This window comes from Ursus maritimus, unplaced genomic scaffold (genome assembly GCF_017311325.1).
Source record: "Ursus maritimus isolate PB19 unplaced genomic scaffold, ASM1731132v1 scaffold_21, whole genome shotgun sequence".
NCBI classification, from domain to species: domain Eukaryota; kingdom Metazoa; phylum Chordata; class Mammalia; order Carnivora; family Ursidae; genus Ursus; species Ursus maritimus.
The window spans coordinates 57,078,924-57,147,758 of NW_024424564.1; the positions used below are offsets into that span (position 1 = coordinate 57,078,924).

At 55.6% G+C, this 68,835-nt stretch overlaps 2 protein-coding genes across 2 annotated transcripts; both read left to right on the forward strand.

Annotated features, from left to right (window-relative positions):
- Positions 1-2,409: 2,409 nt before the first annotated feature.
- On the forward strand, positions 2,410-47,838 carry SHANK3 (SH3 and multiple ankyrin repeat domains 3). The gene is made up of 23 exons (XM_040637796.1): positions 2,410-2,703; positions 3,059-3,262; positions 4,131-4,202; positions 6,253-6,361; positions 6,436-6,587; positions 6,683-6,850; positions 7,012-7,128; positions 7,520-7,597; positions 8,572-8,638; positions 14,218-14,491; positions 16,907-16,946; positions 17,502-17,652; positions 18,777-18,890; positions 24,056-24,131; positions 24,428-24,510; positions 25,020-25,144; positions 25,240-25,372; positions 26,314-26,394; positions 30,418-30,441; positions 33,937-34,067; positions 34,667-34,751; positions 36,357-38,610; positions 47,199-47,838. Exons 1-23 carry the CDS (start codon positions 2,410-2,412, stop codon positions 47,794-47,796), a joined length of 5,430 nt encoding a protein of 1,809 aa, XP_040493730.1. The 3' UTR covers positions 47,797-47,838.
- Positions 47,839-55,137: 7,299 nt separating this feature from the next.
- On the forward strand, positions 55,138-60,731 carry ACR (acrosin). The gene is made up of 5 exons (XM_008702968.2): positions 55,138-55,262; positions 56,246-56,452; positions 56,676-56,959; positions 59,561-59,706; positions 60,204-60,731. The coding sequence occupies exons 1-5, from the start codon at positions 55,186-55,188 to the stop codon at positions 60,729-60,731; spliced, it is 1,242 nt and encodes a 413-aa protein (XP_008701190.2). The 5' UTR covers positions 55,138-55,185.
- The last annotated feature ends 8,104 nt before the right edge of the window (positions 60,732-68,835 follow it).

The window sequence follows — 68,835 nt, forward strand, 5'->3', positions numbered from 1 at the left end:
CGATCAGCAAAACATGAGATTTTCTCCCAAAAGATTTTATGGCTGCAGTGCGGGACTGAAGTGGGACTCATCCAGGGCAGTAGGTTGGTAGGGGGAGGCCTGGGAGGCCGAAGGGGCTCCCTTGAGGTCCAGGCTGGGTGGGCAGGTTGGCAGGGCTAGTGCAGAGGTCTGGGCTGCTGGGAATGGTGGTGAGGAAAGGTGCAGCCTCCTCTTGGCTTCCTTCCTTCGTCCACCACGAACCAAGGACTCTAGCAAGCATGTTCCCGACCTAGCAGCCAGCCACAGTGGGATGAAAGGCTGGGAGCTGGGAGTAAAGGCAGGTGGGGGTTGTGGGGGAGGGATGGGGAGGGTAAGGTGGGCAGGAATTGTGGGGCTGGTGACTTGGTGGGGGATGGGGGCAGGAAGATAGTGGAGACAGGAGAGGGGCTGGGAAGCACTAATTTCCTCTCTCCAGGGCTGGGCCACAGGAAATCCAACCCTCGTGCTTCCCAAGGTGCTTCCTGCAGATAAAGTGGCCTTCTGACAGGCCCCTTCCTGCTCCCCCCTTTCCCCAGCCCTCCCATCCTGCCCTAGTCCCCAGGGGACCCTCAGCAACCCCAGTCCAGCCAGGCCAGTGGCCTTGGGAAGAGTCTGGACAAGGGGGTGGGAGGTCTGGGCATCCTGGGGCCACACTTCCGGGCAGGGAGGGTCCGCCCAAGCTTGAGGAGAAAGCAGGACCAGACCCACAGACAGCGCTGGAGATTCGGCTCTGTGGGGTCAGTGGAGCCCTGGGAGGCAGAGATTTTTTCCTAAAGGGGTAGCGGATGGAAGAGGAGGCTCTCTCAGGGGTTAAGGCTGGTCCTTGGGAAGGGGGCCTTGCTCTGGGGTGATCAGAGACGGTTCTGGGGGCAGAGGGGTGGGTATTGCGGGGGGAGGGGCTTTGTGATGGGCAGGTGGTGGTCAAGGTGGCTGTGTGGGGAGGGATCTGTTCTTGGAGGGGGGTACCAAGTACTGTTCGTGTGGGGTTAGGGTGTTTCCAGGTTGTCATGGGGAGGAGTAGGGAGGTTTTCTGTGTGTAGGGGGTTCATTCAAGTTTATTCCTGGGAGCCTCGGGGGATCCAAGACTGTTCTTGGAGAAGACTGGGTGAGGCTGAGGGGGGGGCAGGGACTCTTTTCTGCCAGGGACCAGAGGGTGTGCCCATGCTTGGTTGTTTTATGAACATTATCAAGTACGTCCAGCGAGAGGGCGAGCAGCTCCGCTATGGGGGTCAGGGCCTTTCTTTGGGGGCACAGTCAAGGCATGGCCGGGAGTTCTGTGGGAGTCAGGAGCTATTTCTCGGGAGATCAGGGATATTCCGACATTTAGGGGCTGCTCTTTGCTCTCAGGGGTCTTGGGGGCACAGGTTTCGCAGCACTGGGGTAGTTCTGTAAGGTTTATTAGTGTTGGGGGGGTGGCATGCTCCAATGGGGCGGTGGTGCCTGAGCTAGTTTCTTTACTGCGCTCCCCTCTTCTCCGCCCACTCATCACCCCCTCCCGCGTTGCCACGACAACGTGTAAAACTAAAATTCACTTCCCCGTTGCAGGTGGAGACTAGTAGCGCCCCCTCCCCTAAGGCTGTCCTCATAGGTCGCGCCCCCATCCTGTCGTCGCTAAGGTGACGGAAAGGGGGCGACAGGCGTTGGTCTAGGCAGACCAGGGGGCCTGGAGGGTGGGGAGGAGGAGAGGCGGCCTTGGAGTCCAGACAGAACTCCCCAAACTCGGCTGGGGATGCGGGAAGCCGCGCTGAACACTATTCAGGGTGGTCGTAAGGGTTAAGTCGGAGGGTTAATTGGCTCTTGCTGTGGGAGAGCCCCTAGCCCCTCCCTGGCCCCGATGTCTCCTCCGTCTCACACCCAGGACTGGGGCAGGGTTGGTCACCGTCATCTCCCCCGGGCCTTGAGTGGTGTAGGGAGGTCGGTAGAATGGGGGAGAAGCTGCCACCCCCGGAAATTAATTCTCCCGTTTTTCTCTCCCCTTCCTGCCCTCTCTGGTCCCTGTGCCCAACGCGGACCCCACCCCAGCTTCAGGACCCCCGCCTCGCGGAATCTTCCTCGGTGGTCCGCGGATGCTCGCACGCAGCCGAAAGCCGGCGCGGCCCTCGCGGCTCAGCCACTCCCCCCACGCCAAGGCCTAGGACTCCCCACACCCCCCGCACAGCCCCCAGGGCCCCCGCCCTGTGGGGCGGCCCAGGCCCACCGCACGAACCCTCCCACCTCACCCCGGGACCTGTACAGTCCCCTTCGCCCCCGGTCCCCGGCTGGCCCTGAGCCCTCCCGGCCCCCGCCTCCGGCGCAGCCCCCTTGCCACCCCCGCTTCCCTCCCGGCTCAGGCCCCCTCCCCCCGCCGCCCCCGCCCCCGGGGAAGGCAGGCGCCGAGCTGAGCCGGGGCCGATGCAGCTGAGCCGCGCCGCCGCCGCCGCCGCCGCCGCCCCTGCGGAGCCCTCGGCGCAGCTGTCCCCCGCGCCGGCCCCGGCCCCGGCCCCCCCCGGCCCCCTCCCGCGCAGCGCGGCCGACGGGGCTCCGGCGGGGGGGAAGGGGGGGCCGGGGCGCCGCGCGGAGCCCCAGTGCGCTCCGCTCCCGGCCGCGAGCCGCCCGGGCTCCGGCCCGGGCGCCGGCGCGGGGATGGACGGCCCCGGGGCCAGCGCCGTGGTCGTGCGCGTCGGCATCCCGGACCTGCAGCAGACGGTAAGCCCCACCGCCCCGTCCCGGGAGCGCCCCCGCCCTCCTCGCCCAACCCCCTACCCCCCCCCCACCGGCGCGCTCTGAGGCTGGTGCCGGGACCCCAGGCCCGCGGCTACTCACCCCTCCCCCGCCGCCTCCGCGGAGACCCTCCCCACCACCCGGGCGGGGGCGGGGCCCGGGGAAGCACCGCCCTTGGGGCGGGTCCTCGCCTGCTGGACGCGGAGGCGCGGGGTCCGGGGCTTGGGCTCCGGAGCCCCGGACTCCTACGGGGGCTCCCGGGACTTGGTGCCCTGCGCCGGGCCGGGCGCGGCCGGTCCGCGCTCACCCGGTCCGCACTCATGAGCCCGCTCCGCCACAGAAGTGTCTGCGCCTGGACCCGGCCGCACCCGTGTGGGCCGCCAAGCAGCGCGTGCTCTGCGCCCTCAACCACAGCCTCCAGGACGCGCTCAACTACGGGCTCTTCCAGCCGCCCTCCCGGGGCCGCGCCGGCAAGTTCCTGGACGAGGAGCGGCTCTTGCAGGAGTACCCGCCCAACCTGGACACGCCCCTGCCCTACCTGGAGGTGAGTGGCGGGTGGGGGCGCGCGACCGGGGGCGGGAGGCGAGCGCCTGGGGCGCGACCACGGAGTTCCGGGACAAGAGCAGTGAAGGGCACGGCAGTGAGGGACACGGACCGGAGGAGTCAGCCGTGTGTGTGTGTGTGTGGGGTGTCTGTGTGTGCCCAGCGCAGTGAACGGTGTATACAGTGTGTGCGCGGGGCGCAGTGTGCGGTGTGTGTAGCGTGTGAGGTGTGAGCAGTACGTGCGGCGAGACTTGTGTGTGGCGTGCAGTGTTTGCAGTCAGCGTCTTGTGTGGTGGGAACAGAGTGGTTCTGCGGAGCGGGGTGCGAGTGCGCAGAGCAGTGTGTGGGGTAAGCCAGCGAGTTACCTGTGTGCACATCTGTTCCCTTCCCCCGCCGTGGAGTCTCTGAGGGCAGACCGATGTCTTTCTCATTTGTGCACCCATTCATAATGGCAAGGATGTTGAGTGCACTGTCAGGTGTGAGGACAGACTTACAGCTTGGGGTGGTGGTGGCAAGTGCAATGAGCATTAAAGTGAGCTTTATGGTGGTTGAGCTCAAAGTTGGCTTGGCCTCTTTGGTGGCACAGGGAAATGGGGTTAGTTCTACTCAGGGCATGTCTAGGAAGGTAAGCCTGGAATCAGGTCTTGGAAAAGGAGTGGCATTTTCCAGGGCATCCTGGGGTGGGAATGAGAGAGAAGGGGCTGTTGCAGGTGACGGGACAGCAGGCGTGCAGCCCATCCATGTCCATGGTAGTCCGTATGAGATTTGTGTGGCTGGCCGGGTGAGCAAGTAGGACTTGGTTTTGTGCACGCATTCGCTCACTCAGCCCAGGCGGGTGCCTTTTCTCTGCCTTTTCTTTACCTGAGCAGTTTCGATACAAGAGGCGAGTTTATGCCCAGAACCTCATTGATGACAAGCAGTTTGCAAAGCTTCACACTAAGGTAAGGAGGGGCCACAGAGAAGGGACTCCAGAGGTTACCTCCTGGCCCCCATGAGCAGTGTTCGCTTCACCCCAGCCTTGACTGGATTTTGTGATATCAACAATGTCCTTTAAAAATTCCCAAGAGCCCTCTCTCTGCTCCCAGCATCCTCCACCCTGGCTTGGGACTGACCACAGTCCCTCCAGCTTGGTTCAGGCTGTTTTCTCTTGTGTCAGGGCCCCGGAGTAGGCGTTGGGGCAGCTGGAGGGCTGGGTGCAGACTCCAGCACCATGGCTGTTGTGTGCGTGGTCTGGTGATGGGTTTCAGTCAGATCAGACTCTTGCTCACCCCTCTGGTGGGCCCCTGGCTGGGGGTGGTGGTGGAGTGTGATAGGGTATGGTGTCTTGGTGAGAGCCTGGATGGAACGGAAGTGAACAAGCACCTGATGTCCTCAGTTAGGGGAACTGGGAGGGGGTGGGGAGAACAAGGAGCCTAGCACTTAGTGGTCCGCCAGTGCTGGGCACTCATAATTAGGCATCTCAATTTTCTCCTGGGAAGGACTATCACTATCCCATTTTCCAGATGAAGATACTGAGTCCCAGAGAAGTGACGTGACTTGCTTACAGGTGTGCAGCCAGTGAAACGGGCTGAATCCAGATCTGTCTGTCGCTGGGGCCCTGTGCTTAGGGACACCTACTGAGCATCATTGCTAGGTGGGCCTGACCCCCAATGTTCTTTGGGGGCCACCTCACTGCCTTCTCTGAATGTAGGAGAGGTAATGTGGGTGTCACGGCCCCTACCCGCAGGCAGACCCCTCAGCTCCCACCTCAGGTTCCAGTGGCCAGGGGACGTTTGCTTACTGGACACTTCATTGACTGTCTCTGGAGCCTGTCTCGTTTTAGGAGAAGGATCTGAGCACTGTCACCTCTGGGTGCAGTGACCCCTCTGTGACCATGGAGCCTCCATGCCGGGCTTTTCTGCTGCCCCTGGGGCACATGGGGATAGAGGCCATGATTTTGGCTGGACAGAGACTGCCCTCGCTCTCCACTTGGCCCACTGTGACCCTGTCACTCTGGGTTCCTCCCCAAATGGTTACCTCTTCTCTAAAACTGTCCCGAGCAACCCACAGGACACTGGTGACTATTGACCTCTAGTGACTCCCACTGGGTTTTAGATTGAGTTTCAACTCCTTACCCCAGCCCAGCATGTTTCTGCCTGCCTGGACTCTAACCAGCCCTCACCATCACACCATCCCCTCTGGGTCTGGCTGACATCTCCCCCCTGTCATGAGCACCCTTCCTCCTGTTTGATTGTCTAGACTCACCTTAGGAGGACACCTCCTGTGAAGTGGTTCCCATGGTGCTCTCTCCTATTTCTGATGCAGTCTGAGTGTTTGTAGAAGACCCGGGGCCTCCAGCCAAGGCAGCTTGCCTTTTGCAGGCAGCATCTGTAGCATTAGCCTCAGTGAGGCTTTGCAGAGTGAATTAATGCATGACTAGGTCAATGAATGAAAGGCAAAGTCATGTCACAGGAGGGGCCACCCACAGGTGAGGAAGGGCCTCAGGGATAGGGGTCTGCCTTGGGTGATCTCATGAGGAAGAAGGAACAGACCACCTTGGGAGTGATGGGGATGTGGGCTGTGGTAGGGGTGGCTCCTGCCTGGGTGCCTTGGGCTCTTCCAGGCTGGGCAGCTTGGGGCAGCATGGCTGAGGAGAGGAGTCAGAGCAGTGGTGAGGCTGGGGTAGGAAATTTGCTTGGGGGCATGACCAGGGCAACCTGTACTTGATGAGGGGCTAGCTGGGCTGAGACTGACTGTTGCAGTGGGCCGGGGATGCAGGGAAGGACTTCAAGCAGCACCTGGGCCCAGTGAGCTGAGACGGCCATGTGAGAGTACAGGACTTAAGGTGATATGTTGGGTGACAAGGTCATGGTGTAGGGTGACAGGTGTGAGGAGGTGGGGCAGTACCTGCTCCTGTAGGGTGACCGGTGGCCTGAGGCTTACTGGTGGGAGGCGGGTGGCAGATGATTGTAACTGTGGTGCTGGGCTGACCAGGACGGCTGGGTATTCCAGGCAAACCTGAAGAAGTTCATGGATTACGTCCAGCTGCACAGCACGGACAAGGTGGCCCGCCTACTGGACAAGGGGCTGGACCCCAATTTCCACGATCCTGACACAGGAGGTGAGAAGCAGAGCAGGAAGGGCATGGCTTTGGAGTGGTTGGGACCTTAACCTTCATCTGTCTCTTGAACTCAGAGTGTCCTCTGAGCCTTGCGGCCCAGCTGGACAATGCCACGGACCTGCTGAAGGTGTTGAGGAACGGCGGTGCTCACCTGGACTTCCGCACTCGAGATGGGCTCACTGCTGTGCACTGTGCCACGCGCCAGCGGAATGCGGCAGCTTTGACGGTCAGTGTGGGCGGGGCCCTGGCCTGGAGGGGCGCATGGCCCAGCGCGGGGAGGAAGCTGGGTCCCGCATGAATGCTGAGGCTCCTTGCCTTCAGACCCTGCTGGACCTGGGCGCTTCACCTGACTACAAGGACAGCCGCGGCCTGACGCCCTTGTACCACAGTGCCCTGGGGGGCGGGGATGCCCTCTGCTGTGAGCTGCTTCTTCACGACCATGCTCAGCTGGGGACCACAGATGAGAACGGCTGGCAGGAGATCCACCAGGTGGGCAGGGAGTGTGAAGGGGCAGGGGGAGTGTCAGCCTCTGGGGGTAGGAGGGAGCTTCCTGGCTCTGTGAGGCAGTGGGGGCTTTCCCGACCCTATTGGTAGGATTGAGGGTCCTGCACTCTGTTCGGGGACCCAACAGCATCTCTCTCATCCCCCAGGCCTGCCGCTTTGGGCATGTGCAACACCTGGAACACCTGCTGTTCTACGGAGCTGACATGGGGGCTCAGAACGCCTCAGGGAATACAGCCCTGCACATCTGTGCCCTTTATAACCAGGTGTGACTATATGTGTACGCATGCATGGGTGCGTGCAGGTGCTCCTGTGCAGTGCTTGCTTACCTGTCTAGTCCTGTGTGTTACTTCCTGGGTGCGTGTTCTGTGGCCCGCTGTGAACTGTGGCCTTCCAGGCCTATGTGTGCACATCTGTTGCCTGAGCACACGTTACATGTGTGTTCCAAACAACCGGGTATGAATCGTGCACATCTGGGCTTTCTGGGCCAAGCGGGACCTGACCTGCTCATCCCTAGCCAGTGCATACGGGCACTGGACATGTCAGTGTGGGTGGGTGTGCCCTGGACCCCCTTATGTGCCCCAGTGTGTGCTGTTGCATCCTGACTGTGCCCCTCCAGCTGCCCACTTGTGACCCCCACTCCAACCCTCCCAACAGGAGAGCTGTGCTCGAGTCCTGCTTTTCCGTGGAGCTAACAAGGATGTCCGCAATTACAATAGCCAGACAGCCTTCCAGGTACAAGAGTGGTTTACGGGAGCGTGAGGCTGACCCCTGGGTGTCTGTCTCTGTGTGACTTGATCTCTCTGGACCGTGGTTCTTACCCTGTAAGGCAATAAGGGAGCTCTCACTCCAGGATTGGCCCAGGGTGAGATAGAGGAAGGGGGTGGGCAGTGCAGCGCCCAGCTCGTGGACTGGGGGGATTCACTGTGGACGGTTCCCTTGTCTTCCTTCCAGGGAAACAAGAGGGTCATAGTCCTCTGGGGTCAGGGGAGAACCAGTGTGGGCTTGACCTGCCAGAGACAGGTGGAGTATAGAGGCCAAATCAGGGGTGAGAGGATTACTTCCAGTCCCTGACTTAATTCAGGTGATGTTTCTGAGCCCCTTCTCCAGGGGACTTTGGTTCTTGGCACCAGGCGCATGAGTCTCTCTGTGGCCTGGAATTTGTGGGTGAGGGAATTAAGACCATGTTATGGGGACTTTTCGACCTCAGAGGGAGCTGGGATTCTGTTCTCAGTGGAAATGAGGGCCTTCAGAGGTCTCCTCAGAGATGTGAGGAAGACAGGTAGGTCCTCTGTGGCTGTCCAGTCAGGGGACAGACACAGCAATGGAAGAGCCTGGTGGGTTTGGGCGAGTCTGGAAGGGCCTGTTGGATGACTAGATGCAGAGACAAGGGAAGGGAAGAAGGAGGGTGACAGGTATGAGGCAATGGTGGACCATGGCTGAGACAGGAGCGATGGTCTGTGTGGAGGGGCTGTTAAGAGAATCAGTAGGGTGACCCATAGGCCTGGACTGTCCTGGTTTTAGCTCAAAGTCTCATGTCCCAGGAAACCTCTTAATCCCTTAGGGTGGTGGGTTAGACAGGGGCCAGGGTCTGAGCCTGGGGCCCCCAACCAAGGAAGACCCCACACAGGAGCCCAGGCAGGATGCACAGTGGCCAAGGGGGGCAGGTTTGGCACCCCTGAGTCCCCTCTCTCACCCTCCCTCCTCAGGTGGCCATCATCGCAGGGAACTTTGAGCTCGCAGAGGTCATCAAAACCCATAAAGACTCAGATGTTGGTGAGTTCTGCCCAACCCAGGTCCCTGTTGGATGTGGATTTGTGGGGGTTGTCATGTCCCCAACAGGTACAGGGGTCAGTGGGGTTGGTATAAGGGAGCCCCCCATACCCTGAGCCTCTTCCTTGCAGTTATACTTTGGTCAATGGTCCGTTAATGGCCCCTGAAGGTATGGGGAATCTGCCGAGGGAAGGGCCTGTGTGGAGTGGACAAAGGATCTGAGTAAGGGTTGAGAGCATGGTTAGGTTAGGGCTGTGGGTTGGAGCCATTGTTGAGTTTAGGGGTCGACTTAGGTTGAGAGTGGTGTTGAAGTGAGGGTCAAGGTTCATTTCCTGTTAGGTCACTGGGGACATGGGGCAGTGAATCTCAGCCATTGACCCTCGGTGTGTCACTCTTGCCTGGAGCAAGAGCTGGTTTAAGTAGCCCATAGTGTGCTTCAGTAGGACAAGATCATGTAAAGAAAACAAAATACAGTGGTCAGGATGCAAATGGAGAAGGGAAGAGCTATCTTCAGGGCACTGAGCTCTGAGCCAGTGTACCAGGGGAGCCCAGGATATGCCTGACTCATGGTCCTGAAGGGGAAACCAGGAGATGCCACCTGGTCTTGACTCTAGGGCAGGCAGGAGGATGGGCACAGCCACCACACTGGAGCCTCAAGGAGGTCCCCACCCACTCCCATGTCGGTGGTGGGTGCCGGGCTGCTCTGGGACCTGTCCTTGGGATCCTGCCTTCTCTCTCTTGTGTGAAGTGGGTAGGGCTATGGGAGAGGGTAGGTCTCCCCTCTTGGAAAGGCGACCCCTTCAGCTAGCTGGCCACAGAGGGGCTCCCTTCTTAGCGCCCTCTGTCCTGGGTGGGCCAGGTTTTTCTGCCCATGGTTCTCTCTGGAACACAGACTCCCAGGCTCCCCTGTCTGCCATGGTTGTAGTGTCCCTATTAAAAAACAAAACAAAACCCCCAAAAGGTTAAGTGACAGTGGACAGCAAAGGGCTAGGGCTGGTCTTGGTTCTCTTATGGTCAGGGCTAGGGTTGCATTTTGGACTGGGGTTGAGATTAAGGTCAAGTTCACATTTAAGGACTCTTCCTCTGTAGAGTCTACCCTGAACAGACCTCCTCCACTGAGGCTTGGTTATGAGTCTCTCATGTCCTGGGAAGGCCAGGGGACCATGATCATGGGTTGAGTCTCTAAGGTTGGGGTGGGGGCAGACTCCACAGCTGCAGCATAGCGAGTATCAGTAGGTACATGTTGAGTAAACAACTGAGCTAATGACGTGGCATAGAGTTTAGATCCAGGTTCTGATGGGCAGAGAACCATGATAAGGTTTGAGGTTTGAGTTAGGGACAAGAGACAGAGTGAGGGCTCCGTTAGGGTCTGGTTGGGGCTGGTGAGTGTTTTGGAGGTGGTTGTTAGCCTGGGAGAACCCTGGTTCGTAGACATGTGGGATCCTCTCATCTTGTGATTGTTTGACTGTGGGAAAGCTGCTTAGGACCTCTGTGCCTCAGTTTCTCTTAAGTAAAATATGGTTTTTTTTATGGTTATTTGAATACCTTTCCCTCCTCTGACCTTGTGTGGGATTTGATTCTATGTGTCTAGACTCCGGCCGGTGACATTGGTCCAGCTGATTGGAGGGAGGAGGGTGTCTGGTCGTGGCCAAGAGAGAGGAAGTCTCCAGCTGCCCCTCATTTTCTTGATAGTGGACAGAGATACTAGGGCTCCTAGGGTCACCATTATTACGACTCACTGTCTGGCTGACCCTGAGTATGCTCTCCAGGTTGGAGTTAGGCGTGTCGTTGCTGAGCTGAGGTACGGAGCAGGCATCCAGACCAGTTGGCCTCTGTGTGGCCATTGGCTTTGCTGGCTATGGACCCTAGTCTGCTCAGGTATCATGCATATACTCAGATGACATAGCCAGATGTCCCTGAGCTACAGGTAATACATTCATGAGCCTTGTTATTTTAGTTTACTCTCTCCGCAACCCGTCAAGGAGTGATTATTATTAGTTCATTTTTATAAAGGGGGTTTAGGGCAGAGGCGGTCTTTGGACCTGGGCAGAGGCTGTCTTTGGACCTGTCCTTGTCACCCCTACTCCCTCTGCACACCTTCACTCCAGGGACACTTCTTCAGTGACGGTCAGTTGCCATGTCTTACCCCAGCTCAGGGACCCGGGATGGGCCTGCACACAGAAGAGCTGGAGGGAGGCTCTGCCCATCCATCCTCCTTCCTCTTCCTCAGGAAGGGAAGCCCTTGTGGAGGGTCTGGTAGGCTGGGACCTGTTACTGTTCAAGGGACAGGACACCTTGAAACCCATTGGCAGCCCTCTCTAGATTGATAGGCCTGAAGCAGAGATCCTGGCCTGGGAATAGCTACTGATGTGTCTTCCCCTCTGTCTTCTTGGGCCAACTTAGGGTCCACATTCTCCCCCACTGTTTCTCACACACGTGCTTTCATGTTCTCACCAACTTGCTGTCCCACAGGGCCAGAGGGAAGTTCTCACACCGTACCTAGGGGTCTTGTTCAATGTCGATTCTGACTCAGTGGCTCTGGGTGGAGCGTGAGTGTCTTCATTTCCAAAGAGTTTCAGCTCTGAGGTGAGGCTGATGGTCCACGGCTCACACTTTGCTGACAGGAGTCTAGAATAGGGCTTGGCAAGTGAGGCCTCACAGGCCAAATTCAGCCCACAGTCTTTCTATTTTTTTTTAAATCAAGGCTTTAAAATGGAGGATTTATGTTTCATTTAGAGTTAAGTCCACATCACATAAAATTAATTATTTTAAGTCGAATAATTCAGTGGTATTTAATACATTCAGAGTATTATACAACCACATTTATTGAATTTCAAATATTTTCATCACCCCAAAAAGGAAACCCTGCATACATGAAGTAATTATTCCACACTCCCCTCCCTCTTAACCTCTCTTAACCCTAACATACATTCTGTCCCTATAGATTTACCTATTCGAGATGCTCCCATGACTAGAACACTACAATATGTGACATTTGGTGTTTGGCTTCTTTCACTCTGCTTGTTTTCAGGCTTCATCTATATTGTAGGATGCTTCATTCTTTTTTATGGCTGAATAATATTCCATGATCTGTATGTATAAAGTTTTGTTTATCCACACATTCTTCAACAGGACACTTGGGTTATTTCTACCTTTCAGCTTTTATGAATATTGCTGCTAAGAACATGTGTGAAATTTGTTTGGATACCTGTTTTCAGTTATTTTGGGCATAAACGTAGGAGGGGAATTGCTGGGCCATATGATAATTCTATATTTAACTTTTTGAGAAACTGCCAAATTGTTTTTCACCATTTTACATTCCTACCAGTAATGTAGGAGAATTTCAAAGTCTTCAAATCTTTGCTGACACTTGTAATCATCGGTTTATTATTATTATTATTATTATTATTATTATTATTATTACGGCCATTCTAGTCAGTGTGACATAGTATCTCATTGTGGTTTTGATTTGCATTTCCCTAGTGGCTAAGGATGTTGAGCATCCTTTCATGTGTTTATTGGCCATTTGTATATTTTCTTTGGAGAAATACTAAGTCCTTTGCTTACTTTTTAATTGCTCATAGAATGAGTTAGGAAGTGTTCTTTCCTCTTCTAGTTTTTGGAAGAATTTGAGAAGGATGGGTGTTAATTCTTCTCTAAGTATTTGGGAGAATTCACCAGTGAAGCTCTCTGGACTTGGCTTTGTTGGGAGATTTGTGATTACTGAGCCATCTCTTTGCTTGTTACAGGTCTGTTTAGATTTTCTATTTCTTCTTGAGTCAGTTTTGGTAATCTGTGTTTTTCTAGAAATTTGTTCATCTCATCTAACTTGGATCTAATTTGTTGGCATACAGTTGTTCATAGTATTCTCTTTTAATCCTTTTTAATTCTATAAGATTGGTAGCAACGCCACAATCTCACTTCTAATTTTAGTTATTTGTGTCTCTCTTCTCTTTTTTCTCTGAGTCAGTCTAGCTACAGGTTGTCAGTTTTGTGGATATTTTCAAACAAACAACTCTTGTTTTCATTCTCTTTATATTCTGTTCTCTATTTCATTTATCTTTGTCTATCCTAATTTCCTTCTTTCTGCTAGCTTTGGGTTTGGTTTGCTTCTCTTTTTCTAGTTCCTTAAGAGAAGGAACTTCTCTAGTTCCTAAGAGGTGCACTTAGCTTATTGATTTGAGACTTTTATCCTTTTCTGATATAGATGTTTTACAACTATGAATCTCCTTATTGGCACCACTTTTGCTGTCTCCCCTAAGTTTTGGCAGGTTTTTGTTTTTATTTTCTGAGTGTTTTCTAACTTCCTTGTGATTTGTTTTGTCACGTGGTGGTTGTTTAAGAGAGTGTTGTTTAATTGTCATGTATTTGTGAATTTTTCAGGTTTTTTTTTGTTTGTTTTTGTTCTTGAATTCTAGCTTCATCCCATTGTGATTGGAGAAGATATTTTGTGTGATTTCAGTCACTTAAAATTTATTGAGACTTGTTTTGTGGCCTCACATATGGCCTGTCCTAGAAAATGTTGCATGTGCGCTTGAGAATTATATATATTCTTCTCTTGTTTTCTGTAGTGTTCTGTACACATACCTGTTAGGTCTAATTGGTTCAAGTCTTCTATGTCCTTATTGATTGTCCCTCCAGATGTTCTATCCATTATTGAAAGTGGGGTGTTGAAGTCTTAAATATTATTATGGAACTGTCTATTTCTCCAAATGTGTTAATGTTTATTTCATATATTTTGATGCTCTGTTGTTTGGTGCATATATGTTAATAATTGTTAATATATTTGATGAATTGACACCTTTATCAATATACAATGTCCTCTGTCTCTTGTAATATTTTTTATCTTTAAGTCTGTTTTGTCTGATATAAATATAGCTACTTAGCCCTCCTGGTTACTATTTACATGAAATATCTTCCTTTATTCTTTTATTTTAAACCTACTCGTGTCTTTGGATCCAAAGGGATTCTTTTGTAAATAGCATATATTTGGATCATGTTTTTAAAATCACCACCTGCTTTTTAAATAAAGTTTTATTGGAACTCAGCCACACCCATTTGCTTATACGTTTTCTGTGGCTGTTTTGTGCTGTAGCAGCAGTGTTGAGTCCTCAGGACAGAGGCTATATGGCTTGCAGTCTGAAATCGTTACTGTCTGATTCTTTAAGAAGTTTGCCAAACCCTGGTCTAGAACGTCTTTTATGGTTTCCCTCATTGTAGTTAACTATAGATGGTCCAGTATAGCAGTAGCCTGGTGAGATTTGTCACACGGGGCCTGTTCTGCCTCTGCTGAAGCCTGTGAAATGGATAGTTCCAAGAGCAGATCTGAGCATGCCCAAGACCTCATTTAGCTGACAGGAGGAGCAGGCTTCACCCCTGAAGCTAGAGTTAGAGGCAGTTTGGGATGTGACCCCCAATGGTAGCTTCAGTCATAGGCTGGCCAACTGTCCTGGTTGTCCAGGACTGAGGCAGTTCCTGGGACATAGGATTTTAGTTTTAAAATCTGGAAAGCAAACCAGGGTAAGTTGGTCATCCTATCTGGCTGCCCAGAGTCTCATCTGTACCCCCCACTCCCACCCCAGTACCATTCAGGGAAACCCCCAGTTATGCAAAGCGGCGGCGGTTGGCTGGCCCCAGTGGCCTGGCCTCCCCTCGGCCCCTGCAGCGCTCAGCCAGTGACATCAACCTGAAGGGTGAGGTGCAACCGGCAGCTTCTCCTGGACCCTCGCTGCGAAGCCTCCCCCATCAGCTGCTGCTCCAGCGGCTGCAGGAGGAGAAAGACCGAGATCGGGATGGTGACCAAGAGAATGACATCGGTGGCCCCACAGCAGGCAGGGGCAGCCAGAGCAAGATCAGGTAGGAGGGGTCTGGGAGGCCCTGGCAGGGTCTGGGTGGGTGGGGTGTTGGGACCCAGCAGGAGGAGCCAGCATGGAGAGGCAGGGAGAGACCTAGTGGTGCCTGGCACCTCTACAGTGATGGGCTGAGGCTTGGGGTGGGGGACTGCCAGGCCCCCCATACAGGCCTTCCTGGATGGGAAAGGGAAGAAAGTGAGGCCTTGTTGGCTGGAGCAGGCTCCCCCATACTGATCTGGTTGGAGCTGGACCTGTCCTGAGGCGATCTCAGGGAGGATGTTGAAGGAGAGGGTTTGGCCAGCTCTGTGCTTTACAAAGGTTCTTGCAGTGCTAGAAGGAGGGTAAAGGCTGAGATGAGGCAGGGCTGGGTGGTGTGTGGTAAGGGTTAGGGAATGGAGCTTCATCTCCATGAGGGCTTGAAACCTATAGGTGACCCCTAGCCCTGTCTCCAAGGGGAAGTCTTTGTCTTTCCCCCACCTCTCCAGCCCTGTTGGACCACAAGACCCCGTACCATTAGCACTGGGACCCTGAGAACCGGGGACATGGGAGGGACTTGGCATCCCCAGAACTTAGAGGTGGAAGCCTGGGCTAAAGCACCACTGGCCTCAATGGGCTGGACAGTGGGGAGTAGGAAGGTGGGCACTGGCTCTGTAGATAGATAGTTGGGGTCCAGTGCAGACCTGGCGCCTGCTGACTGTGGCCTTGGACAGGTCAGCTAATCACTCTGTGCCTGGGTTTCTCATCAGTCAGGTAGGGGTAATTTCACACAGTTGTTTCCTTCGGAAGCCTTCCAGAACCTGGGCAGGTGAGGGGTCCCTACTGAGATCCCCTGGCCCACAGCACAGTCCAGCCACTGCTGCTTAAGGCACCTCTCCTCCTGGCACTTTGAGGGCAGGAGCTGTCTTCCTGCCAGAGCCAGTCATACAGAAGGTGCTCAGGAGACATTGTTGAATGAGTTACATAAACAGCATTTTGTTTTGAAGATGACAGCTGGGCCGAGCAGCATATGTGTATCGTTTCTCTTAACCTTGGCCATACATGAGGCTGTGCTCTATTAACACTGTTTTACAGATGAGGGTCCTGATGCTCAGATGGGGTAGGTGACTTGTCTAAAGTCACAGAGCTAGGAAGCAGCATAATTGGGCCCCAGGTAGACCTGGTTCCCAAATTTTCTAAGCCTGAGTGTTCAGCAGAGGGCTTGGGGTGCAGCAGGAGCTTATAAAGCAATTTCTTCCTTTGCCTTTGTCCCCACTTGTGCAGCTGTAATCTGTGATGTCTCCTCTCTCTCCGTGTCTCTGCCCAGACTCCAAGGCTGTCTGTCTTCCTCCAAATCACCTCAGTTCTCCCCTGAAGCTTTTGCATGTCCCATGGATTTCTTAAGGGTAGGACAGCCAGTGGCTAAAAGAATAAACTTTGGGATGTTTCAGTTTTGCAGAAACAAAAGCCTGTAGGTACCCTGTTTTCATTTACTTTTTGTATATTCATTTATTCTTTTGGCAAACATAGAACTAAGACCTGCTGTGTGTGGGACAGCAGGGTTATTACTATTTTTCTACAAACATTTAGTCAGTGCTTAGAGTGCCAGATGTGGTGGGAGATAATAGCAGGGAGTCCTAAAGGTCTCAGGACACTGACCCCTGGGGCCCAGGAGTAAGAGGCAGTTAGATGGGCAGTGATTCAGGTAAGGGAAGCTCCTTGTGAGTGGCCAGGAGGGTACTGAGGAAGTTTGGTGCACCATGGAGGGAGAAGACCTCAGGGGAGGAGAGTCCTTTTGGTTAAAGGAGAGAGGGTGGCATTTGAGCTGCGGGGGCAGGCGGGGCAAGGGGGTGTTTTGGGAGGAATGTGTGGAGGGAGGCCCAGTCTGCACCCCCCCAGCGCCCCCTGTTGGCAGAGCCTGGCATGAAGCCCCCTAGCTCCCCGCAATGTGTGGCAGAGTATCCCCAGCATCACAGAGCAGGGCAGAGAAAAATGGGGTCGTAGCTGAGAGACAGTAACTTAATAACTGGACAGATGAGTAGGGTTAGAATAGTTGAAGTGTTGTGGACGGCATCATGAATAGCCCAGAGGAGGAAAAGGAAGATGCCCAACCATGCGGCTGGAGTGTAGCTAGTTCTCACATCCGAGAGCCTGGCTGTTGCCTGAGAATGGGGACCTGGGCTGCCTAGGTACTAGGGAGCCAGTGCAGGCTTTACAGCAGCGCCAAGGTGAAGGACCTCTGAGCCTCAGGCTCGGTGCCCAGGTCGGGGAGCCGTCCGGGGAAGGTGGTCAGCACGGAGTGGGCATGGGCATCAGAGACAGGTGTCGAGGAGGAGAAGACACAGGTCTGGAGGAGGATTTGGGCGCCCAGCACATGGCAGTGGCCAGGTGGAGGAGAAGGCCAAGGCCTGAGCAGGGAGGTGGGGGCGGACCAATGGGGGAGCCCTCCTGGCCGCGGAGCCGCCCCCCCCAGTCCCTCCCCAGCTTCCACCTGGCTCTGCTGACCGCGTTCCCCGCCCTCCTCAGTCCGACCTCTCCTCCGCCCTCCGTGCGCGGCAGTGCCCCTCGCCCGGTGGCCTTTCCCGCGGTGGGGCCGCGGTGAGGTGGCCGCTGGAGGAGAGGAAGGAGGGCCGGCCGCCGCCGCCGCCCGCAGAGGGAGGAGCCCGGCCGCGGAGGAGGCGGGGCGCGAGGAGCGGCCGCGGCATGGAGCGAGCCCGGCGCGCCCGGGAGCGCAGCCCCGCGGCCCCGGAGCCCTGAGCGGGCGCGGGCTCGTGCGCTGGCGGGAGCGGGCCGGGCAGGCGGCGGCGGCCCATGGAGCGGCCCTGGCCGGCCGGCGGGCGGGCGGGCGGCGGCGGGCGGCGGGCGGCGGCGCTGCGGCGGGCGGCTGCGGTGAGGCCGGGGCGGCCGGGCCGCGCGCCATGGAGGGCCCCGGGCCGGCCGCGTGCCCGCTGCCCCTGGCATCGCGTCCGTCACCTACGTGTTCGTCTACAGCCCGGAAAGGGCTCGGCGTGTCCCCGGGCGTGTCTTCTGCCTCAAAGCTGGCCGCCCTGCCCGCGCCCGCGCCGCCGCCCCGGGGCCCGAAGCGGAAACTTTACAGCGCCGTCCCCGGCCGCAAGTTCATCGCCGTGAAGGCGCACAGCCCGCAGGGCGAGGGCGAGATCCCGCTGCACCGCGGCGAGGCCGTGAAGGGTGAGGGGGGCGCGGGGGGCGGGGTCGCGGGGCGCGCGGGGGGCACCACTCCCGGGTGTACGATTGGGGTCCTCCGTGATCGTGGAAGGGCTGATGCTATTTTCCGGGTCTCTGTCATTGGGGGTATCTCTGGAACTCTGAGCCGCTGTGGTCATTATGGGATGCATCTGCCACTGGGGATTCCTTGTGTCACCGTGAAGGGCTCTGTGTCAAGGAGGGGTGCCTGTCTTTACGGGGGTCCTGTCATGTGGGTCCCTCTCGATCCTCTGCCACTGTGGGTTCCCTGTTGTCACCATAGAGGTTCCTCTCATCATGGGGGTGTTTCTGTGTCATGATGGAGGTTGGTGTCATTGGGGTTCTGTGTATTTGAAGGACCCTATCCCATCAGGGACCTTCCTCCAATTATGGGATTCCTGTGTCACTTCTGGGACTTATTCATTGGAAATCCTCCTAATATGTGGGGACCCTGTCCCATTGTGGAGGATATCTGCGACAATTATGTGGGTGTCTGTGTATTATGAAGGTTTCTATCCCTGACGCTTTCTGTGTTTTGGGGGGATCCTTTGCCATGACAAGCTCCTCTCATTATAGGGGCCTCTGTCATTATTGGGGTCCTATCCTCATGGGTGCCCTACGTCCATGGGAGCCTGAGAAGGAGACAGCTGTGAGGTCAGCCTTCCTTTGGCCCATCATGTGGCCTGACCTCTTGGCCACAGCACAATGACCCTGAGCTTTCGGCAGCGACTCCTGGGGTGGACAACAGAACAAGGATGGGGTTGGTTCAAGAGGTGGGAGGAGAGGGGTCAACTGGGAGGGCAGGAGCAGGCTTGTGGCCCCTGCCTCTGCCTGTTGTCCCCCCTCGAGTGTGTCCATCTGTGTGTCTTTCTGTCCTCCACATGCCTATCCTGTGCTGTGTCCATCTGTTCATTTCTGTCTGCTGTGTGGATCCCAAAATCTTCCCAGGGAAAAAGCCAGGAGGATGAAGGAAGAAAAGGGGAGAGAAGGAGAGAAAGGCTGAAGGAGGGGGGTGGTGGGCAGCACTTGAGCCTGAGGTGGTGGTGGGTGGGGTGGGCTCCTGGGTATCCGGCTGCACCCTGACAGCTGTCTGGCTTCTGTCCCTCCAGTGCTCAGCATTGGGGAGGGCGGTTTCTGGGAGGGGACCGTGAAAGGCCGCACGGGCTGGTTCCCGGCCGACTGCGTGGAAGAGGTGCAGATGAGACAGTATGACACACGGCACGGTGAGTGACCCCACATCCCCCGAGCAGCTCCCGAGGGGCACTGCCCCTTCCTGCTCCCCTTTGGTTTTGCCTGGAGCTGAATCCGTGGATATTCACAGAGAAGAGACTAGAGTAAACTCAAACACACGTTCAAAGTGGACAGAAACTTGTGGACGTGATGGACACAGCGTGCACACACCCTGGACGTACTTGTGAGCACGTGGGGGCGTTTCACAGCCTTAGAGACACATGGGACCTGCTCCTAGGACACACAGTATGATCGTGTGACCCCACATCTCTCTGTGATCCCACATGTGACTCCCAGTGACCATAACCCACACCCCCCAACACACACATAGTCCCCACAGAAATCCTGGGTGTTTGGAGTGCGAGATTCCTTTGTGGCTGGCAGACAAGTAAAGAGGTCAGGGTGAGAAAAGAGGCGTCTTTCCAAAGTGGACAGATTGTCCAAGTGGGCAGTGCAGGGAGGCCTGGACTAGCCAAGAGGAAATGAGGCCAGTTGGGCCCAGAGGGGCTGTCGTGAGTGCCTTGGGGCCAGGATGGTCTGAGGGCAGCAGGTGGGGGATGGCTGCATCCTTAGCCTGGAGGGAGGATGTGAAGGCAAAGGTTACAGTTTCTAAGCCTGGGGGCAGCTTTAGTCAGACCTTGCTGACTGCCTGGGCCTCCAGAAAGGATCCCTCTGGGTATTGGGATCTGAGGTGGTCCTGCCAGTAGAAAGCAGTGGCTGCTCCTTTTGTGGCTCTCAGGCCAGGGCTGGCTGTGTGTCTGGGGTATACCCTTGCAGTGAGGACTCAGGGGTCCTAGGAGGCCCCCAGACCTATGAGTGTTATTTCTGCCTTGGAGAACTGGTGTCACAAGGGAGCCCCCTCCTGAGTGGTGACCAGTGGTAGTTGCCAGCGGTGCGTCTAGACCAAGGGTGCACGCGTCCCTCTCTCTGCTCACGGAGGGCTTGGGCCCAGTGTTGCTGTGCTCCACTGCCCTGGGTTGAGGGGTTCCCAAGGGGAGCCAACCCCTGTGTGGCCTGGACCTCTGCCCTATGTGGAACGTGACCGGGGCCCACGGAGGCAGGAGTGCGGCTGCTGACCTGCTCCTGAGCAGCTGTGTTTACTCCTTTACTCAAGCATTCCCTGTCTTGCCCTGGCGGCTCTCCTGGTGGCTGGGAGCACGGAAGGGACGCCAACCCCGTTTTCTGCCTCTGGAGGGTAGGTGGGGCAGTGTGTCCAGGTGGGGAATGATTTCAGAGGTTTGGATCCTGGTACCAACTTCACGGAGGAGGGTGGGGAAGAAGGGGCCTCTGGACTTGTTGAGTAGGGACCGGGTCCTGTGCTGATCCATGGGAGGGCAGTGAAGTCTCCGGTTTGAGAATTGTGTGGATCCAGAAGCTGAGTTTGAAGCCGGGAAGGGAGCTGGGATTTGAGAACAGCAAATCTCGATTATGCGTTTGATGTGTGCTGGGCCCTGTGTTAGGAGCGAGATCACAGAGGCGGCTCTCTGCCCAGAGAGGAGCAGGTGTGCACAATAGTTACAGCAGGGGTGTTGGTGTGTTCTTGTAACGGGTGGGAGCACAGGGGAGCCCCCTGGGTTGGCCGGAAGGAGTCGGAGAGCAGCCTTGTAGGACAGCTGGGAGTCGGCTAGGTGGTCAGCTGATGGGATGGGGCAGAGCCTGTTTGCTGGCACATGGCCTGCTGTTCTAGATCCACACGTGCTGGCATCTAGCATGCCCCTAGCTGCGTCAGGATGTCTGGCATAGTTTTCAGCACTTTTACATAGGAGCATTCTCTGACTCGTCCCAGCGGGTCTAGGAGGTGCGGGCAGTTGTTAGTTCATCTCTAGGAGGGCAGTCTCATGTGTGACGTGGGCAGTGGGCTGCAGGGTCTGTGCTGTAACCACCACACTTCAGGTGCTCTGTGTGTGTGCATGGAGAAGTGGCAGGGCTGGGGTGGGGAGCGTGATGCCGGTCAGATGGCCGTGGGACCTGGTGGTGGAGCTTTGCAGCTATGGCAGTGCTGCAGGAGACTGGGGGATGCTGTCTTGATTGTGCATGTCATTTAGGGTTGGGGCAAAGGCCCAGGCAGGAAAGAGTGAGGAGGTGGAGAGGGCTGGGGTGGGCTGAAGTTCTGGAGATGGGAGAGTGCAGGAGTAACCCGGAGAAGGAGCTATAGGCCTTGGGGCAATTGCAGGGCTGCTAGACCAGGGTGGCTGTGGGGTTTGTCACCTGGAAGAGCGTCAGAAGGTATCTGGGTAGATGGAATGCTTTCATGGATGGGCAGATGGAGAGAGGCCTGCGGGGGCTGCCTGCTGGCAAGGGCTAGGAGTCATTTCTGTCCTCAGCTAAAGACCCAGCCACTAGCTGCTCTGGTTATATAGTCTCTGATCTGGGACCCAGGGGCTGAGTTCTGCCAGGGGCCAGAGGGCAGCCCAGGAGTGGGAACCCGCTTCTAACAGGCCCAGATCCAAAGAAAGATCTGTTTCTGAGACTGGAGTGGGGACAGAGAAGGACTTAGGGACCGAAAAGGGGACACTGTGTCAGCATGTATGGGCCAGGCTGATGCCCAGGGTCATCAGAGAGCGTACCTCCCAGGCACCTGTCCGGAGCAGAAGGGGTAAGAGGGGCAGTTGCAGGCAGAGTGCTGAGAAGTGAGGGGAAGTCCTGTGCGCATAGAAGGATCTGTAGGACACCTGGAAAGCTCTGGCCAGCTCCTCCCCTTTCCCCTTCCTCTTCCTCCTTGCCTCCTCCCCCTCCTTCCCTCTTTCCCTGTCTTTCCAGTACTGGGGGGTCATGCTGTGTGTTTTCACTTCAGCTGGCTTCTATGTGTCTGATTAATAAAACTGGAAAATGAATTTGTGTTATGTAATAAATATAATTTGACTAAATCTAAAAACTGCAGGCTAATGAACTGTGAGTTTGAGGGGGTCATTCGCAGGCAGGTGCTATGAACATTTAGGAGTTGGGTCAGTATGGAGAAGGGTGTGACAGAGGCAAGAAGGGGTCTGATGCCCCCCGCCCCCCCCGCCAGCACTGACGAGGCCTGGCCTGCTCTGGCCTTGGGAACGGCAGGATGGTGGGTGCAGGTGCACGACAGGCAATGTGTGGGAAGAGAAGAGAAGGGAGCAGAGGAGCTACTGGGAGGTTCGGGTGATAATTACAGGCCATCACCACCTAGAGGACCCTCCAAGGAGAATTCTCCTGTTCTACAAGGGGAGGCTTAAAGGGGTCTGTTGACTTACTGAGAGTCATATTAGTGGCAGGACCCTAAAAAGCAGGACCAGTACTTTTCCTAACACCTGTGTCTTCTGATACTAATAGGAATTCTTTCTTTCCATCCAGCCACTGCTCCGTCTACGTTTGTACCCATCTATCCCTTGACTTACTCACCTTTCTTGCCATTCATCTACTCTTCTGTCAACCCCCCAGCCCTCCCCTCTTTCCATCTACCCACCTAGCCAACCATCTAACCCTCTATTGATCAATACATTCATCAATCTACCAATCCAGCTGTCCCCTCTCTGTCAACCCCCCCAGCCCACCTATCCATCCATTTACCCATCTACTATCGTTTGATCCATCCTTACCCTCCCAGCCCGTTCTCTTTCCCTCCATCCACTTCTATATCTATTTACTTTTGATCTGATCTGTTCTTCTACCTATATCTCGTTCCATCCGTCTATCCGTCCACCCATCTACTCAGCCAGTTGTCCACCCATCTGTCCTTCCAGTTAGCATTTAGAGGGTCTGTTATGTGCCAGGCACTGTACTAGGTGCTGGGATCATAGAAGTACATGAGACGTGGTCCTTACCCAGGAGGACCTCACAATCAATCCTAGGTTCCCTCTCTGATCTCATTTCCTCTCTCTCACTCTCTCAGCTCCAGCTGCATAGGCTGCTTGCTGTCCCTTGACATCCCAAGCCAATCCTGCTATGTGGGCTTTGCCCTGTGTGTGCCTGCTGCCAGGAAGCCTTGCACCCACAGAGTCCTCGGACTGCTCCCTAACGTTGCGTGCCTCTCCTCCACTGTCCCTTCCTGACGAGCCTTCCTGTGACCACTGTAGAACTGCAGACCTTCTCTGCACCCCTGTCCTGCTTGCTTCTCCCCTAACATTTGCCAGCATTTGACACGTCACGCACATACCTGTTTCCTGTCTTTCTGTCCTCTCTCTTCAAATAGGTGGTCAACTCCACAGGCTAGAGGCTTTGTTCTGTTCTTCACTGTATTCTCAGGGCCTAAGACAAACAGCGCTTGGTACACAGTAGGCGCCCTCTAAATACTTGTTGAATGAATGAGTTAATTTTGAGAAGTGCTAGAATGATAGGGAACGAGAGAGGAGCTGTGGATGTAATGTGAGGTGTGGTGGAGCTGTCTTGGGGCCCTTCCAAGGTGCTGGAAAGCTGGAAGCCAGGAGGGTCAGGAGATTCTTACCTACAGGTTGCTGGGGAAGAAAGCCCAGAGCGGGGGGTGAGGGTTGTGGCTGCAGGTGTGGACTGGAACCTGCAGGCTTACAGGACGTCAGTGAGGCCGTGGGTGGGGCAGTAGGGGCACAGCTGGCCAGCCCTGCGACAGCTGCGAGGGACTTTGAGATCAAGAGTACAAATGGGGGCAAGGCTCTTGTGGGATGCAGTGACGTCAGGGAAGGGGACCCAGCCCCACACCCGGACCTCCTGCCCACTCAGAGGCAGGCTCCGGAGGAAGGGACCCTGGGACGTTGAGAGTGCGTGGGCTCCTTGGAAGAGTTTCAGTGAGGGCCCGGTGACACTTCATGCCAGTGTATATGGTCTACAGCCTGACATGCCTGTATCAACACAGCACTTACATGTGACTCCAGGTGACACACGAATGCCCACACACGTACACGCCTGCTTTGCTCTTAGCTTCGGGGCTTGCTGACTCTTAAGATGGCCCTGGTCTTGCCCCGTCTGCTGTGTGCAGCCACTCAGGAGAGATGAGCTGAAGCTCCTCCCCATTATGGACCCCGACCCCCAGAGGCCAGGATTTCCAGCATGGTCCCCTCAGCCTGCTTACCTATGGACCTTTGGGCCCCCACTTCCATGTGGGCACAGCCAGGCCAGGGCTATGTGTGTGGGCAGAGGCTGGTAAGCAGCATGGCTGAGGGGCAGTTCAGGCCAGTTGGAGGATGTGGCCCTCCATCAGCTCCTAAACTCCCCTCAGAAACCCGGGAGGACCGGACGAAGCGCCTTTTCCGCCACTACACAGTGGGCTCCTATGACAGCCTCACTTCACACAGGTACAGGTGGGGGCGGGTGGGCAGGTGGGCAAGGGTAGGCGTGCATGCGGATGGGACGTCGGATATGGAGGGAGGACAGAGCTGGTCGAGGAGGCCTGGGGACGAAGAGGTCAGAGGAGGGGAGGTGCTACCCAGCCCACCGCTGTCTTCTGCCTTCCCGCGTCAGTCCAAGGGCAACTTTCTGGGGTGGGCTGTGACTGTGGGATCCTGTTTGGGGCACACATGGGGTCAGCCTGGCCAGCTGTGCTCTCTCTCTGACGGGGCTCTCCTCATCCCTCCCTGCTTTCCTCCACCAGTGATTATGTCATTGACGACAAGGTGGCTGTCCTGCAGAAACGGGACCACGAGGGCTTCGGTTTTGTGCTCCGTGGAGCCAAAGGTAATGAAGAGTAGGCGCCCCGTGAGTGTGTGGGGGGCTGGGGTGTCAGGCTGGCAGGGGCTGCGCCCCGCTTGGGGTGTTTCTTGTCTCTGCCCCTCCTCGCTGCTCCCCTTCCTACCTCACCCCTGCCCAGTCCCTTGGCCCTGCCTCCCCCACTCCCTCTCTCCCTGCTAGTTTGGCCCCTGCCTTGCCCCTGACCCTCTCTTTTTCTGGCCCCACTCTGCCTTGCCCCTCTGCTCCGGCTAGATCCTGGTTTGGAACGTCTCAGTACAAGGCAGTAGTGTCTTGGCCCTGTTGCTTTCCAAGATCCCTGCTGGAGCGCGTCTCATGGAATGGGAGTCCCCCCCGGGCGGGCCTGAGGGCGGGTTTCTACCGGCGGCGGCCCCAGGACACCCTGCCTCGACTGTCCCTGGTTCAGCATGGTGAACACTTGGGGGAGGTGGCGGTGCGGCACTGTTTGCACCTGGACCACGCTGGTGGAGCCCCTTCCTAACTGCGCTCCCCTGCAGCAGAGACCCCCATCGAGGAGTTCACGCCCACGCCCGCCTTCCCCGCGCTCCAGTACCTTGAGTCGGTGGACGTGGAGGGTGTGGCCTGGAGGGCGGGGCTGCGCACCGGAGACTTCCTCATCGAGGTGAGGCCGGTACCTGTGCAGCCAGGTGGGGTGCTGCCCTCTGAGTCCTGAGGAGGACACACTTGGAACGCCCCCCGCCCGCCTCTCTGTCCCAGGTGAACGGGGTGAACGTGGTGAAGGTCGGGCACAAGCAGGTGGTGGCTCTGATCCGCCAGGGCGGGAACCGGCTCGTCATGAAGGTTGTATCTGTGACGAGGAAGCCGGAAGAAGATGGGGCTCGGCGCAGAGGTGAGGGGCCAGGCTTCAGACCTCCGTCCTCAGACGTCCCCCTCTGACTCCTGACCTTAGACCTTTGACCCCAGGCCCCCACCCCGCTCCCCACCCCCTGACCCCAGACTGTTGACGTCAGGTGCCTAAACCAGGTGAAATGGCCACATTCATGGCCTGGGTACCTTCCCGATGTTAGACTGCCAACCCTGGCCCCCAGCCTCTGACCCCTGACCCCAGGTTGCCCCTCCTCAGATCCCCACCCCCTCCTTCCCGGCGTCCCCCCAGCCCCTGGCGTGGAAGAGCCCTCCTTCCCGACACTGTCAGCAGCTGCCTGGAGGCCGGGGTTGCCATAGCAACTGTGAGGTTGACGCTGCCGCCGCTTATTGTCGGAGGGAAGGGGGAGGCGGCACCTGAGGGAAGAGGAAAAGCGTCTTCTCCCCGCGACGTCGCGGCACAGCCCGGGCCCAGGAGGCTTTGCCAGCTTGGGCCGGCCCAGCCCAGGTCCTGGCTCGGCCAGACACACCCCGGTCCCCTGAGGGGCAGTGGCCTCCAGGGCCTGGGGGGAGCCCTGGAGCAGCGGGAGCTCCGCCTGCCGGGAGACCCCTCCCAGCCCCCACCTCATGGCTCTGGTGCCCCCTGGCTCAGCCCTCGGAGCCTACTGGGTGGGCACTCAGGCAGGAGCTGGCCAGCACTGTGACCCCCACTGGGGCCCTTGACCACCTACCTCCTGAGGCCCCAACAACCCTGGCCCCACCGGGCCCTCAGCACCCCCTGAGCCCCCAGCGCCATGAAGAAGTTTGCATCTAGCCGCAGCCTGAACAAGATCCTGGCGCAGTGCGACTCATCCTCACGGGAGTACGAGGAGATCCAGGCGGTGGAGCGCAAGTGGCACCTGCACCTGGCCACGCCGCGCTGCCTGCTGCTAGACAGGAGGTCCAAGGCCTCCCTCTTCTTTGCAGCCCCGCCGCCCCCCAAGAGGGCCCCCAGCACCACGCTGACCCTGCGCTCCAAGTCCATGACGGCTGAACTTGAGGAACTTGGTGAGCAGCAGGGGTGGACGGTGGGCACACAGCCCAGGTGGGAAGCCAGGCAGTGTGAGCTGGGACCAAAGCCAGGCAGAGATAGAAGGGAGGAAGGACAGCCAGACAAACGTATGGAGGTCTGGTAAGAGGGTCAAAGGTAAACGGGTGGGTGCCGAAGTGGCGAGGAGGGGGATGACACGTGGATGGCCTGAGGGCTAGAGATGGACAGTGAACCAACCAGGACTGATGGTCAGGGAGCAGGACCTGGCCTTCCAGTGTGTTTGCATGCATGTGTGCCTGCTGCCTCTGGCTCTGCACGCCTCCAGTTTGACTTCGCTCCTTCATTTCACCCAAATGAGGAATGAGCAGGAGTCAGGGGGCCTGGGCTCTGCCTGGCTCTGCTGGCACTAGTTGTGTTATCTTTGTGCTTAGTTTTGCCTCCTTAGCACCTGTTCACTCATCAGTTAAGCAGGGGTTACAGTGAGCTGCTGACCTGACAGGGCTGTGTGAACATCGCTAGTATGATGATGGGATAGGCCCTCGTGAGCTACAAGAGGCAAATAAGAGTGTGTCAGGGCTTTGGTGGGGCATGTTGTGGGCATGATCCCAGGATGGCCCCTAATAGCCTCATTGTGGGCATGCCTTGATATATGTGACCATTAATAGCCTCATCACGGGCATGTCCAGATATACACGACCATGTCCTGACATATGTGGCAGTTAACAATGGGCACGTCCTGATATACATGACAGCTAACATGCTCTATCTTCCTGTAATTCAAACCCAGTTCTAGTCCCAGACTTTACTATGGCTCTAGCCATGAAAGGAATGCTCACTCTGGTCCTAGGCTGAGTTCTGACCTAGTCCTGGCCACAGGAAAGGCCCTGATCCTGGTTCTAGACTGGCCCTCAACCCTGGCTTCAGGCTTTGTTCTTCCCCAGCCATAGAAAGAACACTTATTTGTCCCCCCAGATTATTGCTGACCTTACTAATAGGGTGATTCTTGACCTTGTCCTGGCCACAGGTTGAGCTACCCCCCTTCCAAACAGGTACTCTTGACTGCAGGGTAGGAGGAGGAGGACAGCCACCAAGATAGACCAAGCTGACATGGTCATACTTTTCTTCCCCATAAATACTCTGAATAAAGTAAAAGTCAAAAATAGATAGCCAACTCAAAATAAAGGAAGAGGAATTTCCCAGGTCTCAAGAATAAAGTTAATAAAATCAGTTAAGGAAGTGAGAGGAAGTTGATAATGCTTCCATAGTCCAGGAGGGCTCAGGACAGTATATAGACCCTAAGGGCAGGGGTTAGGGCTCTGATGCTTCCACAAAGCCAAGAGATGTGGCTGTGGACCCATGGGAAGTGGGAAAACTAGAACCAAGCCCAGGGACTGGCATTAGCATCAAAAGAGCTGGAAATCGTAGAAGAATAAGAAAGACACGAAATGAGGTGTTTAAATACAAAGTTTAAGGAAGTAACAGAACTCATAAAGGACAGCCCTTTATGACATCCCATAAAGGACAGTTCTCCTCCTGCCCCCGCCCAAAGGAATATGCAGATTTTTAAAAAGGATCCCTAAAGAACTGTTACTGAAACAGAAAGTATAGTCACTGAGATTAAAAAAATTCATGACTGGGATAAACAATATACTAGACTCAGTTGAAGAAAGAAACAGTGAATTAGAAGATAATTCTGAGGAAATTACCCTAAAATGCAGCTCAGAAAGATAGGGAGATGCGAACTATTAAAGAGCAGATAAGAGATAATGGAGGACAAGTGAGAAAATCCCAGTCTAATGAAAGCTCCAGAGGGAAAGAATGAACTGATTGGGGAAGAGGCAATATTTGAAGAGTAAGTGGCTAAGAATTTTCTGAAATTGAACAAGGACATGAAATTCCATTTTGAAGAAGTATAAGTTCCAAGCAAGGAAATAAAAACAAATCTACATCTAGACCTGTCATACTAAAACTTCATGACACCATAGACAAAAGAAAAATCTTAACTACCAAAGAAGCTGGATGACTTAGAAAAAGAAACCATGGTTAGACCGACAGCAGACTTCTCATCAGCAGTAGTAGACGCTAGAAGACAATGGAAAAATAAAAGTCTTGAATCAAAATGCTTTTCCACCTAGAATTCTATACCCCACTAAACCTGCTCATTGAAGAGTGAGGCAGAGAAGCCCCAGGGTCACAAGGGTCCAAGACTAGTCATGGGGAGCTGATCTGTCACACTGATTAAAATCCAGACTGATCAATAAACCAGTACCAGTAGGCAGCTGGGTCTGGCTAGACAGTAGACCAAGGCTGTAGTGGGTGGGTCCCAGGAGTTCCTTCCAGAGGCTGTCAACATAGCCATGTTCAGGTACATGATCAGAAGGGATCCTCCTAGTTCTGCACGGAGAGGTGCATGGACATCCAGGGATCAGGGGACTGAGCCCTGTGGAAACAGAATTGCCTTCTGCTTTCTGGGATGCTTCTGTCTGAAGAAACCAGTGAATAGTAGAGCCTCCTTCCTCTCTGCACTCATCTGGGGTACTCCTGCTGCTGTGTGACAGGGTTGTTCTGCACACCCTTGTCTTCTAGAGGGGCTCACTCTCGCTGCCTCAGGCCAGTATTGTTTCCACCAGTTTTTACCCTAACAGAATCTGGGGGAGGACAAAGGGACAGCTTAGCACAGAGTCTCCATCCATACTGCTGAGGGAGGAGGGGTCATAGCTTTTGTTGAAGCGGGACCCAGACTCTTTATATAGCTGCATTCAGAGAAGGAGAAGACACTACTGCCTCCAGGGGATAGCTGTCCTGGGAAGTCAGACCACTGGCTGACTTTCTCTAGGTTTGAGGGAGCCAGGCCAGCATCAGGGCTTCCCCAAGCACCTAAGGGATCATCCCACGATCCAGTGTTTGTGCTTTTATAAGATAGAAATTAGACCTATGGGTTTATCGGCAGCATAAACATGCCAATTCTCTGCCACATTGTTGAGAAGTGATAGAGCCTGTTAGGATGCTGTAGTCCATTGAGAAGATGACCTGAACATATGGAAAGAAAGGCAGGTGTGAGCCCACAGAAAAAGCAGGTGGCAAGGGTGGGGGCTCACGCCCAGACGGTGGCTTGCTGCTCGGTGGGTGTCTGGGAGAAGCCAGGTCCTGCAGGAGGGAGAGGAGGTAAAGAGCGTCCTGGTGGGGGGTGGTGTGAGTAGAGGGATGTCCAGAAAACGAAGGCCTGAGGTGGTTGGCAGAAATGGGATTGAGCTGTACAAGTTAGGATAGGAGCCCTCCTCCTGAGTCAGGTGGTGGGAGGAGGAGGAAGGGTGGGACACTCCTAGTGCCCTTCAGCATGGGGGGCTCCTTGTGGTCACCACATGTTCATCTGCTTGGACCAGTAATGTGCTGGGGCTGCAGAGATTGGTGGAAACTCAGACCAGGGAGGGCCTTGGTGGCTCTGAGCCCCTCCTGTTCTTTGGCTTTCCCATGAGAAGTCTGGAACTTTCGGGTCCCTTTTTCTTTTGTGATGAGAATGTCGGGGCAGGTGCCGTGCCAGTGTCTGGTCCCTGAATGGCCGTGGTCTGGCGAACACACTGACCTGCCCTTTGTTGGAAACACCGTGCACAGAATACTCAGGGGTGACCGCTGAAGCTATTAGTAGCCTCTGAACTTGTTTTTTTTGTGTGTGTGGGGTGCCTTCATTTCTGAACAAACAACTGATTGAACCAAGTATGATTTGGTCGTGTGTGGACATCTCCAGATGTGTGTGCATGAACCCCTTTATGCGCGTGTGTGTGCGTGCACGTGCTCGGATATGCATGCACACAAGCGTATGTGCCTGCTTGTGGTTTTTTCCACCTTGAGTTTCAAGCCGTGTATCAACTTGGCGTTTGGGCACATTTGCCACGCCAGGGGCGGTAGGGGATCTGGGAGGTCCTGGTTGTTGGGAGGGGTGGTAAGTGGGAAAGATGGGGAAATGGGGATGGGAAGGGGGCCCGGATGCCAAGGGATGAAGCCTGCCTCTTACCCCCTTTGCTCTGTTTCTTGATTGCAAGCCTCCATTCGGAGAAGGAAAGGGGGTGAGTCATCTGCTGGTTCCCCAGGCCCCCAGCTTTACCTGATCCCTGTCGAGGGAAGTGCTGATATGTGAGGAGATTCCATTGCAAGTCATGGTGGTCTAGAAGCCTGGGCTGTACCTTCCTGTTGGCCTTCTCCCTGGGAATCTGGTGTGGGCACAGTAGAGGGAGCTGGGGAAGGATGGATGGGGAGTTCCCAGGGCTGTGGCTCTGTGGGGGTGTGATAGGCACAGCCATTGGCTTTGGGGGCTCAGGTGAGTTGGGGTGGAGTGGGGTGTGAGGGCCACAGAGGCAGCCGGTGAGGCAGCGCTGGGAGGGTCTCCAGTGGAGGGCGTAGCATGTGCATGTCCTGCAGCTGGGTAGGGGAAGGGTTCAGAGGGCTCAGCTGTGGGTCTCCTCAGGGAGCATGGTGGCTGGGCCAGTGGGGGCGGGAGCACTGGGTGCTCAGCTCTGGCCCATGTTGCTCCTTTCTGCCTGTTTCCTGGGGGCTTCTTGTGCCTGGTGTGTGGGTCCCATTTCTGGGCTAACCTGTTGTGGGGTCAGGCCCGGTGCTGGTGATTGTCCCTTCAGAGCAGGGGTCTGGGCCCCACAGCACTGGGGAGGGAGCTCCGAGCTCCTCTGCCCAACATAGCCCAGGCTGTTGACTTCACCACCCCCTGCTGCTCCCTTCAGGCCTCACCTGTACCCTTGGAGGCTCCTTCCTTTACGTTCTGTGTGTCTAGCCTTGCTGTAAGGGATGCCGCCTCCATGTGGGGGCAGAGTCTGAGGTCCAGCCTCTGGTGAGATCTCAGGGCCTGGCCTCTGCCAGCCTCTTCCCTCTCTCTCGAGTGGAGAGGGGACTCTTTCGGCTACATAGGAGTCAGAGCCTGATGGAAGCCTGAGGTGGCTTTGTGGCCCCAGGCAGGTGTGTTCACTCTTTCGTCTGTGTGCCTGGGGCCCACCCATCCCTTATTCTGGGATCCACAGGGCCTTCGCTGTGCCAGGGATGCGCTGGCCCCGACTGTCGGGGCCCTGGCTCTTCATTATGGCCTACAGTCTTACCTTCGGAGCTCTCCTGTTGCTCCTTGCCCCAGTCCCAGGTTAGGTGCTTTCCCCAGTGTCTTTTGAGGTATTAAAACTAGGTGTTCTCTAGGGACCCTTTTCTTCACCCTATGAGGCAGGCATACAAGCTATTCCTGGAATATTTTGGTTCTGTCCCTTAGCTCATTAGCAGGGCTCCCAGGGTGCTATGCTGTGGTCTGTGTACTTCTTCCAGTTGTAGGGGAAGTGATGGGCAGTTCATCGTCCCCGCGGCCCCTCATTCCTGCTTGGGCTCTGATTGTTTAAGCAGCTGCACCCCGAGCTGTGTCCCCACCGCATATGGAATCTTGAGAGCTGGTGTATGTGAGGCCCAGTGCCCTAGACCTGGTTCCTAATGGGCTTCATTGTCTTTTTTAAGTATCTAAAGTAATTTATTTCAGAATGCATTTCTAATAATGGTGGGGATTGTTGTCCCCCTCACCAGCTTATAGTTTGCAGAATTCTTGCTTCTTTCCCTTTTGGAAATAATTCTTGCCTGGCCCCAGCACCCCCTCCCCATGTCCAACAACATTCATGTACACACTGCTCTGGTTTCTGGGATTCAGTTCTTCTGGACCTAGAGATGCAGCTTCTAAAATCCACAGCTCAGGTGAGCGCGTGCCCCGTGGAAATGTTTCTTCTCTGCTCACGTCTGCGGTTTCTGGATAACATGGTTGTTAAGTCTGATCTCTTACTTACTGGATCTGTGATCTGGAGCGCTTTCTCTCGCAGACCTTCAGTTTCTTCTTGGTAAAATGAGGGCATTGTCAGCATCTTCTTTGTATGATTTTGAGGAATGAGAGAAGGGTCACGGCAAGCTCTTCTAACCAGAAGTCACCAGGGACTGAACAAAGGGAGGTGATGGTGGTTTCGGCTTCCAAAGGGAAATGATCTGCTTCGTTCCAAAAACAAAGACGGTGACCTCTCTCACGAGCCCTCCCAGTGGTGCGGGGAGCCACGCACAGGACCTGCGAGCTAGTCTGTAGATGGAGCTGGTTCTGCTGGTGACTTGTAACTTTTGTTGAACTCCTGTATTATTCAGGGCCCAGGCTGGACACTCAGGAGATTCTGGGAGCCCACAGGCTCTTTGGGGAGATGAGGAGCAGTGTGTCTTCAGTGCTAACCCTGAACCAGGCCTTCTTATGTCCCTGCCAGTTCTTGCAACAGACACTGAAGCAGCTGCCGTTTTTATGCTCACTTGATCAGATAAGGAAACTGAGTCACAGAGAGGTTAAGTCAGGACAGAGTGGGAACGTGGTGTGGGTCTGGTCTGGGTTGGGTGCCCACCAGCTGGGAGGAGCGGACTTACTTCCCCAATTGCTGAGGGGGTGGAAGAGGCAGGAGGTGCTGGTGGGAGGTGTTGGGGCTGACCGTGTCCTCTGACAGGGGGCATTTTATGAGAGGCCAAGCATGACCAGACACACAGTCCTCTGGGCTGGGCAGAGCCTCTAGGGGCTTGGGGATTCAGAGCCTGAGTGATGAGTGGGGTGAGGTGGGGCCACTGTGGGCACAGGAGCTGGCCTCAACCCCTACCGCACCCCACATGCTGGCCCTGAGTGCACCACCCCAGTCATCCAAGCAGAGCTGCTTGCTCCCAGACACACGTGTTCAACAAGATTTCCAAGTCATTTTGACAACCAAAAACACCACTTTTAAAAACATTAAATAGCTTTAGTAAAAACAAGCAAACATAGCTTTTCTTTATGATGGATTTGAATGCTGCCTGAGGCCTGCTGGTGCCTTGCTCCCTTCTTGGGCCTTGGTCTCTGTCGGCCCCTCTTCCTTACCTCCCTCCTCGCCCCTTCAGCATCAACCCTCCCAATATCTTCTTCTTTTCTTGGCACCTCCCACCCAAGGTTCTTTGGCCTCCTAATCTGCATTAGGGCCGTTTTTTTTAGGACCTCAGCCTGGGACTGTGAGTTCTGTTTCAGAAGGGTCCTGTTTACTCATCTTATTCGCATCTTTAACGGGCACCTGCTGTACACCAGGGTTTGTCCTCGGGCTGCAGCCCCCAGGAGCAGCTTATCTTTTGGTGCAGCAGGGGCCACAGACTGAAGAGAAATGGCAGGTGCTGAGGAGAAGAGGGAGAGGGCAAAGGGAAATTCAGGAAGACTCCGGGCTCCAAACAGTGCTGTCTCCCCTGGTCCTCTCCCTAATGGTCAGTCGGGCTTTTCCTGGAGTGGGGCTCGAGGGGGTGACCTGGACCAGCCCCTGAGGACAGAACGGCCGTGGGACTCAGATGGGTTGCATGTTGCTTGGCTCCCAGTCTCCCCAGTCTTGGGTCTGGAGGAAGGGACAGGGAGTGGGCGGGGTCCAGTGGCTCCACTAGCAGCAGCAGGTGGACCAGCCTTGCGGGGAGGACTCTGCAGTGGGGCTGCACAGGGATGGAGCCGGGTCAGGGTCCGGGTGGTTGAGATGGTGCCTCCCTTGGCTGTGCAGAGAAACTGGATGAGATCCTGGCAGCCGCCGCGGAGCCTACACTGAGGCCAGACATCGCAGACGCCGACTCAAGAGCCGCCACTGTCAAACAGCGGCCCACAAGTCGGAGGATCACCCCAGCTGAGATCAGTGTAAGTCATCCCAGCAGCTGGGGCGTACGGAGAGTGGGGAGGCAGGGGGAGCATGGGGGTCGGAGTTCCATGTCCCCTGCTGGGTGTGTATGCATTTTTCTGGGGTGGAAGTCCATTATTTGGACCCTATCTCCAAGGGTGGGGGCGAAGGACCCCGTGGCTTCTCCTCTTACACGTGGGGAAATCTTAGCCCCAGAATGGCCACATTTAACGTAGTGCTGTGTTCACTCCTCTGGCTGTGGGTTTCAGTACCTCCTGCGTAGCCACACCCAGGACCACTTAGAGCACCGAGCCCTAACGAGGGTACAGTGCAGCGTGTCTCTGTCCCCCTGCCACTCCTCTCACTTGGCATCTTCGGGGCCCCATCCACATCAACCCTACCCAGTACTCTGTGCCCAGGCCTCCACTGGCTGTGCCCCTGCTCCCTGGAGACCTCAGGGCCTGGGTCTGAGTCCTGGGTCAGGCCCCATCGGTGCCAGTACCATTGGAATTAGTGCATGGGGTGTTTGATCTCAGGTTTAGGAGGATGGCTGGGCCTGGGTGGAGAACTGGGGGCCCCCGTGCCCCAGAACCTACGTATAACCCCCCAACTCCCACAGTCTTTGTTTGAGCGCCAGGGCCTCCCAGGCCCAGAGAAGCTGCCCGGCTCCCTGCGGAAGGGGATTCCTCGGACCAAGTCTGTAGGTATGGCTGGGCTGGGGGCTGCACGGGGCCGGAAGGAATGGGGCTGGGGCTGGGGTGGATGTTGGGCTGGAGGACCCTTTCTCTCCCAACCCTTCAACTGGAGTTTCCAGTTTCTGTCTGAGAACTGCCTCTCCTAGGTCACAGCGTAGGCATCTCCTTGTTGGTGGACATATGTGGGGTCAGTCCTTCCCCCAATCCAGAGACACTGTGCCAAAAGAAACCCTTGAGGCTTCCTTACACGATCCACTGCTCCCTACCCAGATTGCAACCCCCATCCACCGCGCTCCGCGTCCAGTGTCCGTGCCCCCCTCCTGTCCACTGGTGCCACCCTCCTGTACCTTCCATAGACACCAGCATCCCTGTCCCTGGGTCTTCTACCCCCATTCTGGCTGCTCCCTCTGTAGAGTGAATATATGTCAAGTTTCTAACCCTAGACTTACCTTCCCTTGAACCTGCCTGCCCCCCGTCCCAGGTATGCTCTGTGTCTGCCTTCTCCTTCACAGCCAGTCTTCTCCAGAAGCCACCTATACTTGCTGTCTCCTCTCCCCAGCCTTCTCCTCAGCCTGAGTCAGGCTAGCTCTGTCCATACCCAAAACGGAAATTGCTCCCACCAGGGTCACCAGTGGTTTCCAGGGCATTCCTTCCAGTGCACACATGACCAGTCCCTCTCTAACCTTAACTGGCATTTGATTTTTCTGTTCCCTCCTTTGTGACACTCACCTCCTCAGGGCTTTAGGACAACATTTCTTGGTTCTTCCCTCAGTTCTCAGGCTGTACCTGTTCAGTCTTTAATGCGCCCCCCCCAAAAAAAAATCCCGCACGTACCACACCTAATGTGGATCCTTCTAAAGGCTGTGTCCTTAGTTTCTTTGCCTTCTGCACCTGTCTCCTTGGGACCTCATGATACCTCACCGCTGCAGTCACACCCCACATTTAGCCATCTCTCTTGACTGGGTCATCTCCCAAGCCCCACCCACTGCTCATCACTCTAGGCGTCTGGCCATCTCTCTTCCTCCCGTCTCTGGTTGCCACCAAGGAACTCCCAGCAACGCCTGCTTGTCCCACTGTTGTGATGTAGCCTTGCTCAGTCTTGGATGGAAGCCCTGTGCCAGCCACCTGCGTCTGCTCTGCACTTCTGTCTTCATGACTGAGGATGTGGGGGGTGTGGGGGGGGGGGGGGGGGGGGCTTGGGCAGGTCTTGGCCCCGACGGGGTATACCTGTCAGAGTTTGGGTCCTTTCTCAGTCCATTGGTGGAGCCCTCCTCTGCCTTGTATCTGAGCTAATTCCTTTCCCCAAGTCTTCCCAAGAGCCCTCCCAAGCCAGCACCGGGGTTGGGGTGCAGAGCCTGGGTGTCCGGAGAGGAGCCCAGACTGAGGGGCCTTGCTCAGATTCCATGCTCTGAGCTCCGCGCCTTCTCTTTTGCTCTCCAACCCCTGCCTCCACGCCCTCCCTGACTCCGTCCTCCCAGTCTGGTTAGCGCTTCCCGCCAATTTCTAAGGGCGCGTCTTCGCAACCCTTGCGTCTGGGACCATGGCTGCCCTCTGCAGAAGGCGGGCGCTAGAGTCCGCAAGGGCCTTGTCTCACTGGATCCCCTCTGTCCGCAGGGGAGGATGAAAAGCTGGCGTCCCTGCTGGAGGGACGCTTCCCAAGGAGTACATCGATGCAAGATCCGGTGCGCGAGGGCCGTGGCATCCCGCCCCCGCCGCAGACCGCGCCGCCACCCCCACCCGCTCCCTACTACTTTGACTCCGGGCCGCCCCCCGCCTTCTCGCCGCCGCCCCCTCCAGGCCGCGCCTACGACACAGTGCGCTCCAGCTTCAAACCCGGCCTGGAAGCGCGCCTGGGCGCCGGGGCCACTGGCCTGTATGACTCCGGCGTGCCCCTGGGTCCGCTGCCCTACCCCGAGCGGCAGAAGCGTGCGCGGTCCATGATCATCCTGCAGGATTCTGCGCCGGAGGTGGGCGACGCCCCCCGGCCCCCTCCCGCAGCCACCCCACCAGAGCGTCCCAAGCGTAGGCCAAGGCCACCAGGTCCCGACAGTCCCTATGCCAACCTGGGCGCCTTCAGCGCCAGCATCTTTGCGCCTTCCAAGCCTCAGCGCCGCAAGAGCCCGCTGGTGAAGCAGCTGCAGGTGGAGGATGCTCAGGAGCGCGCAGCCCTGGCTGTGGGCAGCCCCGGCCCAGTCGGCGGCAGTTTCGCCCGCGAGCCCTCCCCGACGCACCGCGGACCTCGGCCGAGCAGTCTTGACTACGGCCCTGCGGACAGCCCCGGCCTCGCGTTTGGTGGCCCAGGTCCGGCCAAGGACCGGCGGCTGGAGGAGCGGCGCCGCTCCACCGTGTTCCTGTCGGTGGGAGCCATCGAGGGCAGCCCTCCTAGCGCGGACCTGCCCTCCCTGCAGCCCTCCCGCTCCATCGATGAGCGCCTTCTGGGGACCGGCCCCACCACCGGCCGTGACCTGCTCCTGCCCTCCCCCGTCTCTGCTCTGAAGCCATTGGTCAGCGGCCCCAGCCTTGGGCCTTCAGGCTCCACCTTCATCCACCCACTCACCGGCAAACCCCTGGATCCCAGCTCTCCCCTGGCCCTCGCCCTGGCTGCCCGTGAGCGGGCTCTGGCCTCCCAGGCACCCTCACGGTCCCCTACGCCTGTGCACAGTCCTGATGCTGACCGCCCTGGGCCTCTGTTTGTGGATGTACAGGCCCGCGACTCTGAGCGAGGGGCCCTGGCCTCCCCAGCCTTCTCCCCAAGGAGCCCCGCCTGGGTTCCTGTGCCTGCTCGCAGGGAGCCGGAGAAAGCACCCCGGGAGGAGCGTAAGTCGCCGGAGGACAAGAAGTCCATGATCCTCAGCGTCCTGGATACATCCCTGCAGCGGCCAGCCGGCCTCATCGTTGTGCATGCCACCAGCAATGGGCAGGAGCCCAGCGGGCTGGGGGCTGAAGAGGAGCGTCCAGGCACCCCAGAGCTGGCCCCGGCCCCCACACAGTCAGCAGTGGTGGCAGAGCCCCTGGCTAGCCCCCGGGCTCAGCCCCCTGGCAGCACCCCTCCAACAGACTCTGGGCCAGGCCAGGGCAGCTCTGAGGAGGAGCCAGAGCTGGTATTTGCTGTGAACTTGCCGCCTGCCCAGCTGTCCTCCAGTGATGAGGAGACCAGGGAGGAGCTGGCCCGCATTGGGCTGGTGCCGCCTCCTGAAGAGTTTGCCAATGGGGTCCTGCTGGCCACCCCACTTCCTGGCCCAGGTCCCTCGCCCACCACGGTGCCAGGCCCGGCCTCAGGGAAGCCGAGCAGCGAGCCACCCCCTGCCCCCGAGTCTGCGGCCGACTCAGGGGTGGAGGAGGCTGACACACGCAGCTCTAGCGACCCCCACCTGGAGACCACAAGCACCATCTCCACGGTGTCCAGCATGTCCACCCTGAGCTCGGAGAGTGGGGAACTCACCGACACCCACACCTCCTTCGCCGATGGACACACTTTTCTACTCGAGAAGCCACCAGTGCCTCCCAAGCCCAAGCTCAAGTCCCCGCTGGGGAAGGGGCCGGTGACCTTCAGGGACCCGCTGCTGAAGCAGTCCTCGGACAGCGAGCTCATGGCCCAGCAGCACCATGCCGCCTCTGCTGGGTTGGCCTCCGCTGCCGGACCTGCTCGCCCTCGCTACCTCTTCCAGAGAAGGTCCAAGCTGTGGGGGGACCCCATGGAGAGCCGGGGGCTCCCTGGGCCCGAAGATGACAAACCAACTGTGATCAGTGAGCTCAGCTCCCGCCTGCAGCAGCTGAACAAAGACACACGCTCCTTGGGGGAAGAGCCGGCTGGTGGCCTGGGCGGTCTGCTGGACCCTGCCAAGAAGTCGCCCATCGCGGCAGCTCGGTGAGCAGGGCAGTGTGGGGAGGGTCCTGTCCCATGTCCGTGGCCCCTCTGTGTTCTTCCTCTTGTGCATCCACGGTTTCCTCTGTTCCCCTTCCCGGTCCGTTCTACCCCATCCTTCACCTGTCCGTGGCATCCCTCCCTGTCCACTTCTGTCCTTTATTCGCCCTTGCTGTCTGTCCGAGACAGAAGTCTCTTTCAGGGATCTGAGATATCAGGGCTGCTGTTCTCTCCATCCCTGTTGGTGCTGGGAGTGGGAGCTGGGGCCCCGTGAGAGACCCAGGCAGGGCGTGAGCACCTCCACAGCCCTCCAGAAGACGCCCTGCCTCGGGTTCGTGTGAGCACTCACTCTTTTGCTCCTGACCAAAACTGCCTCTACTATTAAGGGTTGTTCTATGGTCCATTCTGGAGTTGCCAACCCCCTCCCAACCCGCTGTGGCCACAAGGCTGGTGCCACCATTCCTGTAACTGCCTCCTGCCTTGCTTCCTTTTGAGGCTTAGAGTACATGGACTCCTTTTCCTTTTGGGACCCACCACCAGCTTCCTGTTTTCTGCCTCTCAGCTCTGCCTCAGTGTCCCTTAAACACAGATTGCAGTGTATGATTTCAGAGTGCATTTAGAAGCCATTCTTTGGTGGAAGTCACACCATTTCCGCACCCTCCATGTGCCCTCTTGCTTTCTCCGTACCTTCCCTGTCGGTCTGTCTGCCTTGTCTTCCTACGTCCTACCCAGGGTGAGGACTGGGGGGGAGGGGCTGAGCAAGCGGCTGGGGCGTGGCTCTGGTAGACCTGCCAGAGCTCCTGGCCTGAACCCTTGGATATTTCCTTGAGGACCCCGTTCCCAAGGCGCTGCTCCTGAAGGGGAGTCCCCTGGGGCCCGGGGCTCAGTGGGTACGTGGGAGAGCTGGCTTCCGCCCACCGGTGCTGGTCTGAGGCGGAGTTGGTCATCCCCTGGCCGGCCTTCGTCTGCCCTCCTCACACTGCCTTTGCCTTCTGTGCCTCTTAGGCCTCCTCCCTCTTCTGGCTTTTGGGGAGTGTGTGGGGTGCTTCCACCTGGCCCCTCCTTCTTGCTCCCTGAAGACTAGCCTAGCGGGCCCTTTCCTGCCGGCATTGGAAGGCAGAGTTCACAAAGCAGAGAGGGTTCAGGTCTTACTCACAAAGACTTGTCTGATTTAACCTTCTTCCAGTTAAGCATTCCAAAGATAAGCTGGGGCTTAGGAAGCTCATGGTGCCTCTCTAAATAGTCCAGGGATGTTGTCCTTCAGCTCCTGTCATCTCTGGGGCCCTCTCCCCTTTTTGCCTCTTCCAACTCCCAGCTGAATGGGAAGGCCCTCTTTCCAGCAAGGCAATGTTGAAAGAGCCCTGAGAGTAGGCATGGGTATAGCCAGGGGTGTCTGTTAGGGATGAGCAGCCCGGATCCTGGGCCTCTGCAGGACCTGACCCCTGAGGGTGGGGGTTCCCTGACCCACCCTTGACCAGCCCCCATCTTCATCTCTGCTTCTGCTCCCTTGCCAGGCCCTCCATTCCTGTGTGTCCCTTGGTCCCAATGAAAATCAAAGCCATTTAAAGTGGGCAGCACAGTGCCTGGTACAGTGCCAGCCCTCAATAAACATTTGCTGAACAGATGAAAGAGCTAAGCTAAATGCAAGCACTGTCTTTTGTGATTTGAAATCTAGGGAGGTGGCTTAGGACAAATACCACCCAAGGACAGGCGCATTGTTCAGATTTACTGGCTGTCGAACCCCATGATCAGGCTCAGGTGAGCCCGGGTCTTGTCCTCTGCTCTGCTGGCTCCCACGGGGCGGCTGGGCATCCTCAGCATTTCTCCTCTGTCTTGTTCCGTGGCTCTGGGTTGCGCCAGGACGCTGTATGTGTTTTCTTTTTGGACGTGGGATGGGGAAGGGCAGGACCCGCAGCTGCAAACTTTACATCCCATCTATTCCACGGGTCCACTGGAAAGCGAACCTCTTTCAGTCGGTAGTTCTTGCAAAACTCCAGCCTCTGACTAGCTTCATGTGGGTCCCACTTGCCTTCCTCTGAATGAATCACTGGCATCAGGGAGGTGTAAGGCTGCCGATGGCCAGGCCCGAGTCCTCTCTCTCCTAGTAGCCAGGCCATGGGGTCACCCCACCTAGCAAACAGGTGCTGAGAGTGAGGGAGGTGGTTCTCCAGAGGAGAATCAGGTCCTTTACCAGGGTTCCAGATGCCAGGTGACCTAAACCACAGAAGTGCCCTGTGACATGGCCCTTAGCAACTTCAGCAGCTTGCTTCATTCCCTGGCATCAGCTTGGGGTCAGAGGACCCTGGATTTCAACTCTCAGCTAGTTGCCTCTGAGCTCTGTAGTCTTGGATCAGCCCCTTAACTTCTGTGAATGTCAGTCCTTCCCCTGTGAGATGATGAGGGTGACACACAGCGTCACCTTGAAGCACTGGGCTTAGGGCTACAGCATGGTGGGTTCTCACTATGTGTGCACTCAGCCAGGCCCTTTGTGGGAAATAAGAGTGCCAGATACTAGTGGCACCTGGGGGGCTCAGTCGTTTGGGCGTCCGACTCTTGACTTCAGCTCAGGTCATGATCTCAGGGTTGTGGGATCGAGCCCAGTGTTGTACTCTGCATTCAGTGGGGAGTCTGCTGGAGATCCTCCCTCTGCCCCTTCCCTCACTCTCTCTCAAATAAATAAAATTTTTTTTTTAAAGAGTGCCAGATACTGCACTAGAAAACATCAGGCCATATTATTTCACCTCCACAACCATTCTGTTAGGTGGACAATAGTATAATCTCCATTTTCCAGACAATAAAACTAAGGTTCTGAAGAGGTCTACTGCAGCCAGTAAGTGGTGTCCGTCTGGCCCGAAGCCCCAGTCTCATTCACTGTAGTCTGGAGCCTCTGTCTTTGAACCCCGTCTGGGACAGACACTGGGTTTCTGTGCAGTAATCCCCTCCCATAGACATGCACACCTCTTCGTTAGACCGACACCTTTATTTATCAGTCATGTGCATCACAGAGAGCGTGTGTATTCTGAAATCACTTCTCCTTGAGTCCACACAGGGCTACTTGATCCGTCCAGCCTCGCTGATCCCCCCTTCTGCCTGCCTTCCCATTTCTGCTTCCCTTTGCACTCCTTTCTGCTCCCGCTCACACTTCCTTTCTCCCTCTGTGCTCCCCCTCCTGCCCTCAGACCCAGGTGAAACCACGGCCCTCCAAAATGGGTCCCACTGCCCAACCCTGACTTGTGCCTACAGGCAGGGGACTGAGCAGGGGATGCTGTGGCCACGTTGAGTTGGCCCTCCATGTGGCTGGCAGTGGCCGTGGTGCCTGCCTGGGCTGCTGGGCGCCTCTTGTTCTGCAGCTCGCTGTGGCTACAATCTGGCACTCATCTCTCCTTCTGTGTTGAACTGCTACTGACACTGGGTCTTAGAGGAACGTTCAGAGTGTGGCAAGTCCTGACATCTGCATGGGGCTGCCTCCTTCGCAGGACCATTCCTGGCAGAGGTCCCAGAGAGCCACCTGGAGGGCCACGCCTCTGAGCCTTGTCCCCTGGTCCCTGGGTTCCCTTGATTTCACCTCCAGGCCTGTCCTTCTCCTCACCCAATGGACATCACAGGAGAGTAAACACCCCTTTCTGCTCACTTCCCCACTGACAGCCCAAGACACTCTGCAGCCTCAGGTCTTCTCGGGCAACTTAAGCTGCCCTGTGTGCCACAGATTTGAGTCTCAGGAACTTGTTGGCTCGCCTACACTGGCCATCTTTCTGGGTGGAAGGTCCAGGACCTCTGGCTTTTTGGAACATTGATCCCAGACTGTCCACCTGCTCTGTGCTTCCAGCTTCGGGTCTAGCCCTGGTTACAGACAGAACATCCGTCTTCCCAGAGCCCCACCACGGTCTCTGAGGCCCACATATGCGCCCAACTCCATTTGTCTCCCGCGCTGCACAGGCGGATTGGAATCCTGCACGTGGTCTGAAGTCCACGGTGGCTCTGAGCACCACAGGGACACTGAGTTCTGCTGTGGCTCTCAGTTTTACATCTGTCTGACCCTCACATTGGGTTTTACTGAAAAACGTTCATGGAGACATAGCTTTGGAAATATGAAGTGGAGGGGTGTCTGTCCTGCACCCTTCTTAACCCCCTGATGTGCTTTGTGCCATGGCCTCACACCTGTCGGGTCTCAGCTCCTTTGGTAGACGACTGATCAGTGTCTTGCAGAAGACACACTCTCCTCTGATGGGGTAGAAACCCTGCCCTGGTGACCTTCTGTGGGCCCTGTTCTGCCAACACGTTTGGCAGTGATCTGGATACAGCCCTGTGGGGCTGCAGGTGTTTAAGGCCAGCTGGCCTGACACCTGTTGTGTGACGGCCGGTGCAGGGGCCCTGGGGCCAGGGTACACTTTGTCCTCGCAGGTCCCATGAAACTGGGTCACATGCTTCAGGAGCCCTGAGCTCTGCTGGGAGAGCAGGAAGGGCTCACAGATGAGGGGATGTGGGGACATCTGGAGTGTGTTGAGGTCGGAGCCGTGAGCGGGTATGGGCAGTGAGAAGGCAGAAGGCTGGAGACACCACGACCAGAGAGTGAGCTTCGAAGCTTACGAGTCTGTATCTAGCTTTGTGCTGCTGTTGAGTGTTCTCTCCCTGAATGGGGCTCCCAGACTGCAAAAGCCCCCAGGCCCAGACCTGCCCTGCATGAGTGCAGTGGCAGAAGGCCTGAGACAGAGGCCAGGACCACAGCTTGGGCTTTTTCTTGTCTGTTGGTACCAGTGGGCCAACAGGCAGTCAAGCCTGGGAGAGATATGTCAAATTATTCTTGTGTGATGACATATTTTTTCAGTGTAAGTTGTGTTCCTGGCTTTGTGCTAAGTACTAAGTCAAGGAGGACAGTTAGGAAATGAGGGGAGAGGTCCTGAGTGAGACCGTGAAATGACTGGACCCTCAGGTGGCTGGGGATTGAGGAGGATGACCTGGGTTAACGCTAGGAGCCCTCCAGATGAAAAGGAGGAGGAGTTGATGGTGGCTCCCAGGTCCCTGGTATGGGGAGCACTGGGGGAAGGGAGAGCTTGTTTGGCGGCCCCCGTACAGGTCTGGAGCTCAGAGGAGATGAGCTGGGCCTCACATGTAGCATTTTTGCACAGGTCAGCCATAGCCAAGGGTGGGAGTGGACCACACGGCTCAGGAGAAAGTGGGAACCAAAAGGAGAACCCATGAAACCCATCTAGGAAGGAAGGGGTGGAGGAAAGGTCAGCAAGGGGTCCTGCTACTGCTTTGGTAACTGCAGGGGGTGTGTGTGGGGGGGAGGGGGCCAAGGCCAGACCTCAGTGGCTGAAGAGTCACGAGGCAGCGAGACAGTACCACATTCAGACGTTGGTGGAAGAGATGTCCGGGGCCATGGAGCCTTGCTGAGCCATCTGGAGGAGGCTGCCGGCGGCATTCAGGGGTGCCTGGTGAGGTACCATTTGTTAGAGGGTGGGTAGCCCAGACGCCCTCTGGGTGGGTGCTGTGATGGGACCACACCATGGTTGGGGCCTGGCTGGGGAGGTGGTCAGACAGCTGAGAGCGGCGATGGACAGTGATGGGTGTGCCGAAGGGTGTGGAAACTTGATCATGGATACTACTGGGATTCCTGCCCAGGGGACGATGTGGGCAGTTCCATGTTCCCCAAGAGGAAGGGGAGGAGGAACAGGCACCTGGGCCATGGGGACCCCTCGGCAACTCTCTGCTGTGTCCTGGGGCCTTGGGAGTGCACAGACTTCCTTAGGCTCTTTTTCTAGGCCTCCTGCCATGTCCAGCATGCCTGGGCATCCTTAGGACCGGCTCTCCCCCCACTCCCAGCCCAGTGGAACATGGCACTTCAGTCCGTCACTCATGGCACCTCCTGGCATCAGCCATATTCTCTGGTGCTCATCTTGCACCCAGCACCTCTCCTCAGGAGGTCTTTCTGGGTGCTGCTAGAGCCAGCTCACCCCTCTGCCAGGCAGGAAGGCTCCAGCACTGGCCAGAAAGGCCTCCTGGAACCCAGACCCTGCTCTGGGCTCAGGCCAAGCCTCTCCACTGCACTACCCAGCACCCACCCTGTTCTCTCTGCCTTCACAGCTTGGCTGTGGTCCTGCCAACTTGTCAGTATGCTTCTGTCACACCCGAGGCTCCAGGCACACCCACATGGTTCCACTGAAACTTAGCCCTCGGGGCAGGGCTAGGCAGGATTCCCTCCTGAGATGCAGGGCCTTAGGCAGGGGTCATTGTGTGAAGGCCGTTGTGGGGCTATCCTGGGCACCATTCCCTCAGCATCTTACCCAGCACTGCCCCCCTCTCCCTAGCAATCACCACCACCTGGGCATCCACCCTTTGCCCCCACAACATCCCCTTGGGTATCTTCCCCCTCGCCCTTTACTGCTGCCCTACTTTGCCCCAAACCCCTGGTGGTGCCAGGGAGGACAAGTGTGGTGGGAACAGGGAGGGTTTCTTCTGGTTGGTGCCTGTTCCCTGAGCCCACCCCAGGTGTCCTTAGGAGCCCCTCTCCATTGGGGGTGGGGTGGGGGAAGGCCGGGTCTGGTCTCTTCAAGAGGCTCTGCTGTGGGTCTGAGTGACTGGGAGGAGGCAGCAGGGACAGAGGCTGAGGAGAGAAGCCAGTGGAAGGTGATGGAGGTTGGAAATTGGAACTGAGGTTGTTGGGAGAGACAGACAGAGCTGGATCTCCAGGGAGAGGTTGACCTTGCACAGGTGGGAGAGGAAAAGACAACACCCACATTAAGGGGAGGAAGGCTGCTGAAGGTGCCCTGTGCGATGTGGGACTGACTGGCTCCAATCAGGGTAACAAAGAGGTGGATGGGGGAACCCAGGGGAGGGGCCTTAGCCCAGCTTAGGCAGGGGCAGGGAGAGGGAGGTGGGATGGCAGCTGGAGAGAGGCCGGTCAGAGGGCCGAGAGTGTAAGGGGACACAAAGTGTCACCAAGTGCCAAGTGTCTGCTGAACACTGCTGCACAGCGTTCTAAGTAAGCCGGTGGATGGGCACTGCCCTGATCTGCCCGTCACAAGCTGGGAAGTAGGTCCCACAGGCAGACCAGGAGTCCACCCAGATCGGCCCAAGCCCGGCCTGCAGTTCCCTTTCCCCGGCAGCTCCAGGTTGGCTCCCTCCCATCGCACCTGAGTTTCTCCCCCAGCGGGTGTCTGGCCAGGGAGACCTGTACCTGGCTGCCATACCGTGGTTGTGGCTGTGGGCCGTGCGCCTGCCGTGTGGGCCTGGGCTGCTAACACTCTCTCTCATTGCTCTCTCCCGCTCATCTGCATGTGGCTGCGCTGTCTAGCTGCGCGGTGGTCCCGAGCGCCGGCTGTGTAAGTGAGCATGCCCATCCCATGCCTCTCACTGTCCGTGCGCTGCACCTGGCCACCCTGCTCTCTGCTCTGCTTGGCTTCGGCTTCCGTCCCACTGACAGCCCCCTGCGGCTTCCCCTGGGCACAGCTGGGGCTAAGAACGGAAAGGAGGGGGTGGAATAGGGAGTGGGTTTTCTCTGGAGGTCCTCCCAGGTAGGCCCCCCACTGTGGCCATGCTGGAGAGGGGCTGCAGGTCTGGGGTCCTGTCAGGTGACGTTGGGTAGCGAGGCACCGTGTGTGTGTGTGTGTGTGTGTCTGTGTGTCTGTGTGTGTGTGCGCACGCGCGCACACGGGCTGCTGCGTCTGTCACCAGCAGTCCACTGCCGTTCCTGCCACCTTGCTGCATGTCTGTGACACGTGTGGGTGCTACTGCGGCTGCTGCGTGCTGTCCTGGGCAGGGAGGCCGAGTGTCCTGGGTGTGTCGCTGCCTCACAGCTGTCCTGCACATGCCGCTGCTCTGCGTGGGCACGAATGCTGCCTGGTGTCTGTCTCTGACTCATGGACTTGGTCAGTCTGTGCAGCCACCAGCCTTCATCACGACTCAGCCATCCCTGAAGCCCGCCCAGGTTTCTCTGGGTTTCCTCAGGAGAGCAGAGCTGTGTGTGGGAGTGGTGAGGGGTAGTGCCAGAGTCTTACCCTCCAGGGCATGGGCGGATGGGGCAGTACCCAGAGCCAGTGTCGGAGGCTGTCAGGGGTGGGGCAGTCTTCCCTTTGCCGTGAAAGGCTGCGTTTCCTCTGGTGGGCTGCTCTTGGAGGCCCCATGGAGCGAAGGGGGCCACTGCTTTTACTCTTTATATTCCATTCAGTGTAGTCCCCTTCTCCCCCAACAGGGCCCTGACTCTGACCCTGGGGGCCAAACAAAATGGCCGTGGTAATCCTAGGATCCCACCTTTCTTCCGGTGGCCCTAAGGCTACTCACCCCCAAGCTCTGTCCCCAGCGTCCTCCTGGCTGTCGGCCCCGCTCCCCTCCGCCTGCCCCGCGTCTCCTGGCGCCTGCTCACCTCCAGCCCCAGTACCCAGCCCCAAGCTCCGTCCCCAGCGTCCTGCTGGCCTCTGGGCGAGCTCCCCACCGCCTGCCCCTCTTCTCCTGGCGCCTACCCACCCCCAGCCCCAGTACCCAGCCCCAAGCTCCGTCCCCAGCGTCCTGCTGGCCACCGGGCCCGCTCCCCTCCGCCTGCCCCGCGTCTCCTGGCGCCCCTCACCTGGCCTTGACCCCCTCTCCCTCCGCAGGCTCTTCAGCAGCCTCGGTGAGCTGAGCTCCATCTCAGCGCAGCGCAGCCCCGGGGGCCCGGGCGGCGGGGCCTCCTACCCGGTGCGGCCCGGCGGCCGCTACCCCGTGGCGCGGCGCGCCCCGAGCCCAGTGAAGCCCGCGTCGCTGGAGCGGGTGGAGGGGCTGGGGGCGGGCGCGGGGGGCGCGGGGCGGCCCTTCGGCCTCACGCCTCCCACCATCCTCAAGTCGTCCAGCCTCTCCATCCCGCACGAGCCGAAGGAGGTGCGCTTTGTGGTGCGCAGCGTGAGCGCACGCAGCCGCTCGCCCTCGCCGTCGCCGCTGCCCTCGCCAGCGCCTGGCCCCGGCCCCGGCCCCGGGGCCCCCGGCCCGCGCCGGCCCTTCCAACAAAAGCCGCTGCAGCTCTGGAGCAAGTTCGACGTGGGCGACTGGCTGGAGAGCATCCACTTGGGCGAGCACCGCGACCGCTTCGAGGACCACGAAATCGAGGGCGCGCACCTGCCGGCGCTCACCAAGGACGACTTCGTGGAGCTGGGCGTTACGCGCGTGGGCCACCGCATGAACATCGAGCGCGCGCTCAGGCAGCTGGACGGCAGCTGACGCCCCCTCCCCACGCCCCAGCCGCGCCCTGCCGGCAGGGCCCCCCACCCCCACCCCCGGGCCGCGGGCTCGGCCCGCCCCCCACAACGGCGCCCGGGCCAGGAATGTTGCATGAATCGTCCTGTTTGCTGTTGCTCGGAGACTTGCCCTGTACATTGCTTAGTGCCCTCCCCGGCCGGCGAGTCCCACCCAGCACACGGTCAGGAAGGGCGAGGGCCAGGGAGGCTGGAGCGGGAGAGGGTTGGGGGAGGGGTGCTCCGGCCTGACCATCTCCCACACAGCTCCTGGTGGCTACTCTCCCAGAGGGGGGGACCTAGTCCAGCATGCAAGGTCAGGACACACCTTGGTGACTCGGGGGGAGGGGGGAGACTTGGGGTTCTCGGTTGGGGGCCTAGGAGCCCCCCTGTTTTGCATATTTTAATCCACTCTATATTTGGAACGAGAAAAGGAACAAATATCTCTGTCCTTAACAGCTTCCCTTCCCCTCCCCTCCAGCCCCCCAGTGGTTCCGCTGCTGCTGCCCAGTCTTCCATCTCTGGCCCCTCACTGCCACTGCCACCCCACGTGGGGCGGGGGACGCTCCAGCTGGTCTGGGGTTGGCCAGGGTCCTAGTAGCCCGCCCTGGGGCCCCGGCTCGGCCCTCTCCCCTCGCTGAGCTATAGTGTGCCCCACCGACCCTTCAGGTGCTGCGTGGAGGAGGGGCGGCAGGCAGCGAGTCCTGCTGGGCACTAGCAAGGTCAGGTGGCCTGGGAGACCATTGCCCTGGGGAGGGGCAGAGCCCTGGCGTCCGCCCCCCAGCCAAGTCCCTCACAGGGCCCCTTCCCAGGAGGGGTCTAGCCTCCTCCCCACACTGTTGGGCAACCACAGCAGAGAAGCCTCCCTGCCTCAGACCCCAAAGTCTCCTGTCCCTGCCCTGTGTGTGCGCGCACATGTGCGAGTGTGTGAAACTCTGGGTGCGGCTGAGTGCATCGGAGCCCTGTGTGTGCCTGACTGGAGCGTGTTCCCAAGGGGCCACTCTGGACTAGTGTGGGGGCTTCAGCAGTGTGAACAGGGTGCATGTATGGGTATGTGCCTGTAAAGCACCCCATCTCCACTTCCAAAGAAAGTCAGAGGCACCCTAGGACCTGCTGTTTGCCCAGCCTGTCCTTCCAGAGCCTCCTCTAGCCTGAGCAGGCCTCCTTGGTGAAGCTCTGCTGCTTGGACAGGCTCCCAAGGGCCCTTGGAGGCAGTGCCCTCCCCCCCCAACCTTGGGCTTCTGGGGCGATCATAGAGGACCCCTAGAGTCAGGCCACCGCAAGCCCTGGGGAGAGGCAAAGACCCCAGAGGACACCCCAGCCCCCCTTACTGTGACTCCTCACACTCAGCAATGACCTGTGGGGTGGGGGGCCCTGGGACGTTTTTAAACCTAGGGTTTGGAGTCTGGACTAAGCTCCATCCACGTCACTCACAAGTTTCTGTTTATATTTCTAGCTTTTTTTAATAAAAAAAAAAAAAACAGAAAACTGAAGTTTTCACAGCCCAGGGGCCTGGCACGCCGGTCTGTGCCCGCCTGCCCCGCCCTGGCCCACCGGCCCCATTCCCTGGGCAGAGTCACACCCAGTAACCCCTTCACCAACAGACCAGGTCACACACAGCAGCAGTCACTGTAACAGACTGCCACATACACACTCGGTCTCACACTCACCTGTGGGTTTTTGGTTCCGTTCAATTTGGGTTTTTAACTTTACAGGGTCAGTTCTGCTTCACCCCTCCTTTTGTATGGAGTTCCATCCAGGGGATTTCACCCCTGCTCCAGTCCTGAGGCCTCCTGACCCTGACGTTGTGATACACCCCACAGAGATCTATGTTTCTTATATTATTATTATTGATAATAATTATTATAATATTATGTAATAAATTTATAAGAAATGAAACTTTCTCAGTTGCCTGTTTGAGGAACTCTTAGGAGCACGACCTGCTGTCCCTTCGACAGGTGACACAACCCTTCTCAGCCTTGCCACGAGTACTCAGCCACATGCACTGGTGACTCTCAGATCCTGGTCTCGGACCCGGTGTCCTTGCTGACCTCCGTGTCCACAGGCCAGGGTTCTCACCTCTCTTCCGCATGGCTGCTGCGCCCTGACCGGTGTGGTTCCTGAGCTGGAAACTTCTCTGTCTGCTCATCAGCTCCCTGAGCAGCCGTCCTGGGCTAGAAGCCCAGTTGTCCTCTGTGGCCCCTATTGGCCCCCCCCCCACCCCGTGTCCCTTTGTTTCTGAATTCTGTTGCTCCTGCCTTTGAACCCTCCCTTGTCTGTCCCCGCTGTCCTGCCCCCATGGCTACTGCCTTGTTCAGGCTGTCCTCTCCTCTGAACTGAGTCACGGGAGCAGCCAGCTGCTACCGGCCAATGGTGTGGCAAGTCCGGTGTGGCACTTGGTGGTCCTCTCACAGGAAGGGCACCTCCACGGGTGAGAGGAGGGTTCACAGTGCGGTGAGTGGGTGGGCATTTTCCCTCAGAGTGGGCACAGGAGGGCCAGGGGGAGCCGAGAGAGGGCTGGGGAGGCAGTGACGTGCCAGCAGACACACCAGGCACCAGTCACATGGCGAGGTCTTCGGAGGGGCAGTGCCTGCAGAGCCTGGCTGTACTGGGTCAAGGTGGGTCAAGGTGGGGCGCAGATAGGACACAGTGATAAATGTGGACCTTGACTTGGGTTATTGCTGGGTCAGGGGCGGGGCTACTGGGAGATGTCACCAGGAAAGCATGAAGATCCCAGAGGGAGAAAAGTGTGTGGAAGAGGGATGGACTCCAGTGTGTTCACTGAGAAGGGGTGGGGGGCAGACAGAGGTGCTCTGAGGGAGCAAGTGCAGGTCTGGGGGGCCTGGTAGGGAATGGTGAAGGCCCTGCGAGCCTCGGGTCTTGCGAGGCTTGCGGCTTATCTAGAAAGCCCTGCAGTTTTAAATTTCCAACTTCTTCAGGTTGTTAATTTTCACTTTCCAGTTAGAAATTGTGGTCATCAAACAGAAGAGGAGATGAAGGAGGTCAGGGCGCACGGACCTGGGGGGTAAGTGTAGGGTGGAGCTGGGACCCTGACTTGCTCTGGGCCTGAGCCTGTGCTGGGGGTGGGGGGCTGGTACCCTCTGAGCTGCACGTGGAGCCCTGTGTCGCTCTGGGCCTGGGTCAGAGCTTGGGGTAAGTATAGCTTTTCAACAGAAGGAAGGAAGAGCAAAGGCAGAGGCAACAAGCCTTCCATGGAAACGGCAACACCCACTCTGGCTCCCAAGAGATTTGGGGGAGAAGAGGAATCTTCCCCATGCCTCAGAAGAGGAGGCAGAACGTTCACCACCTGTGAGAGCAGACGTGGCAGAGGAAATCGTAGGTTCAAGGCTGGGGAAGCTGCAGCCCCAAATGCTTTGGGGCAAAGACATTCTCACTCAGGACTAAGGTCTCCTTATGGCCTCAGGATGTCCTTTTGGGGCCCATAAGCAACTCACCAAAACTCTTTCTGGAGTCTGGAGGCCGTAGCCCTAACTCTGCCTCACCCCAGCCACCCCTGCCCGAGGACCTTTGGACACTTGGGCTGGATGGATGGACAAGGTGTCTCCTCTGCAGAGGGCCTTGGTGGAGAGGGGTGGGAGCCTGAAGGGTTAGGGATCAGAGTGAGGAAAGATGGGGTGGGAGTTGGACTGCTCAGGTGGGCAGGGGTAGGGATTCGGAAGTGAGGAGTAGGAAGCAGGCTGGGGTAAGCAGAGGGCATGTGGGAGTGGGGATGGAGGAGGGCAGGGAGGGAGGTGAGGTGGAGGGGAGTGGGGATGGGGAACCCCTCATCCCGCTCCCTGTGCTGGGAGCTTCACCCTGGCCTGAGTCAAGCCCCCGTAGCCGTTGGGACCGCATGCTCTGGCCCCAGGGTCCTAACTGTCTGGTAATTTCCTACCTCTCTCCCTCGTGCTTTGGAACAGAGTGTACAAGTCCCTCTTATTTGAGATGTTTGCTTCTTCCATTAGGTTTAACGACAAAATGAAGCCTGGGTGGGCCATATGTCTATCCCTCAACCCATTCCTGTGGCCACGGGGGCTGGTGCTGTGACCAGCAGCCCCTTCTAGAATCAGAAGTGAGTGTTACACTGTGGAGTCAGACAGAGGCTGTCTTCTAGAATCTAGGCATTGGGTCTTTAACTGTGTTATTGCGTGACCATAAGTGTTTTGAAAAACTAGGTACTACTTTTCATCTTGAAGCTTATAACGTTTTCTTTCTTTTTTAAATTTTTAAAAAAATATTTATTTGAGAGAGAGAGGGAGCGCACAAGCAGGGGGAGTGGCAGCAGAAGGAGAAGCAGGCTCCCCGCTGAGCAGAGAGCCTGATGTGGGGCTTGATCCCAGGACCCTCAGATCATGACCTGAGCCGAAGGCAGACGCTTCACTGACTGAGCTACCCGGGCGCCCTATTTTCATCATATGTTTAAATACTTGCAAAGGTGGTGATTTCTGGAAAATTGTACATATTGGCATCAACATAAATGTTTACATCATCCTGCTAAATGATTCTCAGGAACCTAGATACCATATCAGTTTCGTGTCCATTAAAACCCTGCAGAAACTCCTGAATAGGTGTTTTCTTAAACAGTCAACACGCTAACGATCACATCTTGAATTCCTCTTGCCATTTCTTGAGCTATAACCCAAACCCTTTTTGGTTATTTCGTCAGGCACAATCTGACACTCAGTTACAATATGGGAGGCCTCCCAACACTCGATAGGTGAGTTGCAAGCTGTTAACACTCAGGTTGGTGAACTAGGAATTCTTGAGGTAGAGGAGGAGACACAAAGGCTGCAGAAGAAGAAGAAGAAAGAAAGAAAGAAAGAAAGAAAGAAAGAAAGAAAGAAAGAAAGAAGGAAAAAGAAGAAAGAAGGAAAGAAAGGAAGAAAAGAAAGAAAGGAAGGAAGAAAGAGTGAAAGGGCCTTGGACACTCACATATAGGAGCAGAGCCCTCCTGAAGCAGGTAGGGAGGAGATGTGTTCTGTGACACTCAGGTCTGAGAAGTAAGAAACCGCACACGAGGGCCCTGAAACGTCCACCCTCCTTCCACTGAGGTGAAGAAGAGGGCGCCTTCCTGACATGCCGGTAGCAGCGGTAAAAATCTTGTAACACTCACAAAGGTGATGTGATTGAGGCCAATTACATTCGTGTAGGGGAAATACAACTTGTTGCTTGGCAGGAATGTAAATAAAAATGTCAAAATTCAGGGGAGTTAAATCATCCTGCCTTGTCACTCCCTGCTAAACAAAGATAAGATGTCCTGGCCCAGTGTTAGAAGGTGCAGGAGGGACAGGAAAGTATTCCCCACGCGGAGAAGGCCCTTTGAGACTGGAAGACCAAGCAGACCACTCCACGCCGTCTGCCGAGTTTCATCCCGGGTACCTTACTGACAGGTGCATCGGGCAGAGGACGGTCTATAGCAGCTGCAGAGTGATTTTCCGCAAAATCCAGACCTCAGTCCACAGATTTTAGAGAGCGAGGGGACACGCAGGGCACTGCAGTGAGAGCAAAGGGTTCCCACGCACCTCAGAGGACTTGCTCGCACCTGACAGCTAGCCTGTAGTTAGAGCTGGTGCCACCACCTGCGCCTCGGCAAGGGAACGACCAGGCTCTCTGACAGATTCTTGGGTGGCAAAAACAAGCCTCCCCCCAGCCTGGCCTTGGCAGGCATTTCTAGGTATATGTCAGTCTCCAAGGGGCCTGGAGCACAGAGCCCCAGGAGAGGCCACTGAGCAATACCAACAGAGACGGAGTCAGTATCGTCAGCACCCCTACACCCCATCATAGCAGAAGCAAGATCTTCCGACCAAGCAAGTAGACTTGGGGACACTCACTGAGAGGAGACAAGAGATCTGACAATTGAGTAGAAGAGATGGAAACACCTGACCTGCGGGCAGGGATGATACGACCTTGGCGCATTCAAATAGGGGAGAGGACATCCCTTGGTCACTGAGAGAGAAGAGCCGGAGCCTCCAGACGTAGCGGAAGAGATGAGAGACAAGGTCTCCCGACACTCAGGCGGGGCACAGAAGACCTCCTGACCCTCGAACGGGAGGCAGGAGATTTCATGACCCTCAGGCAGGGGAGCTGAGGCCTCAAGACCCCCAGGAAGGAGACAGAACCCTTTGGACAGTCAGGGAGCGGCGATGAGGATGTCAGACATTTACTGGGTAAAGGGGACCTTGTGATATTCAGGTAGAGAAGAAGGTAGAAGCTCATGACTTTGGGTGGGGGCGGGAGACCTCCCGCCATCTCAGTGTGGCCGAGGACGCCTCAGTGCCCTCATGTAGGCGCCATGGATCTCCTGGCCTTCAGGTAGGGGTAGAAGACCTCTGCGTTCTCAGGTAGGGAAGATGCCACAAAGTGACCCTCGGGTGGTAGAGATGAGGCCTTTGGCCTTGAGATGGAAGAAAAGAGACATCCTCAGATTCAGGAGAAGGAGGCGATGGCCCCTCCTACTCCTCGCCCTCATGTAGGAGACCTGCTGGGTATTCAGGTGAGGGCGACGTGACCTCCTGAAAGTTACGTGAGGTGAGAAAGTACGATGCCCACTTAGAGAAGACAGTAGAAGAAGACTCGTAACACTCAGGAGGGAGCTGTGAGGTGTCCTGACACGCAGGTGGGTGAGGGGCAACCTCTTGACGCTCAGACGGGCTAGTGGAGAACTTACACTCAGGTACAGGAGGAGACAGTGCCCTTCACGCAGGCGGGTGGTGACCTCCTCGCGCTCTTGCAGGAAAGTGAGACTTCGTAACACGCAGGTATGTGAGGTGAGCATTTGTCCCCCTCCCAGAGGTGAGATGCTGTCTCAGCGACACCTCAGGATATTCAGATAACAGTGATGAGCCTTGAGGACAGGAGGCACACCTTGCTGCATGTGGGTTCCTGAGAGGAGACCTGGAGACACTCAGGTGAAAACACCAGGCCCTGCGATACTCAGCAGTGAATAGAAAGGTGGGCTTTGTAGTCCTAAATTACAGAAATTCAAAGCGGCTCTTTGAAAAATGTGCTGATAGTATGTACTTGGAAGAGGGAAAGACCATTTGTCCCATACAGTGTTAAGGACCGATTAATCTGGTGAGCGTGACACCCTGTGACCGCTGACAGGCTGCGCCATCTTGATACAGAGGGACAGAGCTGCCCCTTGACCCATGATTTAGACAGGAACTGTGGTTACAGCTTGCGTGAGGGCAGACCCTGAACTTGCACAAAACTGGACCCTCAGATGGTATGGAATCTTAGAAAGGTAACTGGGAAAGAAGACCCTGGCCTTGGGACAGAGGCCGGGGGCTGGCGGGGAGGTAGCCCTGCTGATTGGCCAGGAAACCACAGAGCTTTGTGAGGTCACTAGGCTTCCAGGCCAAGCCGGGGCAGGAGTATGGTGGAGATGCTGCCAACTGCCGTTCTGCTGGTCTTGGCAGTGTCTGTGGTTGCCAAAGATAACGCCACGTGTGAGTAAGTGTCAGGGACACCTCTGTGGGGGGTGGGGGTGGAAAGAATGTCTTCTGAATAGCAAGCCCCACCCAGACTCCCTCTGTCCAGGGTGAGGGAGGAGGCCAAGCTCCGGCCTTAGGAGTTCCCTGGGTCTCACAGGTGTGACCCACATCCCCAACTCAGACCATCCTTGCTCCCAGCTTCATTAGCCCAGAGCCCCCAGGGCTGACCCCTGTGCCCCTGTGCCTCCCATAGCACAGACACTGGGGCCCTTTCCTCAGTCAGAGCCTGGCCTCACTGCCTCCAGAACAGCAAGGCCTAAGTTTTAGAAGCTTCTTTCTTCCCACAGATACTGAGGTGCCCCCACCTGTGGCTGACCCCAAAGATCCCAGGGTATTGTCATGGCATTCTTCTGGGATCCCCCCTTCACCTTAGACTCCGACAGCCCCTAAGATACCCCCCAAACTACTGTGGCCTCCCCCCAGCTCCCAGAACCTCCACCCCTGGACTCCCCCTCCTCCCCACACCTGGGGTCACTGGACCTGCCTTGGTTACGCTCCCTCCTCCTGACGCCATCCCCCTACCCTGCAGCCCCAAGACCCCTGTGGCTGTTCCCTGAGTTTCCCACCCAGAATTGAATCTAAAGACCTCAAGACACTACACCTGTCTATCTCCACCTCTAGCCCTCCCTCTGCCTAGGGTTCTCCCATATTTCTAGGGCCCTTGTCAATGTCCTGCTTCCCATTGTCCCCGTCTTTCCCCACCTTGTGGCTATACCCACAAGACCCCAGAAATCATACTCCTCAAAACCATGTCCTGGGGCCTGCAGCTTCCGGCCTCGCCAGTGCCCCAACAGCGCCTCTCTGCAGCGGCTCCCCTGTGGCCTGCCGCACTCCCAGCTGCCCCACACTGCCCAACCCCCAGCCCTGCCTGCCCCACCCGTGCAGGTGCGAGGACAGGCTGTGCCTCTTCTTGGTTTGAGCTGTGCCCCGGTCTCTCCTCAGTGGCCCCTGTGGGTTACGGTTCAGGCAGAACCCACAGGGGAGTGGCCGGATCGTCGGAGGGCAGGATGCAACGATCGGGGCCTGGCCCTGGATGGTCAGCCTGCAAGTTTTCACTTCCCACAATAACCGAAGGTATCATGCATGCGGAGGCACCTTGCTGAACTCCCACTGGCTGCTTACTGCAGCACACTGCTTTGTCTCCAAAAAGTACGTGTGGGTGCTCGCGGGGGGAGGTCTTCAGAAAGGCCCTTCCCAGAAAGGGACATTCTCCAGGGCTCTCTGGGCACATCTCGGGGCCTTGTGGCAACCAGACCGGCAGTGGGTGGGCCCAGACCCTTGCTGGGGGAGGGCTCTGAGGGTCATGGTCCCCAGAGGTTTCTTTCCAGCCAGTCCTTTCTGAGGAGGACCTGGCTTGCCTCTGTGCCCACAGAAAAGTATACGACTGGAGACTGATTTTTGGAGCAAGGGAAATTGTGTATGGGAATGATAAGCCTGCGAAGCCACCTCAACAGGAGAGATATGTCGAGAAAATCATCATGCACGAGAAATACGTCCCCAGCTTAGAGCACAACGACATCGCCCTCGTAAAGATCACCCCTCCCGTTCCCTGCGGGCAGTTCATCGGGACGGGCTGCCTGCCCCAGTTCAGGGCGGGCCCGCCTAGAGTTCCCCAGGCCTGCTGGGTGGCTGGCTGGGGATTCTTGAAAGAGAAAGGTGAGTTCGGGAAGGGCTCTCACAGGGGTGGGGGCACTGCGGGTCATTCCTTCGGTGGTCTCTGAAGTGAGGGGGTCATATGTGGTGCCTCGAGGTGATGTCCACCAGAGTGCTGGACACTGTCCCCGTTTATAGCGGGAGAAGCCGGCAGCCGAGTCCCCTGTCCACGGCCTCACCACTGATGGCTTGTGGGGTTGCCTGAGGGAAGGGTGCATACAGGCACGGGAGAACCCGGGCAGTTTTAGAATGGGGTCTGGGCCGTGTCTGTATCTGGGGCCTGGAGCTCCGGTTGTTACCTTCTGGAAATGGGGGATTGTCTCCTGAAATGGCACTTGGAGAAGAGCTCTAGATGGGGTTTTGGGGCTGAGGGCCAGCTCCTCCCCTCTCTGGACTCCATTTCCCCGTCTGTAAGTGGAAGGGCCACGTCCCGTGGTCTCTGAACTCTGAGACCCCAGAGCCCAGCCCTCCTGACCTCCGTGAACCTCTGCCCCCCACCCTTGGTGGTCACAATGCCAGGACACACCCTCCCCATCTGAGTGACTTCGTTTTCTCTGGACGTGGGGAGAGGTTTCTTTGCCGGTCAGCGGTGGGCAGCACAGGTTTGACACGTCGGTTAGGCCTTTCAGCTTCCCACAGGTGACCTCATGGACTTTTCACCCCGTCACACTGGGGATGTGATGAGAGACTGAAAGTTTTTCTGTCCCTTCATAATGGAAAACTGAGGGTTCCTAATTCAAGGCACTTCAGTCATTTGGGGTTCAAAACTCAGCCTTTTCTGATGACATAACCTGGGTAGTTTCAGGATGCTTCCTGTAACTCTTCTTCCCTCTCTCAAGGCTGGCCTCCCCTCTCTGATGGGGCAGCTTCTCCTCCCGGGCACCCCTGTTTTCGCTGGCCTCTGCTGGCCCTTCCCTCCCTGGCCTGGGGTGTCCACCTCTGTCTGGCGATTGATGTCCATGGCTCTGCCTCGGCCTCTAGAACATTATTCTTCTCCAGTCCCCCAGCCTACCCTGCTCTGCCCACCCACCCGAACATGTGTGCAGTGTCCCGGGGTAGTCCCCAGGGGGCTGATCTCAGGGTCCCCGTCTACAAACCCACCCCTACCGCCACCTGTGCTACCCTATCGCTCAGAAGGGTTATCGGCTCCCAGCTACACCCTGGACATCACACAAGGCCTCTCTTGTTCTAGAACCCTCTTCAACTTAATGGGATTTCTAGCATCTTCTGGTGAATACACCCCTCACCGCTAAGGCCAAGTCTTAAAGAAATCCCCAGCCTCCAAACTTCTGTGACATTCCTTCAGACCTCCCTTTTCCTACCCCCTCCTTGAGCCCATATGCTTCAGGGGTAGTCCTCCTTCTTTTCTGTTGAACTTTCAAGTTCTTGCGGACTTTTAAACATTTGTCATTCAAAGCCAAGGTGTTGGGATTGAGAAAACCCTGTTCTCTTCCAGGTCATCTGGCTCTTACGTAAATCTAAAAGGTCACCATAAACGACCAGGCTTGTTGTGGCAGTAATTTCAGTGTCACCCCTGCCTTGGGGGCAGTGCAAGTATAAAACTAACCCTCTGCTTGGTGGCACGAAAAACTGAGCTGAAGGGGCTGGAGACAGAGTGGAAGCGGCACGTGCGCACAGTCAGCTGTTTACTGGGTCCCTGCTGTGTGCCTAGCTCCGCCCACTTTGCTCCGCTTGGTTCTGGCCCTGGCCTCCCTAACCTCTCCACCGGGATACAGGTGGTGTCAGACCTACCCACCAGCTGCGGCTGGGCTGTGGGCGCTGCTGTGGTGGGGGGGTGGGGGGGGTGGGGAGGCCACTTGACGGAGGGGGTCGCTGCCCCTGTAGCAGGCACCAGGTTGGCTGATGGAGGCTCAGCCTGGGCTGTGCCTTTCTCAACCCAAAGGTCATGACGGACCGCCTGGGGCCGTAAAGGAAGCTGTCCCTTGCCTTCAGCTTGTTCCAACCACCACCCGTGCCCCTGGCGGTCTGTGCGTGTGGGGGCAATCCTGCAGCTCCTCCTTTTCTGTAATTTCAGGATGGATGGGAGGCACATGGGGAGGGACTCATCTGCCCAGTCCCAGCAGGTCCTGTCCAGAGCTGAGCGGAGGGGTCCTAATGGGGGGGGGGGAAGCAGGGAGGGGGACTTACAGCCTTACTCTGGGGGAGTGAAGTGAGTGTATGGAGGAAAACCTTGGTCCGAGCCCAAGCTGTACCATGTCCCTACCTGAATGTTTGGGCAAGTGCTGCTCCAAGCTCTTGGTTGGAGGAAAGGCCAGTCACAGTGCTGGACACAGGAGGTCGCTGTGGGGTGTCGGTGGGGTGACCCATCCTGGCTGTAACTGAAAAATCGTCTGGCATCAACACACACTCCTTCAGCTGCGTGTGCTCACCCTCCATGCACCGCCCCTCCTCTCCACCTGCTTATTCGTCCCTCCACCCTCCACCCTTCAGAAGTACCCAAGGAGAGGCGGGGGCAGTGACTTTCACGGATTTTAGGGTTAATTGGAGCATTTCAGGGTGACGGGGGTTCCGTGGTGGGAGGAGGCAGGGCTTTCCCGGCACGGGTCTTCTGTGATCGCCGACCCCTGAGCTGCCCGGCTGTAGCCTACAGGATCGCGCCGACACTGCAGGAGGCACGTGTGAACCTCATCGACCTTGACTTGTGTAACTCCACCCAGTGGTACAATGGCCGCATTCGTTCAACCAATGCGTGTGCAGGGTACCCTGAAGGCAAGATCGACACCTGCCAGGTAACTTCCCTTCGGGTGCCCCGTTCCCTGCCGACACCTGTTTTGAATCCCTGAACTCCACTACCTCCGGGGCCCTGCTTCAGTGAGCCTTTCCCTGGTCCCATCTTGTCGCAGTCACCACACTGAGAGCTTTGTCCACCGTCACACAGGGATCGCCCCACCCAAGCACCACCCCCGAGGAGAATGCTTACCTCTCCTCCCCAGAATACAGAGCCTTCACGTCCGCTTGTACACACATGCCCATGCATGCATAAAGCCTCATACGTGGACACACGGTGGCTTATCTTCCCTCCTCACTGCGAAGAGACCCATGACAATCCGTACCCTTCTCACACCCACTGGAAGCTTTGATGCCAACTCAGTTTACCACCACCACTTGTGCTCATGGCAGCAAGAAGCCATGTGCTTGCAGAAACTGTCCTTCCAGAGTCTATGGCCCTTCTGGGCAGGGGAAAAGTGGCTCAGACAGAGAGTGACTTCTGTGTCCTTCTGGGCAGGGGGACAGCGGCGGGCCTCTCATGTGCAGAGACAACGTGGCAAACACCTATGTGGTCGTGGGAATCACAAGCTGGGGGGTAGGCTGTGCCCGAGCTAAGCGCCCCGGAGTCTACACGGCCACCTGGCCCTATCTGAACTGGATTGCTTCCAAGATCGGTTCTAATGCCTTGCACATGGCTCAACTGCCCACCCCTCCCCGTCCGACTTCTCAAGCACCCCCGGCTAGACCCCCCTCTGCCCGCCCTTCCGCTCGCCCTCCTTGGTACTTCCAACGCCCTCCTCGACCACCTCCCCCCAGCCCCCCTGCATCTCGACCTCGACCCAAACCCCCTGCCCCACCCCCACCCCCACCTCCACCCCCACCCCCACCCGCACCCCCACCTATCACTAAACCTCCCCAAGTACTTTCTTTTGCCAAGCGACTACAGCAACTCATAGAGATCTTGAAGGGGAAGACCTTTTCTAGCGCAAAGGGGTATTACGAAATGGAGACCACAGATCTCCCAGAACTGACCGCCGTCTCCTGATCCCACCCCCTCCCAACAGACCCAGTGAGCCCTTCACTCCCCAGAAAACAAAGATGAAATAAATAACTATAACTATAAATATATATAAAAATATATATCCATGAAGAGATGCTTTCTGGACTTCTTCCTACCTGCCCTCCTTAACTCAATCCAACCCCCCCCCCCAGCAAATCTGTCCTCTCTCTGTCACTCTCCAACAAGGTGGAATTGCTTGTATGTCAATGGCAGTTGTGGTTTCTTAAATCTTGATTTTTGAAGTTGGAACAAGGTGATGTGGGGCGGCAGGCCAGGTATGGTCTGGACCTCACACTCAGTCTCTGCATATTAAATTAATGGGGGTGGGCCCTGGAAGCACTCCTGTGAGGTGAGCTGACTCAGAAGGAGTGGTGTGGGTCTGAGTCCATTGGAAGAATGACCCCAGTTTGAAGTTGTGTAGCGTGGCCATCTCATGCTCAGTCCACGTGGCCGACCCCAGGCAGGAGTCTGCCCTCATCCAGAACTGCTCATGGCGATTTGTGAATTCCTAAGAGATCTCGATGGGCTCAGGTCAACTGCCCACTCTGGTCAGGGCATAGGTCAAGCTTAAATGCTGGCGTAGCCACTTGAGGATTAAAGATGGCAGGCCCCGGAAAGAAGCCCCTGGGCTCCTGGCTGCGCTGTTGTGCAGCAAGCAACAGTTTTCATACCCGGTCACCTGGTCACTGTGTGAGCGTGTTTCAAGGGCAAGATGGTCCTATGTTCTGGTTGCAAAGACAGATGGCAGAGGGGGCAGGACCATGAGGGAGGAACGCTGGTTGAGGAAGACCAAGGACCCTGCCCTTTTCCTGCTGGGGCTGCTCCAGGGACTGATGAAGCGGCCAGGAGTCTTTATTTTCGGGATTTGTCAGTCTGTCTGGTTTCAAACAACCCCGCAGCTTTATCCCTCATTAGCTATGTGGCCTTGGGAATATGGCCAGAGGGTTGTGTGACAATGAAATTAGGACAGATGGGAAGCTTTCAGAGCAGAGCATGACATGCTTATAGATGTGGGCTCTAATTTAGAGCCAGTTGCTGATGAGATGCTGGGTAACCTGATGCTTACACAGGGGCACTTGAGTGAACACCGTCTGTGCACTTATGACCCTTGGAAAGCTTAGGCTACCTAGGAGGGCTTGCAAATTGACCTGGGTGGCCCATAGCTCTGTAGTGTAGCAACATTTGATTAAATTAAAAAACAAATTTTATCTGCCTTGGCTAAGAGTTGTCATGTCCATGATTCTTTTTGTTGGCTTTGGTCTGTCTCTTCTAAAGCCAGTTTCTTAATCTCCCTACTGGGTATATAAGCTTTGTGCCCTGGTGTCAGACACCAGTTATCGTCTAAACACTGAACAAAACTCAGTGTCAGTCACAGAGCGAGACAGAAACCAAGCCATAGGCCACATGGTCCAAAGAGCAGAAACAGTCATGGCAGTAGGTCAGGACCTGCCCTCACCCTTCCTGGGCTGTCCTGAACCCCGAGCTTGCAGGTGGGAATGGAGGGGCAAGGTGTGCTCACGCTAGGGAGTAGGGGTGGGTGTGGAGGGTTTGGGGCAAACTTGGAGGAGCTATAGCACCAGTGGTTTCCTTCCACCTACAGGTCATCCCTCCTCGTCAGAGCTTCCCAGGATCCAGAACGGATTCTCCTGGCGCACTCTCCTTTCACCTGCCCAAATCCTTGTCCTTAGTTTTTCCCTTCTCTCCTCCTTGGGCCTGTCATCTGTAGCTGACACTTGGGTCCCCTTCCTGGAGAGACAGGGCTTATGCTCAGGGAACACTGATGGGAGGCCATGGATTGGGTAGAGCCTACAAAATCTGAGTGATGGCTTCTTGTGTGTCTTCTGGAAACTTTCCATGCCCATGAATATATTTATGTATAATACCCTTCTTATTCATTCACTGTTCATACAACTCTGACTTCCTTTTTCATTTAGCAAATTAGAGATGTTTTCATATTAGCCCACATTATTATGTTGTGCAGTAGGGGTACTTACGAGATGTAGTGCCACATTGCCTTCCTGGGAGGAGATATCTGGGCCTGCTTTAGCTTTCCCTCAATGTACCCATTTCCCTCACATATAAGCCAATACCGGTTTATATCAAAATCACTTATTTTAGCAAAACTAATAGATGTTCTAATTTTCATTTTAAAAATTATGAACGAAGTTGTTGGCAAGTGAAGTGAGACTCTCTGATCTGCCTTCATATGCTTGCGGATGTTCTAACCTTGAAGATGGCTTAGAGGTCCTGGAGCAGACACACACGGACACAGGAAGAACGGGGGAAATGGACAGGCTGTGCAATGAGCCAGCACCAAGGGGCATGCGGGCAACTGAGGGATATGTTCACTCTTTCCTTGTGGGATGGTTTAGGCAAATGATGAGTATTCTTTTAAAAAACAGAATCTGTAATGAATTCTATTGCTAGGAACAGTAACAAAATGATTTGACAGTCGTAAGCCTGCGCACGTGGTAAAACCCTGGTTCCTGAGCATTTGGGAATAATAGACCTACGATGTACGTAGGCACAAGTCCTAATTGTGAATTTGATCAATATAAGAAATCCTTTGGAAAAAAGATTTATTTATTTATTTATTTATTTGAGAGAGAGCGAGAGAGATAGCGAGAGAGAGCCTGAGCAGAGAAAGGAGGCAGAGGGAGAGGGAGAAGCAGGCTCCCTGCTGAGCAGGGAGCCCGTTGCAGGACTCGATCACAGGACCCTGGGATCATGAGCTGAGCCGAAGGCAGATGCCCAACCGACTGAGCCACCCAGGTGCCCCCAATATAAGAAATCTTATATTTGCAAGGAAAAAACTGATCTCGATGAATATAATTTTAGTACATTTTAAATGGAAGTGGAAAAAATGGAGGTAGTTCCTCTTTAATGTGTAGAAAAGTGATCAAGAAACAGAAATTAGCCTAATGGAGTTTTCTACAGAAACTATGTTCTTGGTAAAGAATCATCAGTGACCTGCTTCTGGTCACTATGGCTGGGCCTGTGTACCTCTCTTGGGTAAGTACTCAAATAGGGGAATGGCTGGGTTATATGGCAGGTGTAAGTTCTGACATATGAATGCACCCAGGAAACCAGCACCACAGTCACTATAGTGACCTGTCCATCACTCCGAAGGCTTCCTCGTGGCGTTCTGTCTTCCCTCCAGCCCCTCCCCCCCGGCCCCAGCTACTTCTGCTGTTTCCTTCCCTGTGCATTCGTTTGCATTTTAAAATTTTTAAATAAATGCAATGATACAGCAAGTGCTTTTTTTTTGTTCTAGCTTCTTTCACGCAGCATAATCATTTATCCCTGTGGCAGTGTGTTCCAACCTTGCGGACTGGACAGTCCTTGTGTCTAGTCCTCGTCACCACCGAGCAGCCCACTGCGTGACTGCAGCACGGTCCATTCCTGGTGACCAGGTGATGGGCTTGTGGCGGGCTGCAGTTCTAGGCTCTTAGAAATAAAGCAGCTATGAGCATTTGTACACACGTCTTTGTGTGGACATATGCCTTCGTTTTTCCTGGGTAAATGCCTACATGCAGGATCATACGGTAGGTGTATGGTGAGCACGTTTAAAAACTGCCGAAATGTGTTTTCAAGGTGGTTTCGGCACCCTACACCCCCATCAGCGGGACCTGAGAGTTCCAGTTCTTCCAGCTCCTTGCCAACACTTGGTGTGCTCAGTCTTTTTGATTTAATTTTTTAAAAAAATTTAAAGATTTTATTTATTTATGAGGGAGAGAGACCAAGCCCAAGCGAGCATGAGCAGAGGCAGAGGAAGAGGCGGGCTCCATGCTGAGCAGGGAGTCCTACACGGGACTTGATCTCAGGACCCCAGGATCATGACCTGAGCTGAAGACAGATGCTTAACCGACTGAGCCATCCAGGCGCCCCAAATTTTAGCCATTCTTATAGGTGTGTAGTGATATGTCATGCGTGGGGTTCTTATCCACAAGTGTAGTTTATAGACACATTTAAAGCATTCTAAATGAATAGGGTTAAGATTTATCATGAGGTAATAGGGCAGTAACTTTTGGCAGTAGCAAAATACGGGAGGCCACCGAGGGAAAGGAGGAGGCAGAGAGAAAAGCACAGAATTAAATTCAAACAGAATTAGGATTTTTCAAGCATCACAAACACCGATGGAAAACATCTGAAAGACATGCCGGTCGCAACGGTCATAGAACAATTTCTCCAGTAAGCTAGGTCTATCCTGTATGAAGATTTCTAAAGTACCCGAACTTCAGAGCTTCCTGTCTGCTGAGGTTACTACACCCAAATAGAAACACTTTATATTTAAAACAAAATCCTCAGGGTGCATGGCTGGCTCAGTCAGGAGAGTGCGTTGTGTGACTCTTGATCTTGGGGTCCTGAGTTCAAGCCCCATGCTGCCGTGTAGAGCTTACTTTTTAAAAAGATACTAACCCCCCCCCCCCCGCAAATTAGCACAAGCCAACAACTTGCCCACAGTCAGTTTATCCTGCACTTTTAGGGTGATGAAAGGTTTGCCCTTCACGAGAAGCACCCTGTGCCATCGTACTGACCTTCACATGGTTCATTTATTTCCAGCGTATGCTTTGATCTTGCCCCACTAATTCTTTCCTACTCCCCAAAGCTCTGGAAAATCCCAGTTTTGATCTGCACGCTCAGTGAGAATTCATGTCCACGACAGGTTCGCAAAGAAGAAGAGAGACAACGCAGAGCGCAGGGGTGGGACCTACCAGCCAGCACTTGCCTCTCTCCTGGCTGCCTTGAGCGATCACCAAATTGACCTTGTTAGGCAACTGTGTGCCGCTTTGCCGAATTCATGCCAAATATCACGCTCAGACAGATTCAGGGGTGTGGCTAGGGTCGAATGATTCTTCCAATAAAAGAAAAGAAAGGAGAGACATGTCTTCCGTAGGATAAGAACTGCCAGGACTTACTCTCCTGTATATCATGTTGCAATCACCACGTTGCACCACGAGGCCTTTTATCCAGCCCCCAACCCCTTTAAAACCTGCGAATGTTTCTTCAAAATGAAACCCTTCTGTAAGTGCAGTTGGCTTCACGTTTTTGGAAGAGACTGAGGTGGCTGACACGTACACAGCCTTCACATCAGCATTTCTGGATTCATTTTTCTTCCTGCAGTCAAATACCCATCCCCTAACAAAGCTGCTGGCGTGACAGCGTTCCGGTGGCCAGTGTCCTGAAGTCCGCCATGGCCATCAGGGTCTGTGGCTAGCACTATCTGGGCGTTTCTTCCTCTGCCAGTCTCAGAAAGTTCCAGCACGGAATCTCCTTCTTCAGGCTTTGGGCATTTCACCGTAGACGATTTGCTCTTCTGTTTGGGGATTGTTCTGTGGCTTAGTTAAAAGGATACAATCCAGGAAGAGCCAGTTGGAAGAGATGAATGGGGCGATGTATGTGGGGGATGGCCGTGGAGCTTCGCCCTCTCCCAGGACCCCACCTCCCAGCACTGCTGTGAGCTCACCAGCCTGGAAGTCGTGAGTTTTCCGTGTGCATTTCCCTGCAGGCTAGTGATGTGAAGCGTATTTTCATGTGCTGACTGCCATTTACACATCTTCTCTGGTGGTCTGTTCAAACCTTTTGCCTTTTTAAAATTTTTCATTGTCTTTTTTTTTTTAGAGTTTTGAGAGTTCTTTTTATATACTGAACATAAGTCCTCTATCAGATATATGCTTTGTAAATATTTTCTCCCAGTCTGTGGCTTTTTAAATTCTCTAAATAGTGTCTTTTTCAGAATGGAAGTTTTTTTTTTTTTAATTAAAGATTTTATTTATTTATTTGACAGAGAGAGACAGCCAGCGAGAGAGGGAACACAGGCAGGGGGAGTGGGAGAGAGGAAGAAGCAGGCTCCCAGCGGAGGAGCCCGATGTGGGGCTCGATCCCACAACGCCAGGATCACGCCCTGAGCCGAAGGCAGACGCTTAGCGACTGAGCCACCCAGGTGCCCCTGTCCTACAATTTTTAATTGAAGTACCGTTGACACAACGTTACGTTAGTTTCAGGTGTACAGCTTAGCGATTCGACAAGTCTCTATGTTATGCTCATCACAAGTGTAGCTGCCACCTGTCACCATACAATACTATCACAATACCACTGACTGTGTTCCCTACGCTGTACCTTTCATCCCATGACTTATGTAACCCATAACTGGAACCCTGTATCTCCCACTCCTCTTCACTCATTCTGCCCATCCCCCCACGCCCACCCCTCTGGCAACCATCAGTTTGTTCTCTGTATTTATGGGTCTATGTTTCTCTTTTGGTTTGTTTTGTTGTTCAGATTCCACATATAAGTGACATCATGTGGTATTTGTCTTTCTCTGACTTATTTCACTTAGCACAACACCCTCGAGGTCCATCCACGTTGTCACAAATGTCCAACTCTCATTACTTTTCACGGCTCAGTAATATTCCGTTGTGTTTATACACCACATCTTTATCCATTCGTCAGTCAGTGGGCACTTGTGGTGCTTCCATATCTTGGCTATTGTAAATACCTTGCAATAAACATAGGGGTGCATATATCTTTTTGTTTTCTTCAGGTAAATACCCAGTAGTGGAATTACTGGATCATATGTTACTTCTGATTTTTTGAGGAAAGTCTATACTGCTTTCCACGGTATACCAATTTACATTCTTACCAACAGTGCACAAGGGTTCCCTTTTCTCCACATCCTCGCCAAAACTTGTTATTTCTTGTCTTTCTGATTTTAGCTATTCAGACAGGTGTAAGGTGATATCTTATTATGGGGGTTTTGATTTGCATTTCCCTGGTCATTAGTGATGTTGAGCATCTTTTCATGTGTCTGGGTACCATCTCAAGCAGGCTTTTTATAGATTCCTTTAGGTTTCTACATAGAAAAGCAAGTCATCTGTGAATAAGATATATGTATGTATGTATATTCCAAACTGGATGCCTGCCTGCCTTCTTCCTCCCTCCTTTCCTTCCTGCTTTATTGCACTGGCCAGACCTTCAGAACAATGTTGACTGCAGGGTTGAGAGTGGAATACTTGTCTTGTTTCTGATCTGAAGGGCATATAATTAAGCCTTTCATCATTAAGTACGATGTTAATAGTAAGGTTAACTGTTGAGCATGATTTTTATTCACAGATACCTTTTATTAGGTTGAGGATGTTCCCTTCTACACCTGCTTTGCTAAGAAATTTTTATTTATCTTTTCAATATCAAGAATGAATGTTGGATTTTATCAGAAACTTTTTCTGCATCTATTGAAATGGTCATATAGCTTTTCTGTTTTACTTTGTTAATCTGGTGAATTATACTGACTTCTTTCTTAAAATGAACTTTTATTTCAGAATAATTTTAGATTTACAGAAAAGTTGCAAAGTAGTATGGAGTTCCCAGATGCCCTTCACCCAGTTTCAGGTTCCCCTGTCATTAACATCTTACATTACCACAGTATGTAGGTCAAAATTAAGAAATCAACACTTGTACATTATTATTAGCCAAACTCCAGACTTCATTTCTATTTTTCCAGTTTTTCCATTACTGTCGTCTTCCCGCTCCAAGCTCCGATCCAGGGCGCCATATTGCTTCCGTGTGTCAGGTCCCATTAGGCTCTTGCACTCTGCGACAGTTGCTCAGTGTTGCTTTGCTTTATATGGCCTTGACAGTTTTGAGGAACACCAGTTACATGTTTTGTAGAATGTCTCTCAATTTGAATTGTCTTATGTTTTTCTCAGGATTGTTGGGATTATGAGTTTTTGAAAGAATCCCATAGAGATGAAGTACCCTTCTCCTCTCTCCTTTGGGGGAGTCCATGATGTACATGTGACATCAGTGGTGAAGTAACCCTTGGTCACTTGGGCAGGGTAGTGTTTTCCAGGTTTCTTCACTGTTCTCTTTCCATCCTTTATTCTTTGAAATCGAGTTGCTCTGTTTAGCCCACCCTTGGGGGTGGCGTCGATGAAGCGTCAGCTCCCGCAAGGTGTGGTATCTACATTTATTACTTAGAATTCTTCTGGGGCGCCTGGGTGGTGCAGTTCGTTGGGCGTCCGACTCTTGGTTTGGGCTCAGGTCGTGATTTCAGGGTCGTGGGATCGAGCCCCTCATCAGGCTCTGTGCT

Excerpts from the sequence above, each read along its gene's own strand:
- SHANK3 (XM_040637796.1), top strand. The coding sequence starts at position 2,410 with ATGCAGCTGAGCCGCGCCGCCGCCGCCGCCGCCGCCGCCCCTGCGGAG. Across the intron at positions 4,203-6,252 it reads TTGCAAAGCTTCACACTAAG|GCAAACCTGAAGAAGTTCAT; the intron begins GTAAGGAGGGGC and ends TGGGTATTCCAG. Across the intron at positions 24,511-25,019 it reads TGTGCTCCGTGGAGCCAAAG|CAGAGACCCCCATCGAGGAG; the intron begins GTAATGAAGAGT and ends GCTCCCCTGCAG.
- ACR (XM_008702968.2), top strand. The coding sequence starts at position 55,186 with ATGGTGGAGATGCTGCCAACTGCCGTTCTGCTGGTCTTGGCAGTGTCT. Across the intron at positions 55,263-56,245 it reads AAAGATAACGCCACGTGTGA|TGGCCCCTGTGGGTTACGGT; the intron begins GTAAGTGTCAGG and ends GTCTCTCCTCAG. Across the intron at positions 56,960-59,560 it reads GGGATTCTTGAAAGAGAAAG|CCTACAGGATCGCGCCGACA; the intron begins GTGAGTTCGGGA and ends GCCCGGCTGTAG.